We start from the raw sequence: 72,089 nt of genomic DNA on the forward strand, positions 1-72,089 counted from the left end.
TACCCACTCTGCCAACTAGGGCCAGACCCCAATCTTCTGTCATTCTGGATATCAGTTATTCTAAGGGTTACCTGTAACAAATGGGCTCTTGCTATGTTCTGGCAACCCCGATTTTTATGATGGAAATCATGAAGGAGATGAAGTGGGCTCAGTAGTTTTTGTCTATATGTGCATTTTGGTGCTATTGGCAGAAACTAAGGGCAGAAAAGAGCATCACCATATGGTGGTAGAACAGTGAGATGTAACTGTTAAAGTCTAAGATTACCAGTACATATGTGAGCAGAAGATGGGAGGGAAGTACTGCTGCTGATGACCACTAATTATGCCTTTGGATTATTTAAGTACCATTGGGACATATTCTAAATGTGGGAATTTATGAGAGCATGATGGTAGAAACTACTCACTGGATGTATAGGAGTTTGGGGAAGTAATATTCATCAGAGAAAAGAGTGACAATATAAGTTAATCTGTTTTCAGAAAGGCTGGGATATATAATTAGTAACCTGTGTGAGGCACTATCTGGGGTCATGTTTAATTAAGTTATTGGGAATGAGAGTAAGTATGGGGGAGAGAGGGGAAGTATTATGTGTTCTCTATCCTAGTGCCCTCTCAAAATCCCCATTAGATCAAAGTCCAGTGTTGAGAAGTTGTGATGAGAAAACCCAATCAGATTCCACAAATAAATAGAAAGTTTCTGAGTTCTCTATCATTTCTACATGCAAAGAGAATGTGCCCAAAAGTTACAAAGGGATCTAGAGTATGGCCTGCCTATTCAGAGATTTGAATTTCAAGGCAAGGATTGTCTATAAAGAGATTTGTATTGTAAGCAGAGCCTAACTACACAATGGGCACACTAGTGACATGCCTAGAAACTCCCACGGTTATATGAAGTAAGCAATTGTTTGCTGCAACTTTTTAAATTTCATGGCACCTCTCACAACTGTCAACTTCTCTTCACTCACACAACAGCCCTGTTTCAGTTCTTTTTCATCTCTCTCCTGGACCACGATACCAGTCTCCCAAGCCATAGTCCTTGCTTCTAGTCTCTCTTCTTGCAAATACATCCCTTACGCACTATTCCAAGTAAATTTCCCATTGAAAAAGTCTGGCCATATTCAACCTTCTACTCAAAAACCTTCTGTGGCTCTCTCCTGGCTTCACTGGCCACTTCTAGGATAAAATATAAAATCTTTTGATTGATATTAACCTAAAACAAGCTCCAATCTACATTTCTAGTGTTATTTTATATTAATCCCTTTAATTTCAGACAAAGCAGATGATTTAGATGATTAGTGGATGATTACCCAAACTCAGTATTCCATTTTCTGCCTTCATGTATTTGAGCAGGCTATCCCCAGTGACTGTAATGTATTCCCTCTGTATTGTCTTTCAAAATCTTTCTTTTCCTTCAAGACACAGCTGGTTATGCTTCTTCTGTGAGACCTTTCTTCATTTCTCCCAACCCATTCAGAAAGTGTTCTTGGTTTCCTTTAATTTTCACTTAGATCTTTGTATATTTCTCTGTCTCTGTCTCTGCCTGTGTCTCTGTATCTCTGTCTGTCTTTTTGGCTGGCTATCTTCTCTCTCTGTCTCTCTCTCTCTCTCTCTCTCTCTCTCTCTGTCTCTCTCTCTGTCTCTCTCTCTCTCTCTCTCTCTCTCTCTCTCTCTCTCTCTCTCCCTCCCTCCCTCCCTCCCTCCCTCCCTCCCTCTCTCCCTCTTCACACAGACTCCATAGTAATTTTTTTTTTCTGATTACCCATCATAAAGGACAGAGAACATGATATTTGTCATCTATATGCACAGTGCTTACATGCATTTAGTAGGTACTTAATTAAATGTCTTGGCATAACACTGTTGGAAAATATCTCATTTACCCTGGGTCCAGTTCTTACCTAGGAATCAGAAAATTCACTTCATCACTTTTTTTTTTTTAATGGCAGCTCTCACAAATGACTGGTACTGAGCAGGGAGTTGTAGGCGCTAAGCCAGAATCACCGTCAAAGTCTCCTGAAGTGCATAAGTATTGACAATTAAAGAGATTCATTTATTATTCATTCATTCATTCATTCAACAAACATTTATTAAGCAAGTGTGCAGAGCACTGTGTTGAGTGTTGGAAAAGAGACAAAGCTTACATTAGAAAAGGCCTAGTAGAAAGAGAGCTGGAACTGGGTTCACAAGACTTTTCAGGTCAAATCTTGGCTCTGCTGCTTGCTACTTGTGAAATCTTGGCCCTGCTGCTTGCTACTTGTGAAATTTTGGACGAGTCACTTCTAGGCTCCATAGACCTCAGTTTCCTCATAAAAAATGAGGGGGTTGAATTGAATGAGCCCGGTAGTTCCTTCTATCTTTAAATCCATGATTTTTGTGGAGTCAGAAGGTCCAAAAGACAAGAAGGAAACATTTATATAATTTCACAGAGCTCCTAAGTCATAATTTTACCAAATTTTTGAAATAACATTTGTTTTGTCATCACCAAACATACCCGATCAATGTACTTATAAAATCACAATATACTTATTTCCCCCCTGGCTACACTCATTTTAGATTTCTTTGGCTTCTCCATCATTTTCCCACATTGGGTGGCCTTCCACCTCCCTTTCAGGTTTCTTCTGCATATTGTCTTTCCCCATTAGATTATAACCTCCTCGGGGCAGCTAGGTGGTGCAGTGGATAGAGCATCAGCCCTGGATTCAGGAGGACCTGAGTTCAAATCCAGCTTCAGACACTTGACACTTACTAGCTGTGTGACCCTGGCCAAGTCACTTAACCTCAATTGCCTCACCAAAAAACAAAAACAAACAAACAAAAAAAGATTATAACCTCCTTGAGGACAGGGACTAACTTTTTTTCATATTTCTATCCCCAGCACTTGGCACAATGCCTGACACAGATTAGGCAATTAATAAATGTTTATTGACTATTATACTGACCCAATTTACTGGTCTATTTTAGCCTAATGAAGGAATAATTTTACATACTCCCTATTCTTTTCTTTGTCATTTCTTCCTTTCACTCTTTCATCAGATTATTTTACTTAATATGTAAATCTGTGATTCTTCTGGTCCTTGGAAAAGAAATATTGCTCTGTTAGATTTTTAAATTTCACTTAATTATGGTCACATTGTCTCAAATTCCTTTGGTTTTGTATGTGTTGTTTCATTGAATTTAGAGCAATTAAAATATCCTATTTTCTAAATCCAGTTTCTCTTTGACAGCTTGACAAACCCTTGTTAGGTCTCACATATCTACATGGTATAGAAATAATATGGCACTTTTTTCTAATAATAAGTGAAAATATCACGTGAAAAAAATTGTAAAATACTAGGGAGTTCATCCAAGAAGTTTCTTCATCTACTTGAATGAGTCTTTCATCTTAGGGACTCTTCATGGTATGCTTTGATGAAGACCATGGATATGTCTTTTGGTTTCTTATGGAAGATGGTTCTCAAGTCACTGGGATGAATTGGTGGCTTAAAACAGTTGAGGGAGGAGCACCTCTTTCTGAAGACAGGGAAGGGTAATGAAAAGAGTGTGGAATTTGGCACCAGAGGCATCTGCATTTGAATCACAGAACTGTCAATCACTAGCTGTGTGAAGTTAACAAATCACAGCTTTCTGCTCCTCTGTTTCTTTAATTATAAAATGAAGGGGTTAAAAACTCCAAACTCTAAATCTATAATCATATAAAAAAAGAAATCTCTAATCACAGGCTCAGTCTTTTCCCATTTTTGAATAACAGACCAGAATATAGCAGAACTTAGAGCAGACAGGGATCCTGGAATACAGTAAGCAAGCCCTTCTTCCCAAATTCCCCAAATATTAATGGCAGAAGTAAATGAGAGGAGACTGTGTCCTCAACCACACTACTCAAGAGGAGAGTTTCTTGAGACCCAGCTCCTGGTCCTAGCAGAGGCCTCTTTTTCTGGAAATGCATTTGACCTATAAGGAAGGAAAAGTTTATATACTATTGAGAGAGGGGAGCTCTTGGGGTCCTCAAGTGTTTTCTTTGTACAAAAGATTGGTGTTAACTAAACCACCTGCAATGATCTGTGTACAACTGTGAAAGGCTAGATGGTTGCTGGAGATAAATATAGAAGAGATTCATAATATGGTTCCTGTGCCTATGCCATGTACTGGGAGATGTAGGGTAGCTCTGATGTGCTCAGTCACCATCTACTGAGAACCCTACTTAATATGTGACTATAGATAACTTTATAGGTTTCTGCAGAAGGCTTGGTCATGGACAGGCAATACATATATATATATATATATATATATATATATATATATATATATATATACACACATGTTTATATGCATATGTATGTGTAAAAATGCATATATGTATACATACCCATACACACACATATATCCATGGGATAATACCACTTTCACTTGTTTTCTTCAACCTACAAATAAAACTGTTCTTTGAGTTTGTTGATTATGTGTTTGCAAAGGGGTGTGTGTGTGTGTGTGTGTGTGTGTGTGTGTGTGTGTGTAGATGACAACAAATTGGGACCTGTCAAGAATGAATGAATGAATAAAAGAATGAGTGAATGGGGAAAACCCCATATGTTATATGCTTACTATGTGCCAAGTACTGTGCTAAGCAGCTAGGATACACATATAAATGTGAACACAGTCCCTGCCTCAAAGCACTTTGATCCTAATAGGAGAAGACAATATTTTTAAAGAGCTAGTGGACAAGGAAGAGTTATTCTGATTTGGTTGGTGAATGGAGTTATAGAGGAATAGACTGATAATGGAAAAGAGGAGATGGAGGGCACTGTGGAGAGTATTTTGTGGTAGTAAGGGGGCTTTGAAGAAGTAGCTGGGAAATAAATTAAAGGATAGAGAGAGCTATTATAGCACGGTATATTGACCTATGTTGGATACACACAAGTTATGACAGAGGGACTGCAAGAAGAAAGTTCTGAAGATGAAAGATTATACAGTGACACCAGTTTTTCCTGGGTAAAAGCAATTAGCCTGAAAGGTGAGGAATCTCACAAAGAATACCTGACCCATTTTACATCATGTAAAAGCCTGTGATACAAGGTTTACATGTAATCATGTAAATTATTTCCATCTTGGACTTCATTTTCTTTATCTTTAAAATAGAGGTAGCAATGTTTGTGTTTATCTCCCCCTTCACAGGGTAGGAGTTAGCAAAATTCTTTGTAAATGTTAAAGTACTATAGAAAATTAAATTGTTTTGTGATAAGCCAGTCTCACATTAAAAATACTCTCAGAATGGGTAAAAAAAAATACCCCCATTTTAAAAAAGGAAAACACCAGAGGAAACAGTGGTTTGAGTTTTCAAAATTTACTTGAGATTTCTATATGTGAGGATATGCCTCCTCTTTGGTCTGTTCCCTAAAATCAATCTCAGCCACACAAAAGATAGAATTATGGGAACAATAACACCCGATTCATAGGAAAGAAAAAAGTTCCAGAAATAGGAATTTTTTCCTTTAATTTGATGGGAATTAAAGAATCTAGAATCATCTTGGAAGGAAAGGACAGGGTATTTAGTAAAGGAAAAAGGTGAAAGGAGATTGATAACCTTAGCCAAGGTCCCTGTCCTCCCCAGTGTCCTTCCTCTGCACAGACTAATGTGGAGGAAGGAAGTGGGCAATTAAGAAGTGTGTGTCCTTCCCTGACAATTGAAGACAATTCCGCTCAGCTCTCATTCCAGGGCATTTGGCTCAATTTTTGGAAGTTCAGTGTCGCCTGTGATTTGGAAAGTACTAGACTGGATATGGCCATAGGCCAGTGTTCTCTGGCTGTGGATTGAGCTTCAGTTGAGAAATGAGATAGACAGGAAGCAGCATTCAATGTCTGGAGTGACCCCAGGAATGTCACACTGCCCATGCTTGGAGCTTTCTCTTTTCCTGAGTGATTTTCATTTTACAATATGTACTTAGGACCAAACTTCTTGATGCATGTATCATCCATATCATCCACATATTTGATAGGTTTCTACCCGCTGAGTCCCTCACTTCCCTCCCACTCACTCTGCTCTAAGGGGATCTGTCTTAATTCTAATTTTCATTAAAATATATAAATATAAGAAGCATCAATTAAAAATAACTATATGAAAAAGTCCATTATAGTACAAAAATATATGACTACAAGAATAAGGTATGATTCATCAACATAGAGAAATGGTGCTATGGGAATATCCTCTAACTCCCTCTACCACTACAGATTGCAGCTTGTCCGCAGCTTAATAGATGAATCCTGTGGAGTTGATGGAGTCACTTGGAGGTCAGGCAAAGGTAGAATTTAAAGCCAAGTCTTCCATTCTCCACTTGGTATTCTATTCACTCCCTCATGCTACTGCTAGGATACACAAATATACGTATAAAGTAATTATGTAAAAAATTTTATACAAATTGTTGCATTCCTGGGTAAATATGGACCTGGATTCCTGGGATACCATCTGAATCATTGACTCCCTCCCTTCCTTCTTTCCTTCCTTCCTCCCTCCCTCTCTCCTTTCCTCCTTCCCTCACTCTTTTTCTTCCTTCCTTCCTTCCTTCCTTTCTTCCTTCCTTTCTTCCTTCTTTCCTTCCTTCCTTCCTTCTTTCCCTACCTTCCTTCCTTCCTTCCTAACAGCTTGACTCTATAATTTTCCCCTCTAACAATTATTGATCAGCCCTATGTTATCAAGCCTAGATATACATATCTGTGTAGGTTACACCCAATGTACTGTGCCTAGCACTACTTATATGTGATCAATAAATATTGGATCATAGGTTTATATCTGGAAGGGACCTGAGTCCAGCCCCCTGATTTTACTGAGGAGAAAACTGGGGACTAGAGAAGTTACATCATTCCTTGAGGTCACACAGGTAGAAGTGGAAGCTTTTGACTACCATGCTAGGACTCTTCCACTGCAGAGACATGCTGCCTCTCCCTGGTTAAAGGCTTGATTACAAAATGCAGGGCTGGTCCTAGAATAGTATTTCTCTGCTTCTCTTTTGCTTTAGCATCCTATGTGGATGTGATAGCAACAATGTGGATCTTTCCTGCCCAGGTGCAGATCATGGTCCTTTTCATCATCTGTGTGTGTGTGTGTGTGTGTGTGTGTGTGTGTGTGTGTATCCCTTCCCGAAATGCTCAAGAGTATTTGCCCATTGCAATAGAGGCCTTCCACTAATCCTCCTCCTATGTAGCATTCAGACTATATTTATCACCATTTCCCTCTAGCTACAATCTTTCTTTCTGATCTTACATGTCCTAGACATCTTTTATAGACTTCTTTTGTCGTAACTGCTGCCTTGAATTGAATAACAGAGGTGGCTGCCCAGGGGAATTTCTCTGACCATATCCTGTCTTGAAAGCTACTGTATGGTAAGTAGTAAGTGCTGTTGCTTCTGAGTATTAGCACAAGCTGTTGGTTTCCTGTATATGAATTTCTCAGTCCTCATCCTAGCCTCATTGAGTCCCTAGCTCCCTTCAAAGTATTAGCAGCAAGCACCACTTCTGTGAAACTTTTTATAATCTCCCCATCCTATCCTTTTCTATACCTCTATAGCCATTTCTCTACCTCAAAATTGCCTTGCATTCACTTACCTGTGTACCTGTTGCAGTCACCTAGGAGAAGGAAAGCTCTTTGGGAATAGAATCTTTCCTGTTTGTCTTTTAATTCCAACCTAGTATTATTTTGCATTTAAACCATCTCCCATACAGCTGCCAGTGATTTTCTCATGCATAGATCTCACCATGTCCCTGTCCTCAATAAACGTGAGTAGCTCCCTTACTACCTCTAGGATCAAATGTAAGTTCTTGTTTGGCATTTAAAGCCCTTCATGAATTGACTCCTACTTATTTTTCCATCTACATTACACATTTCTCTTCTTCACATTCCTTATATCAACCAAACTTCTCTTATCATTCCTTATACATAGTACTTCATTTCCCATCTCTACACTTCTGTGCTGACTATTTTCAGTGCTTATGACCTACACCTTCCATACCTCTATCTCATAAAATCTATTTCCTTTACTACTCAGCTCAATTGTCACCTTCAGCATGAAGCTTTTTTCTTTTTAAATTGTATTGTGTTTTGAATTTAACAAACATAAGACAGAGACAGAGAATATTTCCATGTACAAATTAGGTAAGAGGATTATATTTGAAACCACGAATCTCAATTATGAACAGCTTGCCTTCTAAAAATGTAATAAATTCAATATATTACATTTTTCTTTCCACTTATCATACTTTATTTTATTTTTTAATAATAAAACATTTTTATTTAAAGTTTTGAGTTCCAAATTCTATCCTTCCTTCCCTCCCTCTACCCCCTACCAGGCAATAAGCAATCCAATATAGGTTATACATGTGCAATGACGTAAAACATTACCATATTAGTAATTTTGTATAGGAAAACTTTAATAAAAGAAAAAAATGAAAGAAAGAAAGAAAGTGAAAAATAGCATGCTTCCATTTGTGTTCAATCAATATCAGTTCTTTCTTTGGAGATGGACTGTATAGCACTAAGCTTTTTTGATCCCCTTAGCTGCTAGGGCCCTCCCCCACAAAAATCATCTTATTATCTCTTTTATATACACATATACATATGCATGTATTTTGTTTTTGTTCTTCAGTTGTTTCAGTTGTATCTGCCTGTGACCCCATTTGGGGTTTTCTTGGCAAAGATATTGGAGTGGTTTGCCATTTCCTTCTCCAGCTCATTTTATAGGTGAGGAACTGAGGCAAACAGAGTTTAAGTGACTTGCCCAGGGTCACACAGCTGGTAGGTGTCTGAAGCCAGATTTGAATTCAGGAAGATGAATCTTCCTGACTTTAGGTCCACTGTGCCACCTAGCTGCCTGGAGTATGTATACATATAGATAGACATAGACACAGACATTTACATTTATATTTGTATACACATACACACAGATGTTTTCCTCTGATATAACGTAAGTTTCTTTAAGGTAGGGACTATTCCTCTTTTGACTTTGTATTCCCAGCTCCCATCACAGTGACTAGCACATAGTGAGTGTTTAATAAATGAATGTTGATTAATTAATAAATGTTTGTAGAATTAAATTTATTGTATTCAATTGCTATCACCCAAGGCAATTGTGATCCTTCTCCCATGATATTTTTAATATTTTGTGCACATCATCATTGGCTATATCATAAACTGTACTTGTATCCACCATACCTCTTTTAAAAAAAATTACTGTTTGGAGGCCTCTAGATGGCACAGTGGATAGAGCACCAGCCCTGGAGCCAAGAGGACCTGAGTTCAAATCCGACCTCAGCCACTTAACACTTACTGGCTGTTTGACTTAACCCCAATTGCCTCACAAAATAAAAAGAAGAAGAAGAAGAAGAAAAGAAAAAAAATTACTGTTTGATAATGAAAATTACTACCTGCAACTGTGATTCTTCTGAGACCATGGTATTCGAGAAGTCACTAAACTGTAGTATCCCAGTAAAAATATTGGTGTTATAAAGATATGCTTCTATTGTTGGTGAAGCTGTGAACTGATCCAACCATTCTGCACAGCAGTTTGGAACTATGCCCAAAGGGCTATAAAGCTGTGCATACACTTTGACCCAGAAATACCACTATTAGGTCTTTTTTTCAAAGATATCATAAAAAAGGGAAATGGACCCACATGCACAAAAATATTTATAGCTATTCTTTTTGTGGTGGCAAGGAATTGGAAATTGAGGAGATGCCCATCAATTGGAGAATGGCTGAACATGTTGTGGTATATGAATGTAATGAAATACTATTTTGCTGTAAGAAATGATGAGCAGGCAGATTTCAGAGTGCTGAGTGAGATGAGCAGAACCAGGAGAATATTGTACACAGTATCAACAACATTGTGTGTTGAGCAACTGTGATAGACTTGACTCTTCTCAGCAATACAATGGTCCAAGATAGTTCCAAAGGACTCATGATAGAAAATGCTCTCCAAATCCAGAAAAAAACAAAAAACAAAAAAACACAACTATGGAATCTAGATGCAGATTAAACCATACTACTTCTAATTTTTTTAAATTTTTTTTTTGTTTTTTGAGGTTTTTTCCTTTTTGCTCTATTTCTTCTTACACAGCATGACTAATGCCGAAATACATTTAATGTGATTGTACATATATAACCTATATCAGATTGCTTGTTGTCTTGCGGAGGGGGAAGGGAGGGGAGGGAGGAAGAAAAATCTGAAACTAGAAATCTTATAAAAAACAAATGTTGGAAACTATCTCTACATGTAACTGGAAAATAATAAAATACTTTTATGGGGAAAAAAGATATGCTTCTGCACCTTATGAGCAACCTGGCATCACTGAAAATGTGTAGCAAATTCCAAAGGTGATTTGATCCTCTCTCTTTTCCCCTGGCAGTTAGTCTAATGCTACTGGAAAGAATACTGAACTTGGAGTCACATGACCTGAATTGAAATCCCAACTCTACCCTTTATAATCCATCTGACTTAGAAAAGTCATTTTAAATTTCTTGGACTCAGTTTGATCATCTGTAAAATAGAGGGAGAGGGTTGTGATTGGAGTAGGTGATCTCTGAGTTCCCTTCCAGCTCTATATCTATGATTTATATTATTCCATTCATATTGGTCATAACTAGCAAAAAATAGAAACTTTTGACTTACCCTATATAGCTCTTTTTGGGGGGAGTGTATTTTATTTTTTATTTTCAATATTTAGAATTGTATTTTCCCAAATTACATGTAAAAAACAAATTTTGACATCAATTTTTTAATACTTTGAGTTCCAAATTCTCATTCTCCCTCCCTCCCCCCCCACCAAGAACTGAAGCAAATCGATATAAGCTATACATGAGCAGTCATGCAAAACATTTATACATTAGCCAGGTTGTGAAAGAAAACAGACAAAAACAAAACTTCAGATAAAGGAACTAACAAAAAAATTATGCAATTATGCTTCAATCTGTATTCAGATATTGTATATCTATTCAAGACCTAAACACTAAGTTCTAAAATTGAAGGGATTGTATCTATAATACCTGGAGATGCTGATAATGCTGATAAATATGATGCTGACTTAAACTGATGACTAATATGTAAGTAACAAGAATCTCTTTACCATATATACACTATTTCAACTCATCAGACCCAACTATCAAGCAGTCCTTAGATAGGAAGGATTCTCCTACCCTCCCCTCCCCCCCACCCCAGGCCCAAAATAGTGAACTCCTACAGCTGCTGCCATGGAAATGGTTCTAGATAAACTTGGAGTTTAACTCTATTCCTAGACAACTCTTTGTACTTACTTCTTGAAATCCTGAGTGTCACTTCCTACAAGAGACCTTTCCTAGTTCTTTAGGTTGTTGGTCTCTTCCCCCATTAAATCACTGTGTATATACCTTGAATGTATTTATCTATGAATATTTCATAAAGTATAGGCTCCATGGGGGCGGCTAGGTGGCGCAGTGGATAAAGCACCGGCCCTGGACTCAGGAGTTCCTGAGTTCAAATCCGGCCTCAGACACTTGACACTTACTAGCCGTGTGACCTTGGGCAAGTCACTTAACCCCAATTGCCCTGCACAAAAAAAATAAAAATAAAAAAAATAAAGTATAGGCTCCTTGAGGGTAGGGACTATCTTACTTTTGAATGTATTTATATCCCCTGAACCTAAAACAGTTCTTGTGCTTAATAAATACTTATTGACTAACAGAAAGACTCTGCATATAGTCGATATCTAATCAAACACCTTTAGAGAGAGGAAGGTGGGGGCGGGGCGGGGGGAGACTGAGAGAGTCGTCACTAGAGCGATATGAACACAGCAAAATTTCTATAGAATCTTACAAAAACTATCCACGTGATAGAGGAAAGAGGGCCTGTGAATTGCATTGGTGGAGGGGAAATCTAGATCAATGACATCACACACCTTTAAGGGATCTAAATATTAATGGGTTCACAAGCTTAGGAATTGATGAAGCCAAGAAACGTAGAGACAGATGAAAGGAGAGGATTCCTGTGCATATTCCCTCCCCTCTGTGATGAGCCCTTGCTCTTAAATATCCTCCCCTTGTCACATAAGTTTCATGGATATTTGTCACATTATTTCATTCCACTATTTGTGGAGCTATTAAACTTAGCAAATTTCTTCTTTTAAAGGGACAAATGCCTCTGGGAGAGCTGATGTAATAAGAACTTGGTATTTCATGTTTTGTAGCTGAGGACAGAAGCCTTGACAGAATGTAAGTTTTAACTGGGAGAGAACAGGATACTTTAGGAGACAGCATGGGCCAGAGGAGGGCTATGTTAAAGGTTGTAGGGAAACAAAGGGGAACTTGAATCTAAGGAGAGAGACATTAGGAAATCAAAAGTTCAGAAACAGATAGGAAGGAGCCAAAGACCAATTTGGTCTTTTATTTTTAAAATCTAAAAGTCTGTTCTGTTAATAGAAAAGGGAGAGAAAAAAATTCTTTTCTTCCTTTTCCACCTCCTTGTCTGCTAACTCTCTTCTTTTCTGTACCAGGTGGCCCTTATCCTGTTCTCACAACTCTAGTTCTTATTTATGATGTGATAAAATAATGGAATTTGGCAGCCACCTAGGGGTTCCACCTGATTGATTTAGTATTGTTTGAATTGGGTGAGAATGAGAATCTGACTAAGTACCTACTTAAGGATGATTAGATTGTAACTGGCTAGCCCTTAAGAAGGTATTGTTCTCAGAAGCTAAGGACTTTGAAATCAACTCAAGACCACCATCAAGTCCAGTGAACCAATGAATTTGGATGAGGCCTACCAATCAGCTTGAAGCAGTGTATAAGGATGGCCTCTGCTCCAGACCTATAAAAAGCTTCCACACTCAGTTTGAGAGAGATTTCATGTTTGAAACAGGCTTATAGTAGGGGGTTTGAGGAAAAACCAGACCAGGCTGGAACTCTAGGCTAGATAGGCTTTTTCTTAACTCCATGTGTTCTTTTTTTTTCTAATACCTAGTATGCTTTAATAAATGCTTAATGCCGAAAGACTGGTGCTATAGCTTCTAATTTAAGGCAACCACACATTAGATGTTTTAGACATCACATTTAGATTTTAAACATCACAGTGATAATATAATTATTATAATGTCTTAAATAGACCTTTAAGAGTACAGCACATTAGGGATGGGGAGGACCATTCCAAACAATAGAAGTCCAACATATTTTACCATAAAAATGAACACATCTCCTTCAGAAATGCATTGTTAAGTTAGGTCAAGCCAACAAGTATTTGTTTAGGGCTTATTATGTGCAGGATGCTCTGCTAAGATCTATGGATACAAATAGAAGCAAAAAGACAGTCCCTGCTCTCAAGGAGCTTACATTCTCATAGGGAAAGATAGTACATTAAAGGGAGTTGCAGAACTGGTGGAGGTAAGAAAAGGAAGGTAATCTCTTCTTTATCACCTCCCCAAACCTCCCCCCCACCACACACACACCCACACCCACACACATATCACCCCCTCAGTGGAAAAATCCATAGAATGAAGGATGATTGTTTACCTGAACTCTTCTTCTAAATGGTTCTAGAAGGAACTCACCAATGAGAAGAAGGGCCACAAGAGCAGAGGGAAAAGCCAGTTCAAGTATGGTGAAAAAGTCCAGGCAGTGATTAAGATCTGGACATATCCTATAGACACTATTGCCATCCTCTGTGCATGGTATCCTGGAGTACTATGAAGAGCTCTATACCTGAAGTCAGCCAAGCTGTACTTGAATCCTAAGTATGTGGTTCTGCTACTCACTAGCTGTGTGATCTTAGGCAAGTCTCTTTCTGTTATGATACATTATCCTCTGAGTCTGAGTCTGGTTTCATAGTAGTAACCCAGAGATTCCCCAAAGGTCCATCCTCCTGGACTTTGCCTCAGAAGCCCTCAACCAAAGCTGTGCTGTTGCCTCCTGCTGCCTGATGTTACTGTCTGTGAGGGCACCAGTCACCATGTTTACATTCCTTTTCAGTCAGAGGCTATTGCTATGCCCTATGTTTATGTTGAGTGAGGTGATTTTCATATCCTAGCTTCCCCTTCTACATGTCACTTACAAATAAATACATTGAACAGTTATACATTTTGTGTGAATCATGCTTATATGTATAACGTAAACCTCATTTTTCATATCACGTCAGAAATTTCCTTTCCTGGAATGCCTTTCAATCTTTGTAGGAATTGTTGGGGGGGATGTTTGATTTCATCTTTATTCTCCCTTAAAACTTTCCTCAGATACCTCATCATAATAATGACCTTGAGTCTGAGGGCTGTGCCATGCATTAAAGGACCTATCTACCAAGCTAGAGGGACCTCACAATAGACTATGCATCTCTCATCCAAGCACCAACTGAACCAGAAACTTAGAAGCTCCCTATTGGGCTGGCTATAGTTATAAGGTTTTTAGCCTTAACAACTCAGGCAGACTAAGGCATAGACTATAAGGCATAGAACATTGTGTTCTATCAATGTATATAGGTAAATATATTGGCTTTACCACCAAGAAAATAAAATAGCCCTGAAATCTAAAGCATATAGGAACCTGACAAATAAAAATGTACAAAACACTGAACTTGAAATTGAATGCTAGGAATAAATTTGGGGGAACCCATGAGATAGTTTGTACTAAGAAGTTATAAAAAGTAATCACATATTTGAACCCAATCATTCCATTGTTGGGAATGGTCCTTGAAAGTGTTACTTTTAAGGGAGGAGGGGTTATATTTGTTTAAATATTTGTATAGCAACTTTATTTGATGCTGAAAAGCAGTGTCATGGAATTTAAAAAGCCAGCCCTGGAGACAGGAAGACCTGGGATCTACATCCTGTCACTAAAGCATGTTATCTGCTAAGTCACCACCTCTTTGTGGACATGGGAGGCAGAATGTGCAAGGAAAGGATGCTGACTCTGGGGCAGAGGAACTATGTTCAGATCCTGCCTCGGCCACTATTGAAATGACACTGAGCAAGCCACTTAATCTCTCTGACTAAATTTCCTTATCTGTAAAATGAGGCAGAAGGCCCCTTCCTGCCATAGTTCTAGGATATTGTCCACTCTAAGTTATAGGAGAATGGTGGATCTACATTGGTGAAAGGAATTTCTATGCTTGGAATTTCCTACATGATGAATTGTGGTACTTACCAAAACCCTCGCCCTGCCAAATACACACACACACACACACACACACACACACACACACACACACACACACATACACACACACACCCCTACCTATGCACACGTGTCATTCATAATTGCAAAAAAACCTAAAAGCAACCTTCATTATCAACAGTAAAAGGATAGGTAGATAAATCATGGTACATTAATGTAATGGAATACTATAATGCAATTAAGGTTGACAAGTATAAGGAATATAAAGATATCTAGAAAGACCTTTATAAAATAATGCCAATGGGTGAAACAGGTAGAAACAAAAGAATAGATGGCACAATAAATAGAACCATTTAAAATAATACACAAACGGAAAGGAAAGGACTAGGAAAGAAACTAAGTGGAGACAAATAAAAGTTTATTATATTTTATGTGTTTATGTTTATTTGGATATAAATATTTACAAAGGAAGTTCAATCACTTGCATTGGTGCTTAATACTAAATTTATAATAAATTATTTAGAAAACATTATTTTCACTGATAACTCCATAGTATTTTTAATTTCTTGTAACAATGAACTACTTCTTGAATGGTGGCAATGCCTTCAAAATCATTTATTTTCTTTCCCCTCAGTTTTTTTTCCCCAACTTCATTTTTTTTTTTTTGGTGAGGCAATTGGGGTTAATTGACTTGCCCAGGGTCACACAGCTAGTGTTAAATGTCTGGGGCCAGATTTGAATTCAGGTCCTCCTGACTCCAGAGCCAGTGCTTTATCCACTGTGCCACCTAGCTGCCCCTCCCCAACTTCATTTTCAAAAGTTTAGTCATTTCCAATGCATAAGTCTTCTTTTCTTTCATTGACAGCCTCGACCCTTTTATGCATTATTTAAGGGATGGTTCTCCTGAGTTACAGAGGCCCCCAAACCAAACAAAAGAAAAAACACATTTCCTGGTGATCAGCCTTTTGGTGATGAACCTGGCCTAGATTAGACTGTACTTGAAACTTTTCCAGCTTAGTAGGAATTACTAAGGTTCTTAACCAGGGGTCCCTGAAATTTTTTACACATTTTGACAACTATTTCAACATTTCCTTTGTAACCCTAAGTATTTTGTTTTATGAATTAAAAAAAATATATATGTATATATATATATATATATATATATATATATATAATTCTGAGAAGGAAGATATAGATATCACTGGACTGCCAAAGGAATCTATCACACACACACACACACACACACACACACACAGGTTAAGGTTAAGATCCTCTGGGCTAGATCCCCTGGGACTCAGCTGCATTTACCTCTGAGAACCTAAGGTGTTACTTCATCAGTAATGAGTTGTTAGGGAAAGACTTTGAAAAGGAGGGTAAACCCTCCTCTAAAGATAAAAGTCCCAGCCAATTAAGGACTGTGTAATATCAGGTGAGTACAGTGTTTAGATGGAGGCACTTTATAGGAGATATAGGTGCAGAGTGATTTTCTGAACAAGCAGTTTTAGGATTTTACCCCTCCCTGACCAGCCAAGTAATAGCATGGATTCCTTTCTCTCTTTATTTGGGGACCTTGTGAGTATCAAGTTATTGTTTTATCCCTGGGAGAAATGGAACATTTGGCACTAGGACAAGGGAAACAGTGGGTAGAAGCACAAGTGGCTTAAGCTCCAATTCCATTTTTATCCCACTTCCAAGGATGTGCAGGGACTCAAGTGAACATGGTTCCCTTGACCATTCGGTTTATTTGTTGCTTTTTATTTTAAAAAACTTTTTCATAATGTTATTTCTTTTCAGTCACATTCATTTCTTTAAATAAACTTCCCCTTCCCTTTCTCTACCTCCTTACTTCCTAACCCTACATTGTATTAGTATAGTGGCAGTGATTAACACAGTGCCTAGCACAGAGTAGGTACCTGATAAATATTTATTGATTAATTATTGGAAACCAAAAAGGTCCTTCATAATCTGAAGCACTGATCATGCCAGACATTTCCCTCCCTAGTAATTCAAGTCCAATCCTATCCTTGAAATAGGACAATATTTGATATAATGGAATGACCACAAGATTTGGAGTGAAAAGACTTTAACTTACCTTTAGGCTCCAAGTTTGTGATCCTATGATACTGTAACCCTATGATGTGCAATAGGTCTTTGAAAATGTGAACTGGGGGCAGCTAGGTGGCTCAGTGGATAGAGCACCGGCCCTGGAGTCAGGAGTACCTGAGTTCAAATCTGGCCTCAGACACTTAACACACACTTACTAGCTGTGTGACCCTGGGCAAGTCACTTAACCCTAATTGCCTCACTAAAAAAAAAAAAATGTGAACTGGCTGGTCTTTACTGGGGCCCCTTTCCAACTTCCTCTGAGAAATGCCAGCACTAGCCTCTGCCTCTGATTTATGAAACAAGATTTTGCCTGTACCTACAGGAATCATTTTGTGTAGCCATTGCTGGACCCATTCCTCCTAGAGTTCTAATGTCAAAACATGACTCTCCTGGGCCATCATGTCTCTGGGGAGGAACATATTGCTTTCTCTCTAAGGCATTCTATATATTTGACTCCTGAAGTGACTGTACCCACAATCTCTGGCTCTTACTCCACCCCTTAGACACTCTCCCCTCCACATACATATTCAGACTAGATTTGTCCCAGATTAAAAAAAAAATTAAATAAAACTTTCTAGGTATCACGCATCCTATAATGGCAACTTTGACTTAACGTTCACATTATAATCCAATTGTGCCTCTTGAGAACAGACTGTTTTTTCTCTTTCATTATATTCCTTAGTGCTTAGGACAGTGCTTGGCACAAAGTAAACACTTAATACATACTGACTAATGAATTGACTATTTCATCACTGGCAATTATTGTAACATGGTGTAGTGGAAAGGGCACTGGATTTAGAATCTGGGAAAATAAGTTTGAATTCTGAATCAGCCATCTGGTTACCTGTGTTGCTTTGGGAAATTCATTCAACTATTTGGGGTCTCAGTTTCTTCTTCTGTGACAAGATATCATTTATTTAAACTACAAAACGTGTTTCCCATAATCCCTTGCCCATCAATTTCCCTTTCCATTATAAAAACTCTTCTTTGTGTATCTCTTTTACATGGAATAATTTTCCACCTTCTTATTCTTTTTCTCTTTCTCCCAGTGAATCACTCTCACTCTTCCATTCTTCTACTGTGATCATCCCAACACAATAGACAAACTCATGCCTCGCTCAAAGAAAACTTCTTCTGACTGCCCTTTTCTAAGGGATAACATGTATCATTTTCCCTATATGGGAATATAAACAATTTAAACTCATTAAGTCCTTCATGATTTCTCACACATTTACATTTTTATGCTTCTCTTGAATTTTGTGTTTGGGTGTCAAATCTTCTATTCACCTCTGTTCTTTTCATTGGGAATGCTCAAAAGTCCTCTATTCAATTAAATTGCCACTTTTCCCTGGAGGTTTATACTCACTTTTTTTCTTGGTGGGCTATTCTTTGTCGTGAACCTAGCTTTGCTTGTAAACCTTAGCTTTCCAGAATATTATTTTCTAAGCTTCCAATTCTTAATACTAGTAGTTGCTACATCTTGTGTGATCCTTACTATGCCTCCACAGTAATTGAATTGTTTCTTTGTGGGTATTTCCAGTATTTTCTCTCTGATCTGGGAGCTCTGGATTTGGGTTACAATATTCCTGGGAGTTTTCATTTTGGGATTTCTTTCAAGAGGTGAGTAGGGAATTTCTTTCAATTTCTACTTTGCCCTCTGGTTCTAAGATATCTTGGCAGTTTTCCTTTATATTTTCTTGAAATATAAAATGAGAATCTTTTTTTTTGCATCTTAGCTTTCGGGTTGTCCAATAATTCTTAAATTGTTACTAAATTAATTTGATCTATTTTCTAGGTAAATTGTTTTTGTGAAATATTTAATATGTGATATTTTTCATTCTTTTGATATTTTATTTTTTCTTGATATGTCATGGAGTCATTAGCTTTTACTTGATTAATTCTACATTTTAGGGAGTTATTGTCATCACTAAGTTTTTGTACCTCTTTATTATTCTAATTCTGATTTTTAAGGAGTTATTTTCTTCAATATTTTTGTGCCTCTTTAACCCAACTATTACTTCTTTTTTCATAATATTCTTGCAAAATTAATTTCTTTCCCCAACTTTTCCTCTCTTGCTCTTTTTAAAATATCATTTTCTTGCTCTTTTATTTCAAATATTTCTAGATCTTCAGGGAATTTTTGTTGGGCTTATATCCAATTTTCATTTTTCTTTGAGACTTTGCTTGTAGATGTTTTCAAATCATTGTCTTCTTCTGAGTTTGCATCTTAAGCTTCTCTCTCACCACAGTAGATTTTTGTGGTCAGGTTCTTTTTTGTTGTGTACTCATTTTATTAGTCTATTTCTTTTCTTTTCCTTGTTTTTTGTTTGTTTGTTTGGTTTTTTTTACTGTGGACTTTATTTTAGAGTGAGGCTCTGTTCACCTCTTGAGGTAGAGAGTGGGAATGACAGACCTAGGCTTCAGTCTTTTATGTCATTCTACTGCTTTCATAGATAGGTCTGGGGCTCTGTCAGTTTTCAACTTCCAAATTGTTGTGATCCAGAGAGAGAGGTCTGGACACTGCCCTTCTAGCCTATTTTCTGGCCCTTATCCAGATAGGACCCCTGCTCCCTCTTAACCACATCTGCTTCTCTACACCCTGAAATTTCAACTCAAAACTTGGTGAATTGATGACAGACAAGACAAATGGAACCTGATCCTATATCCAGTGCTAACAAGGGGTCCCATGGAATCTCTTTCTGACAAGGTCTTCAATCCTTTTACTGACCCCCAATTCTGAAGCATTCAGTGTTTCCTTCACAGGCATTCCCATGATTCCTCACCTGTGTTTTCAAACCTATATTTTTCTCTTTCTAAACCTCCCTGGGCTGGAAAAATAACCCATTGTTTGTGCTTCTCCACTCAGAAACTTAGGTGCATTTTTTTTTTATTTTAGTGAGGCAATTGGGGTTAAGTGACTTGCCCAGGGTCACACAGCTAGTAAGTGTTAAGTGTCTGAGGTCGGATTTGAACTCAGGTACTCCTGACTCCAGGGCCGGTGCTCTATCCACTGCGCCATCTAGCTGCCCCCTCTTAGGTGCATTTTTAAAAGTTGTAATGGAAGGGTATATTGGGAGAGCTCAGTAGATTCTGGTCTCACTTACTCTGATATCTTGGCTCTGTACCACCCCCACTCCTACCCCATTCTTAGTGTAAATTGAATGACCATATACACCCCTCCAGCTCTGAATTCCACAAAGCTATTTTTGACTCCTTTGTTCATAGATTTATTTCCCACTGGCTCTCTCCAGGTATTTTGAATGATCCTTGCATTCATTCTTTTTTTAAGGCTATTGAAAATGGTTAAAGTACAAAGGTTGTTTGGAAATGAATCAGGATATTATTGCAGACTAACACTTTAGATTAAATTGCCCCCTTGGAAGGGGCAAGACCCTGAGAGGAAGAAATCTAGGCTTGAGTCTGAACTCCTGTGGGATTAGGCATGAAGTCTTACACTGAAATTTAGATGAATCCTTATAATAATATGATTGACATATTCATCTACCAGAAACCAACCTTTAGATGATGAGCTTCTCTAAAATTAATCAGGAGTGGGGAAGAGTTCAGGTAACAAATATACATAGGAGCTGGAAGGAACCTTAGGGGCTATCTAGTGCAGTCCCCTTATTTTAGAGACAGACAAACTGAGGCCCAAAAAAGGTAAATGACTTGCTTAGGGTCACCTAGCTAGTAAGTGGCAAAGACTGAATTTAAACCCTGTCCTCTGATTCAAACCCAGAAGACTTTCCACTCCACTATATTGCCACCCTCACATGCTTCATTACCAATCCATGCGCAGAGCCTTTCCAGCAAAACTTGAGTTCCATTTTGATGGCTTTTTAGGCACAAGTGCCACCTCCACAACTTGATGAGGCACCAGAGAAATTTAATGGAATAAAAGATCTTTGTTTTCTGATTTCACAAGTCACTTGCTCAGGTTTTCACAACTAATAAGTTCACATTTGAGAATTGGAATTAGATGCAAGTTTAGAGATCACCTAATCCAACCTCCTCATTTGATATTCTTGAGAGACAAAGTGACTGCCCAAACTCACAGAGATAAGAAATAAGAGATATGGATTCAAGATTTGAATCTAAGTCCTCTAGCTCTAATCTGGTGCTCTTTCCAACTCACTCTAAAGAACAAAACTTTGTCTCAGAGTCATGAAACCTGGGTTTAATTCCAGCTATTTTTTTCTCTTATGATGGAATGGGACCTGAGATAAAGTGGACAGATATTTTAACTGACTACATTTGAATGTTCTTCTCCATTTTATTAGAAGATTGTGAGATTTTTGTTCTTGTTATTCATTAAATGTTGTGTCCAGGACACTGTTTATGTTTTGTTACTAAGACTGTTATTGATCTGGAATCTCCAAGAGAAGCAGAACCCTTTTAGAAATTGACAAGCCAATCCCACACAGAACTTGTAAGGGGAATAAAATTCTAGCTATACTATCTAAAATCTTATGAGTGGTCACCAATAAATTATAAGCTTTAGCAAGAGTATTTAAGTGTTTAAGTATTTATTAAAGAGAATTAGGACAAGAGAGAAAGGTAAAAATCTAACTATTTCTAAGAGACCCCATCATATGACCCGCCATGGAGAAGGTCAGGAACCAAAAGAGGAAGAACCCCTCCACCAGCATCTGCTTCCTACTTCGTGTCCTCCTCCCAGAAATGGGAGGCTCCTCAAGTTGATCAGCTGGTAGCTTTGATAGACAGTACCCATGAGCAAACATAATTTCCTGACGCCAAGGAACTGACCACATGGCTTGCCCTCAGACGCCTTCTCCTCATGACGGAGCTTTCCTACAGTAGCTCTGCAGCAGGTGGCGTCATTCCAATCATTACAAACTATTGTAAGGTACAAGATGATGGACACATAGTTTAGATCCAGTTCCCTTGTAAGTTACTTGTAAAATTGGTAATTTATGAAAACAGCTTACCCTTGGAACAAGAGATATGGAAATTACTCAACAAAGGAAATCTTTTTATAAAGTGTAGAAATCCTGGGATTGATGGTCAACTCTGGAATGTCTACAACCCAGTCTCACTTGGGCAAAGAAATGGTCAATTCAGGACCTCAGGCATGGTGTGTAGATGAAGAAATGGAGTCATTTGGAAATTATACAGTGTTTGATGACAAAATCAGAATTTGAAACCCAAAGCATGTCTATTTGTTCATATTCTTATATAAGTACATATATAAGTCTATATTCTTACATATGTAAGTCCCATGAGGACAAGAACTGTCATTTTGTTGGTTTTTGTATTTCCCCAATCATCAAGCATAGTAAAACATATTGCTATAAAATTTCAGACAATCTATGATTTCACCATGGTCCCTCTTCCAATTCAGTTCAATTAAGCAAGTGTTTTACCAAGTTCCTATTCCTTCTCCAGCTCATTTTACAGATAAGAAAACTGAGGCAAGCATGGTTAAGTGACTTGCCCATGGTCACACAGCTGGTAAGTGTCTGAGGCCAGATTTGAACTCAGGAAGATGAGTCTTCCTGACTCCAGACCCAGCACTCTATCCACCACTCCACCCAGCTGCCCTAAATAAATGCTAAGTTAATGCAAAGTAATTTTAACCAAATGTAGGAACACTAACTGTTCAGGGAATGAGTAGAGATTACAATATATTCATGTTTTAGGCATAAGTTTCTTCCCCCCACCCCATTATTTTAGGCATGTTTCTTTAGCTAAAACAAAACAAAACAAAACCTGTCACCTGCTGGATAATTTTTCTGTGGATAAGGCCTTATCCACAGATTGTTTCTTTTTTTCCCCACAGATTGTTTCTTAAATTGAATTATATCAACATAGCATTAAAATTACCTAGAAATAGGGAAAAGAGGGTCCATTTGGCAAATTGACTACAGTAAAACAGTAGAGCAAATTCCATTTTCTTTCTTCATTCCCTTTCTCAATGACAAAGGTTAAAAGAAGCTGAGTTGATTGGTCTTTCCTCCACTGATAATCAAGTTCATCCCTGGATCACAGGTTTTCCTTTTGTAAGAGTTTTTCAAAGGAAAGAGGATTAAAACATCCATTTTTCTCCTCTGGATTTTCTAGGTTGAGAGATGCGGAAAAGAGAGAGGAAGAACTGCAGGGCCCATGTGGATTCTATGGGGTCTTCCACAGCCAAGATTATTTAGAAAGGGATTAGAAAGACTCCCCTGCCCCCTGCAGTTGCTCCATCTTCGTGGTTTCAAAGATGTCTAAAATTGCCACCATAAATTTTACTCCTGATTACTCTATAATCAATTGTTTTATCAACAGGGCACTGAAAGGCTACACAGGACTGACTAGTATTGATGGAGAATTAGTACAGAATGGGGGTAAGTAGCATGGGCCACTGCCCAAACTGGTGTGGAAATTTTGTGAAGAAAGGGAAGAGGCAGTCAGAAGGTAGCATTTCAGCTGCAAGAAGGAAGAGGGAAAAGAAGTATCTATTAAGCACCTACTGTATGCTATAGGCACTTTGCTACATATTTTACAAATATTTTATTTAATCCTCACTACAATCATGGGAAGTAGATGCTATTATTATCTCAATTTTTATATGTGAGGAAGCTGAGGCAGGAGGTTAAGTGACTGATTCAGAGTCACATAACTACCAAGTGACTGAGTCTAGATTTGAACTCAGGTCTCCCTTACTCTAGGCCAAGCACATTATGAATTGTACCACTTAGCTGTCCACTAGGCAACAGGAGGGAAAAAAATAGGACTGAAGATCAAAGGTGCAAGGTGTCTAAGACCAATGTGTCCAATTTCACAAATTTTCCCAGGGTCACTCTTTCATATTTAGTTACTAAATTACCTACTCAAAGATGTGCTTTATCCTTCTCTTGGAATCAAAGTATTTGATTTCCATAAAAAAACATTCTTGCCCCCAGCTAGGTACCTGTGAAAATAGTCTCTATCATATTATTCATGTGAAAAATCTGTTCTAACTTATGGGAGTCATGTTGACTTTTGGTATTTTGGGAAAAAAGACATCCCCATAGGAGAACCTATGGAATATGGTCCCTTTTTAATGGAGACCTTACCTTCTCCCCCTAGATCCCATTGCTCTCCTGAAGATGCTATCATTTCAAATACCAGTCCTGATGCTTATTAGCAGTGGGACCCTAAGTAAATCATTTAACCACTATGAACTCTAGTTTCCCCATTCATAAAATGAGAATTGTAATACCTGCAATATAGTGTCTACCTCACAAGCTTGTTGTAAGGATCAAGTAACATAATATTTTTAAGGCAGTTTACAAACTTTTAAGTTCCACATAAATAATTCTAATAATAAGTATTTTTTTTAATTGGCCAGCAGATAATTACTAGAAACAATTCCAATCTTGCTATTTTTCTCTCCCCAGACTGCCAACCACTACCCCCACCACCTCACACCTGGAAGAGACCTAAGACTATATTGGACTATATGGGGTGGCATTGTAACAGGGTCAGGGGTATGTGGGAGACTTCCATTAGAAGGCTGAAGTTAGCAGGAAGGAGTGATAATGATGTATGAAGTTTAATTGCTCATTTAATGATCAAATTAGGCACTTTACATTTTATGTTAAGGTTTTATAATTCATTGCTGCAGCTCAGACTGGAGGTGGCTTGTTGAGACCATGCATAATGCCAGCTTGGTTTTCATGGGCAGGCAGAGTGATGTGATTTTAGGTCTTAAAACCATAAAGGTCTCAAGTCCAAGAGAAATGCTGGTCTCTGTTCTGCATTAATACTCTGAAGTATGCAAACCATATTAAAACACTTAGAAATACTTAATGACTGGCACGCAACAGGTTTCATGAAGTGCTGGGGTTTCTTACTATGAGAAATGCGAAGGTAGCATAGAGAGAGTACATAGGAAGAGTCCTGGATCACTGTGGTGTGCAAAGGATGGCCTGAGTCGGGGGGGGGGGGGGCAAAGAGGTGGGGAGGCTGGAGCAGTCTCCTGTCCTCTGGGAAACTGCCAGTTTAGGGCAGGAGTCCATTTCTTCTTAAACCAACAGGCTTTGGACACAGGGTAGGATTTTCAGGAATTTTAAGGTTCAGCTGGACAGAGTGTCTTCACATATCCCATGTTATTGGGGACTAAATGTTGGGTACAAAGCATGAATTGAAAATAGCAGGGAGCTGGTATATTGGCCATATTGCTCAGGAAATGGCCATGCCAAGAGGCAGGACCCAGATGTGGTATCCACAGTCAGAACCACAGAAGACTTTATGTAGAAATGACTGCCCTCTTGAGCATGGGGAAGATCCTCTTTTCAATCACTCAATCAGTAAGCATTTATTAAATACTTACTATGTGCCAGGTATGAGAATTGGAATGGCACCCCCTGCTGGAGAGATATTGCGGGGAAGCTCCTCCATGAGGAGAGGGCATGTGAGGAGAAGCCATGTGACTTTAGCATCCAGGAGTGACCTTTTCTGGGGTTTCAAAGATCAGTCCGGAACTTACATCTATAGAAACCACCTGTGAGACTTGTCAACCAGAGCTACCAGCCAATTAGCTTGTAGCTCTGTGTGTGTGTGTGTGTGTGTGTGTGTGTGTGTGTGTGTGTGTGTGTGTGTGTGTGTGTGTGTGTGTACAGTCCTGTTTCCTGTTGGAGAGGAGGCCTCTGGGAGGAGGGAGGAAGCTTTGGGGTCTTTTGGGCTCCTGACCTTGGTATGGCAAGTCGGATGCTGGGGTCTCTTAGAGATAGTTTTTTTTGCCTCTCTCCTCACCAACTTCTGATTGCTCTTTAATAAATTCTTAAAAGTCTAAACTCTTGCTAAAGCTTCTAATTTGGGGCCACCACTCATTAGATTTTAGACATCATAGCTAGAATTTTAGCGCCTTACACAGGCATGGTGCTAAGCCCTAGGGATACAAAAAGAGGCAAAAGACAGTGACTGCCCTCAAAGAGTTTACAGTCTAATGATTTAACATCCCAGCTCTTATTAGATGTGTGACTTTGGGCAAGTCACTTAATTTTTCTAGGCCTCAGTTCCCTTTTCTGAAAAATGAGATTTTGACAGGTTGTTTACTAAGGTCTCTTCTGCTAGGATTCTATGATTCCTTGAAGAAACTAAGCTAGTTTAGATTCACAATACTGTGTAGCAGAAAAATCCCTGAGTTGAAATTTTTTATCTTGTTGTGTGACGTTGCACAAGTCACTTTTCTTCTCTGAATCTCAGCATTTTCCTCTGTAAAATAAGGATTTTTCACCTTTAATAGCCTATGTTTAAAATCCCTTCCCTTTTCTGGACCTCAGTTTCCTCAGTTATAAAAACAAGGGGTTTGAGACGGTCACTTCCTGCTTTCATTTTAGTACATAACTTAGTGGATAAAGCATTGGACTTACAGTCACCAAGGCCTGAGTTCAAATCCTTACTCAGATACTCATAAGCTGTCTGACCCTAGCAGTTCACTTGGCCTCAGTTTCCTAAGATATAAATAAGGATAGTAATGGCCTCTAGATCACAGAGTTATTTTGAGTTTCAAGTTGAGATAATATATGTAAAGTGCTGTACATATAAAATAGTGCAGTAGATAGAATGCCAGCTCTGAAGTCAGGACAACATCTTCCTGAATTCAAATCTGGCCTCAGACACTTAGCAACATGTAACCTTGTCTCAGTTTCCTCATCTATAAACTGAATTGGAGAAGGAAACAGCAAACCACTCCACATATTTGTCAAGAAAATCCCAGGAGCAGCTAGATGGCACAGTGGATAAAGCACTGGCCTTGGATTCAGGAGGACCTGAGTTCAATTCTGGCCTCAGACACTTGACACTTACTAGCTGTGTGACCCTGGGCAAGTCACTTAACCCTCATTACCCTGCAAAGAAAAAAGGACAAAAAAAAAAAAGAAAATCCCAAATGGGGTCACAAAGAGTTGGACATGACCAGGATAGCTGAATAACAACAAAGCTTTACAAATACTAAAGTCTACATAAATTCTATCTATCCATCTATCTACTTACCTATCTATCTTTATATACCCCAAAATATGTCCTAACCCAAGCCTCATTGGCCATGGTTTTGGCCTCTTATTGGCTCAGAGTGAGGGTAAATAGCAATTAGCAATTACTTTTGTTTTGGTCAGAAACCTTAAAGGCTTTCCTCTCCCAGATTGTTCTTTTCTTTCTTGCTTGCTTTCTTGCTTTCTTCCTTCCTTCCTTCCTTCCTTTGTTTTGACTAGGTAAAGAAGGGAATTCTTTGCCTCATTTCTTACCTAGCCTTAATCACTGAATGGACATTGTCTCAGGCAAACTGAGACCTGGGAAAAACCTCTTAAAAGAGCCAAGGTCTCCCACTGCATCCTGGTCCAGATATGTATCCTGGGTCCTGATTTATATATTGCCACTGGACCCAGATGGCTCTGGAGGAGAAAGTGAGCCAGGTAACTTTGCACGGCCCTCCCTCACTTAAATCCATTTCACTGCAAGTCATGACATCATCTCTGGATGACATGGTCCTCTTTGAGAACACAGGACAAACAACAATTATCTATCTCTCTGTCTCTCTATGTCTTGTTTTATAGTGTGAAGGGATCCTTGTCCTGGAGCTAGGAAATAGCCAAAAAGGTGAATGGGGAGGAAACAAAGGGTCAAACAGGTGGGATTAATTTTCCCTTCCCCAGTGCCTTCATTCTAGAGTCAAATGACCATTGAACCAAAGGCCTTTAGGCCTATCATGATAATGGCATGGGACATACACCTAACATCAGACATAGTCCCTGCCTTCAAGGAGTTTATGATATAACAAGGTTAAAAAAAGACAGCACAGCTCATGGGATGGACAGAAATATTGAGTAAGAAAGTGGCAGATGTATGTTGAAGGGAGAAATATTGCAGAATGGGCTTTCTTGAGGAGGAAGGGCCTCTAACAGAATGATTTAAAGGAAGAGAGGTTGTGGTATGGAGAGCAGGAAATTCTTGTGGTGTTCTCTCTGTATCTCTGCTCCCTCCTGTCTCCCCAGTCTCCTTAATATCCTTTCTCCCACCCCCAGAAAGCCCATGTGGGTGATTTTTACAGCTGTTGCCAGGGCATTCCTGCTCTGGGACCTCAGAAAACCAGACAGCTCAGGAGTTTGCTCACTTAGGCTTTTTTTTAGCAGTCTCTGGGGCCATCTGTTTGGGTTTGGGGAAAGGTCTGAGAGATAAAGTCTTTGGTCACAGGGACCCATTTCTGAGCAAGGGGCTACTAATGCCTCTGGAGAAGCCTCGGGCCACCCAGCCAAGGGTCAGTGTGTGCCTGGAAAGGCTGGTTGGGAGAATGCTAAGAAAAGGTATGTCCCACCTCTCTCTTCCTTCCATCTCCCTCCAAATGAATGTCAGCTCCCAGGGTAAACTTTCCCATCTGTGTTATTCTATTAACTGAAAAGGAAGGAATTAGCACGTGGTCTTGTCACATCTTGTGACCTGCTGCACACTGAGACTGGAGGTAACAGCAAAATAAACAGCATTCTTTCTCTGGGGCTTCTCTCCAGCTAGCTCTGGGGTGCCAGGTCCCCTCCCCACCCGCCTCCTAATGCCTCTCTGTCACTTGCTCTCAGGGGGGTGGGGGGGGGTGTCTCCAGTATTTGGAGAAATAAAGAAATTCTGACTATATGATGCACACAAGTACCTTTCCTAAAATCAACCCTGAGAGCTCAGGGCCTCTCCACATTGCACCTTAAAGAGAGCTGAGAGAGGCATAAGAGGGGGGAGGGGGGAAAGTGGGGGGAGAAAAAAACCCTCAAAGGAAAGTTCCCCTCTCTGCCAAGCTCCAGATGGAAGACCTTCCCACGGAAATACTTACAGGAGACAGATCTCTGACAGAGAGCCCTGCCAAGAAAAAGGGCTGCTTGTCCTACTACTTAGACCCCAGCTTAGAGGATGAGACTATAATTCTGACATGAGGCCATGTTCAACAGGTCTGTAAGGAGAGGCCTTGGATACCCCTATCACTGCAGAGACAGACAGACAGACATAAAGAGAAAATGATAGGGAGACAGAAGCAGAAACAAACAGACTCAGACAGACATAAAGAGAAAGGGAGAGACAGATAAAGGCAGAGAGACAGAGACAGAAGAGAGAAAAACAAAGAGGATTCACATAGAGAGAAGAAGAAACAGAGAGACAGCAACAGAGACACAGGAGGAGAGAAAGAGAGAGAAGGAGACACAGAGAGAGACAAGAGACAGACAGATAGAGAGACAGAGAGTGAGAGAGACAGAGACAGATAGAGGCAGAGAGACAGAGACAGGAGAAACAGGAGGGAGACACAGAAGAGAGAAAAACAAAGAGGATTCACATAGAGAGAAGAGGAAACAGAGACAGCAACAGAGACACAGGAGGAGAGAAAGAGAGAGACGGAGACAGAGACACAGAGACACAGAGAGAGACAAGAGACAGAGACAGATAGAGAGACAGAGACAGACAGAGGCAGAGAGACAGAGACAGAGATAGAGAGACAGAGAAAGAGACGGAGAGACAGACAGATGACAAACATACAGAGACACAGAGAGAGAATAAGGATGATATATAGAGGGAGAAGAGACATAACAGAGACACAGCAAAGAGAGGAACAGTTGGCAGCTTTCTGTTCTTTTCCCGTGGTCTTTGAATGTAACATGACAACATACTGGAAGCTCCTTTGATCCCCCTTTTCCTTTTTACAGGGCTTTTACAAGGATTCAGGCTGGACAGAGTGTTGGATACAGACACTGGTGGAGAATTCATGTGGATATAAATGTTGGAGTGGATTAGGCATCAACAAAATCTTTCCCTGATGGCTCTACTCTATGCCAGTTTGCCTTGGCACCAGCTGTGTTTGAAAGAGAGAAAGAATTGAAGAGAAATGGGATTTTTTTCCATTAGGTTGCTGGTCTCCAGTTCCCTTTTAAATCTAGCAGTTCTGCCCAGCCTGGGCTAGCTCCCAGGATGGAAGAAGCACACAGTGTTCCATAGGGCGGCTCTGGCCTGGGCCTCAGCATTGCAGTATGAGGAAGTCGAAAAGAGTAGATTGGAGACTCAGAAGAAATTGAGTTCAAATCTCAACTCTGCAGCTTACTCCCTAACAGGTCACCTTGGACGATTTATTAAACCTCTCTGGGTCTCCATTTCCTCATCTGAAACATGGGGAAAGGAGGAGAGGGCTATATAAGATGATTTCCAAGGTGCCTTTCAACTCTAAATCTATAATCCTATGAGGAGAGAAGCTGAGGCTTATAGGCGGGTATTGGAGGGGATCCCTGGGCTTCAGGAGGGCTTTCATGGGAATGAGAGAATATCTGTCACCAAAAAAGGACATCATCCAGTTCCTCCTTCTCCCATTTCTCCAAAAGGGAAAGGTATAAAAAATACACTAACAAATTCATGTATAGTCTTGTAGTAAAAAAACAACTGCTATGAGACAAAAGACATTAAGAAAACATTTCAGTTAGACAGAAAGATAAAGGTGGGTAGCCAAGGAAAGACAGAAAGAAAGATGGGAAAAGGAAGGCGGAAAGGAAGGAAGGAAGGAAGGAAGGAAGGAAGGAAGGAAGGAAGGAAGGAAGGAAGGAAGGAAGGAAGGAAGGAAGGAAGGAAGGAAGGAAGGAAGGAAGGAAGGAAAGAAAGAAAGAAAGAAAGAAAGAAAGAAAGAAAGAAAGAAAGAAAGAAAGAAAGAAAGAGAGAGAGAGAGAAAAAAAAGGAAGGAAAGAAGGAAGGAAAGAAAACGTTTCATATATCAAAAACAACTTTGATTTCTTCTTCCTCTTCCCTCCCCAAAGCTATATGATGTAAGGAGCTGGGGGTGGGGGGCAGTAATTACCTCTATAACTCCTATCATCCTTAGAAGTTTAGTAATGCAGTACTAAAAGTCACCAGGATATCTAAGATGATATTGGAACTTAAATTCAATTTATGAATTCAGATAGAATTCAAATAGAAGGAGTTAACTGAGAATCTGTGTTTTTTGTTTTGTTTGTATTGTTTATTTGTCCTTCATTCTTCCATGTCTCTTTGAAGTAATATTTTTTCTTATTTCTCATAATAATATTCCAATTCATTCATGTACTACAGTTTCTTCATTTATTTCCAAATTCTCCTTACAGTTTAGTTTGTTACCATGACAAAGAGTTACTATAAATGTTTTTGTACATATAGGACATTTCTTGTTTTGGTGTTGGTTTTTAATGTGCTGGTTCTCTAGTTTTTGTTGCTATTGTTTCATGTCTGCTTTGTTGATTTGTTCTCTTTTTTCTTAGTGAAAGTGTTTAGAGAGATGCCTTTTTTCCCTAAGGACTACTTTGGCTGTATCCTCAAAATTTTGGTATATCTATATGTATGCATGTATGCATGTATGTATATATGTATGTATGTGTGTGTGTGTGTGTGTGTATATATACACACACACACTCCTTTGTAATTACCTTTCATGAAATTATCTTTTTTTTTTTGTGGGGCAATGAGGGTTAAGTGTCTTGCCCAGGGTCACACAGTTAGTAAGTGTCAAGTGTCTGAGGCTGGATTTGAACTCGGGTCCTTCTGAATCCAGGGCCAGTGCTTTATCCACTGTGCCACCTAGCTGCCCCCTGAAATTATCACTTTTATAATTTGTTCTTTGACCCATCAATTCTTTACAATTAAATTATTTATTCTCCAGTTGATTTTTAATAATTTTTCAGTGGTACTTTATTTAAAATAATTTTATTTAAATGTGATCCACAAAGAATGTGATTAACATTTTAACTTTTCTTCATTTGATTATGAGACTTTTATGCCCTGATATATAGTCAACTTTTTGTAAAGGTACCATGTAGAGATGGGGGGGGGTATACACCCATACAAATATACCCCCATTTATATATGTATATGTGTGTGTGTGTGTGTGTATTCCTTTCTGTTTCTATTCAATAATCACCCAAGGTCTAATACATCTAATTTTTAAGCAATTCTGTTTAGGCCCTTAACTTCTTTCCTGTATATTTTTTGTTTAGATTTATTTAAGGCTGCAAGTGGGAACATTGAGGTGCCCCACTATTATAGTTTTACTGTGTTTTTTTTTCCTTTTAATCCATTAAGTTGCCATTTAAGTATTTAGATGCTTTATCATGCAATACACACACACACACACACACACACACACACATATATAGTATTGGAGGTAATTCATTGTCTATGGCAAAGCTTCTTAAAGTTTGGGTCATGACCTCATATGGGGTCAAGTAACTGAGTGTGGGAGTCTTAAAAAAATCTGGCAACAGTAAAAGGTTATGTATACCTATTTTATATGTCTATATACCTGGGGTTGCATAAAAATTTCTCAGGCATAATGAGTGGAAAGATTTTAAGAAGCCCTGGTCTACGGTACCTTTTAACAAACTGTAACTTCCGTTTTTAAAACTCTTTTAATTAAATTTATTTTTTGCCGTTGTTTTGTCTGAAATCATAATTGCTAGCCTTGCTTTTTAGAGTTCATCTAAGACAATAGATTTTGCTTCCAACCCTTAGTTTAACTCTGTATGAGTTTATGTTTCAAGTTTGTTTTTGTAAACAATAAATTGTTTTGTTAAAAAAACAACAACAAATGGATAAAACATTAGCTTATTTGATTCAAAAAAAGAAGGAAACCAAATTTCCAGTATCAAAAACAAAAAAGGAGCATCAACAACAAATAAAAAAGAAAAGAAGTATATTATTAGAAACTATTTTGCCCGACTACATTCCAATAAAGCAGATAACTTATGTGAAATAAATTATTATTTTTTTTGAAATCATTGACCAAGCTACAAATGAACTCCCAAAGGGGAAGCAAAAAGGGGGAAGGGCTAGAAGGATTCAAAAGTGAATTCTATCAAATATTGAAAGAACAATTGATTCCAATATTATATAGTTTACAAGAATCTTATTAAATTACTTTTATAACGCAAATATAGTCTTGATACTTAAACAAGTTAAAGTCAAAACGGAAAAATAAAGCTATAAACTAATGTTCTTGATGAATATTGATTTTTCAAAATTTCAAAATATTAGCAGAGGCCATTGCAACATATATGTGTATGCATACATGCATATATAATATGAGGAGTTAGATTTATTCTAAGAATGCAGAGTTGGTTTAATATAAGAAAAACCTATTTTGACACATTAATAATAACAAAAATAAGATTATATCAATGCAAAAAAGGCTTTTGACAAAATATAAGACTATTTTCTGCTTTAAACACTAGAAAATATAGGAATAAATGAACCTTTCCTTGATATAATAAATAGTACGTATCAAAAACCAAGAGCCAGAATTATATATAACAGGTATAAACTGAAATCATTTCCAATAAGATTGGGATGAAACAAAGATGTCCATTGTTACCACTTCTATCTGACATACTCCTAGTAATGCTGGCAATGGGAATAAGACCAAAAAAAAAAAAAGAAAAGAAAAGAAATTGAAAGAATAAGCATAGACAAAGAAGAAATCATCGCTTTTTGCAGATGAAATGATGATGTATTTAAAATATACTATCAACTAAAACTAATTGAAACTTCAGCAAAGTTGCAGGATATAAAATAAACCTACATAAGTTATCAACATTTCTATGAAATATTAATAAAATCCAAATGGAAGAGCTAAAAAGAGAAATTTAATATGAAATAACTATAGAAAGTGTAAAATACTTGGGTATCTATTTACTAAGATATACATAAAACTATATAAAAACAAGAAAACAAAGTTGACCAAAATAAGACCTCAATAATTATAAAAACATTAATTGTTTGTGGTTAGAAAGCAAATACAATTAAAATGACAATACTATTGAGTGCCATATCAATCAACTAACAAACAATTTCTTTACAGAATTAGACAAAAAATAATTAAATTCAAATGGAGTCACAAAACATCAAGAATCTCAAGGGAAATAATGAAAAAACTAGGAACCAAGTAAGTCTAGCTGTACCAGGTCTCAAAAAATACCAAAAAGCAGTAATTCTCAAAATAATTTGCTACTGGTAAAAGAAAATATATTGACAAATGGAACAGATTTAGTATACAACATGAAGAAGCATACAAATCAATTAGTGTGGGGTAATGACTCACTATGTGATAAAAACTGTTGGGAAAACTGGACAGCAGTCTGGCAGAAATTAGATTTAGACTAACATTCACAGTTTATACTAAGATAAATTGTGAATTGACATGTGACCTAGATATAAAGTCATTATAAAATAATAATAACAATATTAATAATAAGAAGAAATTACCTCTCAGATCTGTAAATAAGGGAAGAGTTCATGAGAAAAAAAAGATATAATAGAAGATCACAAGATGGATAATTTTGATTATATAAAATTTTCAAAGTTTTGCACAAATCTAATGCAGCTAAGATGAGAAGGGAAATAGTTAACTGTTATATATGCACATGTATTTATACATATATAGTAAATTTTGTTGGTAAAAGTCTTATTTTCAAGATACAAAAAGAACCAATTCAAACTTATAAGAAATACAGCCAATCCTCAATTGATAGCTGTTCTAAAGATGTGAAGGATCAGTTCTCAAGGGAAAAAACACAAAGCTATCTATATTCATATGAAAAAAGGTCCAAATCACTAATAAATAGAGAAATGCAAATTAAAGCAATTCTGAGATTCTTCCTCATGCCCATCAGATTGACAAGATGACAAAAAAGGAAATGACAAATGCTGAAGGGGCTGCAAGAAAACTGGCACATTGAATACACTATTAGTGGAGCTGTGAATGGGGCCAACCATACTAAAAAGTGATTTGGAATTATGCAAAAAAAGTTACTAACTGATACATGACCTTTGACCCATTTATACAACTTCTAGGCCTATACCTGAAAGAGATCAAAGAAAGGGTATATAGGTTTAAAAAAAAACCTCTTTATACATTACCTACATTTCTCACTGTAATTCTCACCTTGTTTTCTCCTGTAGAAACATACCTTAGATTAAGGAATTAAAAAAAAAAAGAGGAAGAAAAAATTTTCTATAAAATTTACCAAACCATTGAAAAAATATCTTAACATTATATACAGTTTTCCACACCCAGGATCTATTATCTCTGCAAAGAAGTGTGGGAGGTGTCTTCTCATATTTCTTCTTAGGAATCAAATTGTAATCATTATAATTTCAAAGCATTTATTGTGATTGCTTTGCTCTTATTCTTTCCATGTACATTACTATTGTCATTGTGAACATTATTCTCCTTGTTCCCTTTACTTCAGTTTACATCAGGTCATATAAGATTCATCATATTTCTTTCTGTTCATCTTATTTATCATTTCTGGAAGCACAGAAATAACATATTATATAGCAATTTGTTACATAAATATATAACATACATATATATTACACACACATACATATACACACAAACATATACACATACAAATACACAATATACCGATATACATGTGGATATATGTACATGTATACACATGTATGTAGATAAATATGTCCATATACATACACATATATACATGCACACATACATTTGTTTAAAGATTCCCTAGACAATTGGTGTGAGCTTTGGTCTCAGTTCTTTGATTCCACAAAAGTCCTACTATGAATATTTTTGTTGTATATAGGTCCTTTCTTTTTGTCATTGACCTAATTGGGATATATGTCTATGTCTATGTCCATGTTATATTCAAGTCCGTGTCAATGTCTGTCTGTCTGTCTGTCTATCTATCTATCTATCTAACAATGGAACTTCTGAGTGAAAATATATTGATTAATTTTTATATTTCCAAATTAGTTTGATGAATGGTTGAACCAATCCATTACTCCACCTACAATGCTATAGTGTATGTGTCTTTCACAATTCCTACAACATTGATATTAAATCTTTTGTCATCTCTGCCATTTTGTTAAATGTGAGTTGAAATCCCAGGGGTACTTTGATTTGCATTTCTTTTATAATTAATGATTTAGAGCAGGTTTTTATATTGTTATTAATTGGTTTTAATTCTTCTTTTGAGAAGTTTATGTGTTTTGATCATTTATTTATTGGGGAAATGGCTTTTGTGTTTATATATTTCTCTTAATTGTCTACATGTCTGGGATATCAAACCCCCTTCACAGATATTTGATACAATGATTTTCATCAGTAGATCTTCCCTTCTCTTAGTTGTGTGTATTTTGTTCACACAAAAGCTTTTCAATTCCATGTAACCGAATGATCTGTTTTACCATTTATAATAACCTCTATTCTTTGATTAAAAATTTATGCCTCTACCTATAGCTGTAAAAGGCATATAATATTTTCTAATTTTTATATTTTTAATATTCAAAGAACATATTTGTTTTGAATTCTTAAAAAAACAAGTACTATTAAAACTGCATTCATGGAAAAAAGAAAAAAGAGAAGAATTAATATGAAACCACAAATCTCTATTATGAATATCATGTTGTATGGTATAAAATATTATTTTACATTTAATTTCTGCCATAAATTTCCAGTTTTCCCAGTAATTTTCAATAATTGAGGAGAATAAATTACCTATTTCCTAGATAATTTGTTTGTGGATATATTGAACTCTGGGTTATTAAGTCCAATTATTTCTAATTTCATTTTTTGTATGTTCCATTGATCTGCTTTTAAAAAATTCAAGCAATATTAAATGGTGTTGATGATTACTGCCGTGTAATAAAATTTCGTTCTAGAAGTGCAACTGTTCCCTTTTCATTCCTCCACTTTTCTCTTACTATTTCCCTTGATAATCGTTGATCCTTGATAATCTGGATCTCAATGAATTATGCTATTATTTTGTCTAGGTCTGAAAAATATCCCTTTGGTAGCTTGGTATAGCTCTAACTCTATAAATTAATTTTAGCAGTATTGGCATGGTTCAGCTATGAGCACTGAATATTCCTCCTGTTATTTAACTTGTTCTTTATGTCTTTAAGGAGCATTTCATAATTTTATCTATTCAGAAATTGAGTATGCTTTGGTCCATTGACTCCCAGATATTTTATGCATTTTTAGTTATTTTGAATAAGACTTCTCTTTCTATTATGAAGTAAGTGGTTTTTTAGCAGACATATGAATTTAATTGGTAGTTACGGTAAAAATACATGGTTGTCAATGTGGCCCCTTATCTGTAATGGAGCTGATGGTAAAGGTTGTTTATAAAGGTTTGTTGTTGGTTTGTTTTTCCCAGGCTCCCAAAAGAGAAGCTATGTGGGATGGGTGAAAACCAGGGAACTCTGGTACTCTGAAAAAAGGAGATGAACCAGGAGGTGTAGATTCTGATCAGCACCAGTACCCAGCTAATTGCTAGTGAAGGGCCCTACTAACCTGAATTAAATAGATTCGTGATTGTTAGAGCCTTGTCTTGTTCTCTTGATTGTATGGGGGGGGGGAGGGAAGGAAGCTAAGTGGTGCAGTGGATAAAGCTGTGGCCCAGGATTCAGGAGGACCTGAGTTCAAATCCAGCCTCGGACATTTGACACTTACTAGCTGTGTGACCCTGAGCAAATCACTTAACCTTAATTTGCCCCTCAAAAAATAAATAAAATAAAAATAAATTTAATTTTAAAAAAAAAGAGTATTCAGGGGCAGCTAGGGGGTGCAGTGGATAGAGCTCCGGCCCTGGATTCAGGAGGACCTGAGTTCAAATCTGGCCTCAGACACTTAACACTTTCTAGCTGTGTGACCCTGGGCAAGTCAATTAACCTCAATTGCCTCACCAAACAAACAAACAAACAAAAAGAGTATTCTGCTGGGATAGAATTTACTGTTTCCATGACAGTCATCACTATTGGAACCTGAAGATAGGTGGCACAGTGGATAGAGTGTGGGGCCTGGCGTCAGGAAGACTCATCTTCCCGAGTTCAAATCTGGCCTGACAATAGACATATGACCCTGGGTCACTTAACGCACTTAACCCTGTTTGCCTCAGTTTCCTCTTCTGTAAAATGAACTGGAGAGGGAAATACCAAACCACTCCTGTATCTTTGCCAAGAAAACCCCAAATTTGGTCACAAGGATCAAACCCAACAGAACAACAGCAACATGAATGTATTCTCTCTCCACTTTTTCCCCCTTTCCAACCTTACCGAAATAGCTAGTCTTGCCCTTAAATCTTAAGTCTTGATTATATGCTTTCTATACTTTTTAGTAAGTTTTGTCTCCAGATGACAGTAAGCTGATTTGCATTGAATTCCGAATGTTTACTAAAACAGATTTGGACCTTGCAATTGAGGAAGGACAAAAGGGAATCCATGGAGACTCAACCTTCAATTATAAGCATATATTGAAGATAATGAAATTCCCATGCTGCGCACTCTCTCTCTCTCTCTCTCTCTCTCTCTCTCTCTCTCTCTCTCTCTGTCTCTCTCAATCTCTCTCTCTCTCCTCCCTTTGTACTGTCTTGCTTGTAAATTTCATCATTTCATGGCAGAACTGCTATGGTAGCTTGCTGTTCAGTATCTTTGTCTCCCTGCTCCAATCCATCTTCCATTCAGTTGCCAAACTGATCTTCCAAAAGCCCAGGTGTGACCATATTACTCCACTACTCAATAAAGTCCAAATGGCTTTGAGGATCAAATATAAAAGGCTGTCTGGCTGTGAAAGCACTTCATAACCTAGTCCCTTTCAACTTTTCCAGCCTTGTTACACTTTTTTTTTCTCTCCATGACTCAATAACACTTGGCCTTCTTGCTATTCCTTGCATAAGACACTCCATTTACTATCTTTTCACTGGATGCCCTCAGTATCTGGAATGTTCTCCCTGTTCATCACCTCTTTCCCTGGCTTCATTCAATTCAACTCATATCCCATGTTCTATAAGAGGTTTTTTTCCAGAATCTTCCCATACCACCCCATTCCCCCAGCCCCTTTCATCTGAGATTAGCCTCCATTAACATTGCCTATATTTTTTTATGTACATAGTTGTCTGCTTGTTGTATCCTTCCACTAAAATGTGAGTTCTTCAAGGGCAGAGACCTTGTTTTGCTTCTCCTTGTATCCTTAGTGATTAGAACAGTGCCTAGCACAGAATAAGAACTTGATGAATTTCTACTGATGATTTTCTGAAGGAGGAATCGGTCCTAATAAAGTCTAGATATTGTTTAGGATGAAGTGTGGGGGCAGCTAGATGGCGCAGTGGTTAAGCACCGGCCCTGGATTCAGGAGTACCTGAGTTCAAATCCGGCCTCAGACACTTGACACTTACTAGCTGTGTGACCGTGGGCAAGTCACTTTACCTCCGTTGCCTGCAAAAAAAAAAAAAAAAAAAAAAGGATGAAGTGTGGGCAAAAGAATGTGGTCTGATCATGTGGTCTCCAATCATATGGTCTCTCAGATTGTATGTATGGTCACTTATTTATAGCTAGAAAAAAACTTAGAAATCATAACTCACCCTTGTACTTTACAGATGAGGACACTAAAAGCCAAAGAGTTTGAGTTACAGCCACCCTGGTAATAGAAATGGAGGCAAGATTTTGCATCCAGGTATTCTGACTAAAAAAAAAAAAAAATCGAACAGTCTTTTCACTATGCCAAATTACCTGGATCCTTTCAGCTGTTAGGCAAGAAGGAGGTCAGCATTTGCTTTGCTTTTTCTGTAATAAATATATTTTTTAAACACCTTTGAAGTTGGTGTGTCCTTTGGATTTTGGGGTTTTTTTGTTTTTGTTTGTTTGTTTGTTTGTTTTTTAGTGAGGCAATTGGGGTTAAGTGACTTGCCCAGGGTCACACAGCTAGTAAGTGGTAAGTGGCTGAGGCAGGATTTGAACTCAGGTCCTCCTGACTCCAGGGCCGGCACTCTATCCACTGTGCCATCTAGCTGCCCCATGTCCTTTGGATTTTTAAACACCCTTGAGGTTGGTGTGTCCTTTGGGAGCAAAGGGAATGGGAGGGAGAAGAAATTAGTAGAAAATGGGGAAACAGTAAATAAAGAGGTGTTAAAAGCTATAATCCAATAGATGGAGCTATAGAGACTAGGGTTGGACTGCCTGATACTCCAGGGGAGCTGCAAGGAGATGCAGGGAACAGGGAAAGAAGTCCTACTTTCTAGACCCATTCTTAATGGTGAAACAAAAATGGATATTTATTAGTGGAATCATTTTTTGGAGTCTTTTTCCTAAGTAGGCACTATTAGAGAGTAGAGAGTGCTCTGGACTTGGAATCAGAGGATGTGAATTTGAACCCCAGCCCTTCCTCTGTGTGACCTTGGATAAGTTACTTCAATTCTATCTTGGTTTCCTCATCTCTAAAATGATGGAGTTGGACCAGAGGACATCTAAAGTTCTTCTCACCACTAAGCACTGAATATTCGTCCCATTATTTAACTTGTTCTTTATGTCTTTATCTAATGTGTGTGAACCACAGTTCATCCTTTCACCATCAGAAAGGTGGGAACTCTTTGTTTTACCTCAGGCTGATAAACTCTGACCCTAACCATGAGATGAAGTGTGGTGTGGTATGGTGTATATGTCTGTGTGTGTCTGTGTGTGTGTTTGTGAATAGGGGGTTTGGGGTAGTGAAGATGTCCTTAGAACAAACTGGGAGTGACTCTGCATTCTAAACTCTGGGATGCTGTTCTTTCACTTATGAGGTAATTAATGTTCTCAGTTGAATAAATGTTATTAGAGTCATATAAAATTCAAGGTATACACACTTAGTATTCTATCAATCCAATGACTCCAATACAAGAGTTATGGAACATGTGTTGGGATTAGATATTTCCTATTCTCATGGTGCTTACACGCTATTAAGAAAAAATACAGTATATATGCAAATAACCACACTCAAACTAATATGCAATCAATGCGTTAAAGGGGGCTAAAGTAAAGTGCTGGGCGAGGTCTGAAGGAGGATAGATCATTATAGACTGGGAGATGGTGGTCAGGGAAAGCTTTGGGAGGTGGCATTAGAGCAGAGCTTTAACGAATGGGCAGCAACTCATCAAACCAGAGGAATGGGAAAATGGGAGGAGGGTCATCCAAAGATAGAGAACAGTGTGAATAAAGATTTAGAAGCAAGGAAATATGGTGCTTAAGATTATAGGATTAAGATTTGAAGGGGACTCTAGCAATTATTAAGTCCAACTGCCTTAATTTGCATGGGAGGAAACTGAGATGTGTGTAAAGTATGCTGAGCAGTTCTGTATAGTAGGAACACCAAAAAAAGAAGGAAGGAAGGAAGGAAGGAAGGAAGGAAGGAAGGAAGGAAGGAAGGAAGGAAGGAAGGAAGGAAGGAAGGAAGGAAGGAAAGGAAGGAAAGGAAGGAAAGGAAGGAAAGGAAGGAAAGGAAGGAAAGGAAGGAAAGGAAGGAAAGGAAGGAAAGGAAGGAAAGGAAGGAAAGGAAGGAAAGGAAGGAAAGGAAGGAAAGGAAGGAAAGGAAGGAAAGGAAGGAAAGGAAGGAAAGGAAGGAAAGGAAGGAAAGGAAGGAAAGGAAGGAAAGGAAGGAAGGAAGGAAGGAAGGAAGGAAGGAAGGAAGGAAGGAAGGAAGGACTTATTAAATGCTTACTATGAAATAGCCATTGTACTAAGTACCTTAAGACTATTGCCTCATTTGAGACTCATAATAACCCTAGGAAACAGGTGCTATTATTATCCCCATTTTTCAGATTAGGAAACTGGGTAGATATGTTAAGTGATTTGCCCAGGATGACATAGCTAGTAAGTGTCTGAGGTCACATTTGAACTTAGCTCTTCTTGGCTCTAAGCCCTGCCCTCTGTCCACTATGATACCTAGATATGTGTTGTTCTTCCTGCTGCTGTTGTTGCTGCTGCTGTTGAAAGAAGAGGTAACAGAATTATTTCCCTTGTTAAAAGATGAGGATACCAAGTTCCAGAGAAATTAAATGGCTCACCCAAAGTCACACAGGTGGTGTGAAGTGAGAATGGAACCCAAAACATATGATTCCAAATCATTTTCTCTGTACTGCATTGTTTCCCAAAATCTTTCATCCTATCCTCAAGACAAAATGTAAGCTGGGTGGGACTGTGGAGTAGATATAAAACTGGTTAACAATTGGACAAAAAAGATCAGTTAATGATTAATTGATGTCAACGTGGAGTTAGTCTCAAGTGGAGTTCCACAAGGTCTTGGACCCTAATCTGATATACATTTTTATCAAAGACTAAGATAAAGGCATACATGGAATTCACATCAACTAAAGAACATTGGAAAGTCATATAACAGGAATGGGGAGATTGAAGCATTTATACAAATAGTAATTTACACACAAGAAATGGCAGAAAAATTATCTGTGGATGTTATAATCACAAAAGGAGGTTGAACAATCATGTAACAAGCCAAGAAAAACAAATTAACAGCTTGGTACATTGGCATCAATAACATATAAAAGACCAGTTTATATAGAGGAAGATCCCAGTTCAGTGGGTAGATAGATATCTACCCATTCACAGGTCTACCAAGAATACATTAATGTGCCTAGTGTTCCATACCCCTCCAAGATTTATCCCCTTCCTTTTCCTTTATATATTTTTTTGCATTCTGATGAATTTGAGTTGGGAATCTTAGATATATTTTAATTTTAATTTCTCTAATTAGTAATGATTTGAAGCATGTTTTCATATGGCTATAAGTAGACTGGGCTTCTTCCCTTAGAACTGCATGCTAATATCTTTAGGCCATTTATTAATAGGGAAATGACTCTCTTCCTTTTAAATTTGAATCCATTCCTTATATGCTTTGGAAATTAAACCTTGTTTTTTAGAGAAAGATGCTACACATGTTTCCACAGTTAATTGTTTCTCTTTTAATCTTAGCTTGATTAGATTTGTTACAGCAATAAAAAATTTTTAAATATTATCCATTTTATCTTTTGTGATCCACACTCCACGTCTGTGCACTATGAAATATAACCTTTGGACTTTAAAAAAAACAGAGAAAGATATCAGAATTCATGTGTAATATCACCAGCTGCCTTTCTTTATATCCCCAGTGCTTAGAACAATGACTGTAACATAATGATTGTTTAATAAATGCTTTTTGATTCATTGGAAAAAACAACAACAACAATTTTCAAGAAAAGATTTATAGGAGGATGAACATGAATAGAATTACACAGAATGAGAAGGCATAGATGCAATTTATCCTTCGGGGGGGATTGTGCAAAATAATATTAGTGGCATCCATTGAAATGTAAAGAGAAATTTCCTGATAATTAGTAACTTCAAAAATCTTGATTGGCATGCCTCTCTTAACGGTGACTTTACTACCAGTGGATGTTTCACATGGAAACTGGATGACCATTCTTTTTTTCTTTTTTTTGGGGGGGGGAGAGGGTTAATGAGAGTTAAGTGACTTGCCCAGGGTCACATGGCTAGTAAGTGTTAAATGTTTGAAGCCAGATTTGAACTCAGGTACCCCTGAATCCAGAATCAGAGTTTTATCCACTGTGTCACCTAGCTGCCCTGGATAACCATTCTTAAGAAGTAAATTGCTATTGATCCTTTTTGTTTTTTTACATCACCTACAATTCTCAATGAACATCTCCCTGCTACCCTGCCCAGAGAACAATACTTCATTGAGATATGTACTTGACTTTTGATTTCAATTATATAGAGAGCCCCTTGGGGAGTAACTACCTCCAGCAAAGCAGTTCCCCACCTTCTTTCAATTTATAGTCTTGAATAGTTAACTAGAGCACTAAGAGGTATATGACTTGCTCAGTGTCATACAGCCCATAAGGGTCAGAAGCTGAATTGGATCCACATCTCCCTGGCTCTGAGGAGAGTTCTGCTTCATATTGACTCTCTCATAATACCTTTTAAAGAATTCCTTATAACAAAAAAAAAATTTTAAAGCAGGAGGGATAGTTGAGGAAAATTAGCCATCCTAAAACAAGTCTGACAATAATTATATGCAGTATTTCAAACCCATAGTTCCTGACTCTAGAAAAGCAATGGGAAGAGGTGCATTTTCATATTTCTCTCTTTCTTTTTTTGTTGTCAGGCTTGGATATTATAATTTCAAAGTATGGAAATTTATTTTGATTTGAGGACCCTACCTTTGGGCTGAGATTAGAAAGCCTTAGGCCCTCAGGTTTTTCTTCTCTGTGTGGGAGGGGCTGGTACCCCTCTCCCTCCGCTTCAGCTGAGCCAAAAAAGCCCCATGGACTGTACAAGACTCCAGGTCAAACAACTGGGGGGAAAAGCACTAGCACCCTCTACCCTGAGAGGATCTATCCCAGAGATCCCACGCTCATCCAGGCCGGCCTCTGGCATAGCCTGTACAGAGGTCCCTGGGCGCACAGCAGGGGGCACAGCCCCCTGGAGCCCTGGGTGTGGTACCATGTGACGTTCAAGCGTCCTCCCCCCCCCCCAGCCGCAGCCCTAGTGTGGTTGGTGGATTAGCTTGGTGTGTGGGGGGCTCAGGGAGCCCCAAGGTTTGAGTGGAGAGAAAGAAGATATATTTACGGGAGAATTAGACGCTGAGGGGGGTGGACTGACAGAACAGACAGAGAGAACAAGAGGGGGGGAGAGCATAGAAGTGGTCAGCACAGGGTACAGGTTGGAGAAAGCGAAGATTAAAAGCTAAGAGCAAGAAGGGACGAAGGCTGATACAGAGCAGGGGGGCTTTTCAGTGAGGGGAATACTAGAAGAAGGTCCGTTGGTATGCAGGAGGAGGCTAAAAATGTTCCAGGTGCAGCAGGTGGAAAGAGACATGCTGGAACTCAGTCAGGTTGTACATTTTATTTCCCTGTATTCTTAATTTTAAATTGTATCTCATAAATAAACCCTCTGCTGTTAAAATGGAAGAGGCTTCTTAATCTTTTGCTTATCAGTTTTGGGAGTGGCGAAGTGTGGTGGAACTTTATAAATGGCCCATATTAAATTAATAGCAGTCAGATAACCAAACAGTCAACAGTCCTAGATTAAGTACCCCAGTCAGATTAGGCCCCCCAAATTAGGCCAGTAAGTCAAAATATTTCTACATTTGAATGGCACCCCAGATGGGACTTATGGCCTAATTATAATTTTTCTAAACTTATCATTTTTCATATAGTTATAATTTTTCATAAGTCTAATTATATAATTTTTCAGACCAGATTAGCTAGCTAATAATTAATTTTTTTTTACAAAAGCAGTTAGCAAATAATTTCTTGTTATTTTGTTGTTTTATTCACTGTGTGTGCTGTTTTCATGGCTTTGCGTAACTTACATTACATTAAGTCATATAAATCTCTAAATGTTTCTCTCTATTCACCATATGCATAGTTCCTTATAGCACAGTAACTATTCCATCACATATGGCTACTTCTTGAACTATTCCCCAATCCAGTGGGTATCTCCTCTGTTTCTAATTCTTTGCTACTACCATTTTTAAAAAATACTGTTGAAAGTATTGTGATAGAGGGTTCTTTTTTTGGTCATTGTCATTCATTGACCTCTTTGGGATATATTCCTAGCAGTGGAATTACTAGGTCAAAGGGTATGGATTTTTTTGTCACTCTCTGAATAATCCTCATTTCTTTCCAGAATGGCTGGAGCAATTCACAACTCCACCAGAAACATAACACTGTGTCTCTCTTTCCACTCCAATAACAACTATTTCCATCTTTTTAAAATTATTTTTTACCAAATTACTGGCTGTGAGGTGATTACTCAAGGCTGGTAGTAGTTCACAATTCTTTTTGGGAACTATTCATTCATTTCATTTGACTACTATTCTTTTGGGGAATAGCTTTTGGACAACTATTTGTAAGGGGAATCATAGAAGGGATTTCTGTCTAAGTACAGTTTGGATAGGATCACTTCTAGGGTCCCTTCCAACTCTGACATCCTATGATTCTCTGATAACGGTGACTGAACATGATTTCTGGAATCCACAATAAAAATTCCAGAAAACCCAGAGGTTTCTAGCAACCATATTTGAATTTAAGGGGGATAGAATTGTCTATCTTCTGGAAAAAATCCCAGTCCTCATGGCTCTTTAATGAAACAGCAAGAGGACTAGTGAGCCGGCCTTGACTTTGTTCTCATCTCCCCCATGTTCCTCATGTTCTGTCTCACTCTTTGGAGAATGCCCTCTTCCTTGCCCTTCCCCCTCAGTCCTTCTATGGTACTTCAGTCCTGAATCTCTTTTTGGCTTGGCCAGATCCCTCCTGTGTAGACATGCGGCTGTCTTTTCTTTGCCTCACTAGTCACAGCGGGGCATCAGGAGGCCTATCACATCAGAAGCTGAAATGGAAGAGATGAAGGAGGATAATCTTGGTTTTAACTGAGAAATGAGATAGAAGATTCCCTGCATTAGAATCTCAGAATCTTATGAAAGAGCTTCGAGAAAGAGACTCTCTCTGGTCCACTACCCCTTATTGACATATGGGGATACCAATGACCAGAGAAGGGGATTTCTTTACCCAAAGTTACACAATTAATGTCAGGGAAGGGACTAGAAACCAGTCCTATAGAGTCTGCTTGATACAGTGTCAAGTACATTGGATTTGGTATCATACAAACTGGGTTTCAATTGCAGCTCTGTCACTTACTAAATGTGTGTCCTGCGCCAATTCAATTACCCTTTCTGGGCCTCAGAGTTTCTCTAATCTCATTTTACAGAAGAAGAAAATAAAGCATCCTCAGCTTCAAGTACTAAGCTATGACTTGATCACCTTTAAGCTCCCTTCTGTCCCTTCCAGATCTAAATCTAACCCAGGATCCTGTGATTGCTGGGTCAGGATTCTTTCCTACACACTGGAATGCTAGGCACAGTCATTTTCATTTGTTTTTTTTTAATTATAAATCATCCTAATAATGACATTTAGATTGTGTTAAAGTTTGCAAAGCGCTTTATTCATCTTGTTTGAACTTCATAACAACCTTATGGAGTAAGTGCTATTATCATTCTCAGTGGACAGCTGAGGAAACTGAGGCACAGTAAGGTTAAGTAACTTGCCCAAGGCCTCACAGCAGGTAAGGGTCTGAGGCAGGATTTGAGCTCAGCTTTTCCTGCATCTAAGTCCTGTTCTCTTTCCTCCATACCTCCGGCTGCTCCTGTACTTTTTGTATATTATCTTTTAAGACTAACTTGTATATTTATAGTCAGAACCATAAGCATAAGGATTTTTCTCTAGGGACCTGAAATTTAGAAGGCACTGACAGCATTTACAATGCTTTAGCTGTTAGAAATAATTATGCCTCGCAACTATATTTTTGTTTGTTTTATTAGACTTGTAATTTTATTAGTGTAAGGAATCTCCCATATGAAAAGTTCCTCTACCAATTTAGTTTAGTACTTGCTATACCTCTTATAGTCTTAGAATTTCCTAAAGGGGAGAGGAGGCACTGAGAGAGTACCCCATAGTATCCCAGGGTCATACAGTTAATATCTACCAGAGATGGGATTTGAACCTATTTCTCCCTGATTTAGGACAGCTTGGTGGTCCAGTGAGCAGATGCATTGCTGAGCCTGGAGTCAGGAAGACGTCTCCCTGAGTTCAAATCTGACCTCAGATACTTACTAGCTGTGTCACCCTGAGCAAGTCACTTAACCCTGTTTGTCTTGGTTTCCTCATCTGTAAAATGAGCTGGAGAAGGAAATGGCAAACTACTCCAGTATCTTTGCCAAGAAAACCCCAAATCAGGTCATGAAGAGTTGGACACAACTGAAAAAATTACTGAACAAGAACTTCCTGAGTCACAAACTGGCTCTCTTGCGACGATGGAGCACTTTCTCACTCTCTAGAAGGCACAGATAACCATCAAAAACAAGAAGCAACCACAAGCATGTTGCTCCCTGTGTGACTCTATCCCAGATGAGTTTCTCCCAGGCCTGGCCTGGTCCTGCTCCTCATCTCACCTATTTCCATGATGACCTCCCCAGAGCAGCCCAAAGGCCTTTGGGTCTCTGCTGAACCTTGTGGCCCTCACCCCAGGCACAACATTTCCAATTGTGTCATCAGGGAAACAACCTGGCATAGCAGAGCACTGGCCCTAGAGTGAGAGGATCAGGGTGAAAGTCCTACTCCTCATAGCTACAACCTTCTATTAAGAGACTCATTTGGGGAACAGATGAGAGAGAGGCAGAACTCAAAATCTTACGAAAATGAATTTTGAAAACTATATTTACATGTAATTAGAAAAAATAAAATAATATTAAGATTGAAAAAAATAAATAAAATGGGTTTGGAGTAGGTGGCTTGTGAGTTCTCTTCTAGCTCAAAATCAATGACCCTCAATCATGAAAGACAGTTGTTTTTTTGGGAGGGAGGGAGTTCTGAAATGTAGTGATAAGTTATTTCACAAGTTTATTACCCTCCTCAAATTCATCTGGCAAACCAGAGGGTCAATTGGTAAGCATACAGTTACTGAGCTATGTGGCTCTTATGGTTCTATTCTGATAATACCATGGCACAAGGAACCATAGATCTCTAAGGATCTTCTGGGCAAGGATCGTTAGATGTGAGTCCCAGATTTTGACCACTGGCTCTAAGCTTCATACCCAACAGAATTATGGAAAGGTCTCTTGTATTTCTGTCTTCCCTTCCCTACCTCTCCTACCCCCATCACTCCAGGGATTCCACTGGCTTTTGGCACAGAGTAGTTGAATCCAAATCTTTCTGGGCATATGGTTGCCTAGAGAACTCAAAATTCCATGAGATGAGAGTGTTCATTGTTTCTTTAGAATACAGTAATAGATGCTGTCAGCATAAGCCACAAAATTCAATGTCTTCAGATATAATATTCAATGCTATCCCCATTTAAAGATAAAGAATCTGAGATTGAGAGAGGTTCAGTGACTTTCCCACAGTGACACTGTTAATAAGTGTCTATGGTAGAATTTGAATTCAGGTTTTCCTGAGTGTAAACTGAGGCCATTGTGCCACCTGGGGGTGGGGGAAATCTGCACCTTCAGATGGGGGAAATCAGGAAAAACTGTTAACATTGTACTTAGAGAAGGTCCAAGGATATTCAAGGACCAAGTGAAATTTATTGGGAATAATTGCAAGGCCATACCAGCATTTTATGGAGGTGGTTATAACTGGGATATTTTTGGAGGAAGAGGAATGTTCACTAATTGCCCAAGGATATCTAGGTTGACCACCTCTGGTATATTTAGGTCTTTCTAGCCCATAATCTTTCCTTGATCACCATTTCTGTATGTTTCCCCCCCTACCTTATTACATTGTAAGCTTCCTGAAGGTCGGTACTATCTTGATTTTGTATTTGATGTCCTGATGCTTAGAACAGTGCTTAGCACATAGTAAGCATCTGATAAATTCCTTTTTATTCATTTATCCAAGTAAGCATCTGAGGCTTGGAAAGGATTGATCTGCATTACCTGAATTTTCTTGGGAAAATTTCATTGACATGGGCGTGTCTCTGGGTCTCTTGACCAAGATGCTGATGAGCATGGAGGTATTATCTGCCTCTGCATTTCACTTCCATGGGAAATCTTGGGTCCCTGAATTATGACTCTGACTTTTAACTGGTACAAGAAGGAAAGCAGGGATAGAATTCCCTTGTCATATTCTCTGATTTTTAAAAAAATGAAATTTCTTTCTTACTCCATTGCTTTTCTTAGGGTCAAAAAGGTTTTCATAGAATCATGGGCTTGGAATTTAAAAGGACCTTTCTAGTCCAACACTCTCATCTAAGTATCAAGAGTGTCAACTGACTCAAAAATCGGTTTGGTCATTTAAGGCATTTTTCAATTCTAGTCTTTTCTAGTGTTTTAACAAATAAGGAAACTTGGGTCCAGAGAGATACAATTTTATGCAAAGTTATACAGTTATTAAGGGGTATAAGACAGTAGTTCCCAACCTGTGAACCATAGAGTTTTATAGAAGGGGTTCCCAGATCTATAAAGAAGACAAGATACCTTGTGTAGAGTGAATATATAAAATTTCTCATACATATATGCCCTACCATTTTTCAAATGTATGTAAATGCTGTAATAATTCATAAAACACACATTCATCTAAAAGCATTACTGAGTTTATCTTACTGCTCTAAAATAATCTTCCATTTATACCGTAGGTATTTTGTATGTGCAGTTATTTGCTTGTCTCTCCTTTAGAAGATGAGCTCCTTGAGGGCAGGGATCAAATTTTTGCCTTTCTTTGTATCCTTAGTCTAACATGGAGTAAGTACTTGAATGCTTATTGACTAACTATAATATATTCTTACATCCACTATATCTCAGTATGTTTACATTTTACTTATGATATCACCTTTTGTGTCCAAATCATTTATTCATTTTGACTTTGTTATATACAATGTGAGATGTTGGTCTTTGTCTAATTTCTGCCAAACTGTTTTCTAGTTTTCCCAACAATGTTTGTCAAATGGTGAGTACTTAACCCCAAAGCTTGGATCTTTGGGTTTATCAAATATTGGATTACTATAGTCATTTACTACTGTCTATTGTGTACCTGATCTATGGTTATTCCACAGATCTACCACTGTATTTCTTAGCCAGAACCAGATGTTTTGATGACCACTTTTTTTTTTTTTTGGTGGGGCAATGGGGGTTAAGTGACTTGCCCAGGGTCACACAGCTAGTAAGTGTCAAGTGTCTGAGGCTGGATTTGAACTCAGGTACTCCTGAATTCAGGGCCAGTGCTCTATCCACTGCGCCACCTAGCTGCCCCGACCACTTCTTTTTAATGTAGTTTGAAATTTAGTACTGTTAGGCTGTTTTTCTTTACATTTTTTTTATTAATTGCCTTGATATGGTTTTTTTAACTTTTTTTTTCTTTCAGAAGAATTTTATTATTAATTTTTCTAGTGCTATAAAATAATTCTTTGGTAGTTTGATTGGTATGGCACTTATTAAGTAAATTAACTTATGTGGAATTGTCATTTTTATTATATTGGTTTGGTTTACCTTTGAGCAATTACTACTTCTCCAATTGTTTAGAGCTGTCTTTATTTGCATGACAATTGTTTTGTAATTGTGTTCATATAGTCCCTGACAATTTGACTCCCAAATATTGTATATCATCTGTAGTGGTTTTAAATGGGATTTTTCTGATTCTTCCTTTCTAGCTCTTCCTTTGTTAGTAATATATAGGAATGCAGATGATTTGTGTGTATTTATTTTATATCCTGCAGCATTGCTCAAGTTGTTAATTGTTTCACCTAGTTTTTGTTTTTAATTGATTCTCTTGGGTCCTCTATTTTGTGACATCATATCAACTGCAAAGAGTGATAGTCTTATTTCCTCACTGCCTATTTTTATCCCTTCAAATTCTTTTTCTTGTCTTATTGCCACAGGTAGCATTTCTAGTGCAATATGGAATAATAGTGTTGATAATGGACATTCTTGCTTCACCCCTAATCTTATTGGGAAGACTTCTAGCTTATCTACATTACAGATAATGCTTGCTCTTAGTTTTAGGTAGATACTATTTTTCATTTAAAGAAAGGCTCCATTGATTCCTCTCCTTTCTAATGTTTTTATAGAAATGGGTGTTGCATTTTTGGAAAGACTTTCTACATCTATTGATATAATCATATGATTTTTTTTGTTTTTGTTATTGATCTGGTCAATTATGCTGATAGTTTTCCTAATACTCAATTACCATTTATTAAACACTCACCATGTGATAGTCACTATTTTAAATAATGAGAACATAAAGAAAAATTTTAAACAGTTCCTGCCCTCCAGAAACTTATGTTCTAATGGTAGACCTAAGTGTCCATAACTAGCTATATAGAAAATGCTTGCAGAGTAGATTTTACATAGAAGGAGAATAAAGTAGTTAAAAAACATGTTCAAGGTTATATAGGTAACTGAATAGCTGAATCAGGATTCAAATTTAGGTCCAACTCCAATATTCTTTCCACTGTACCATGACACATTCAAGACCTTTGTCTTATTTTATTCTTGTATCACTGGTGCTAAATGCCAAGTCCTGTACATTGTGGCTACTTAACAAATGATGAATTCAATCAAATACCACTGCTGATCTTTCTACAAGCCCTACATAACCTCCCTTGCTTGGCCGTCTTCTCTCTCATCTCTCAGATTGCCCTCAAATGTAGAACATACCCTGGAATAACAAGGAACCAGACATCTGGATGGACAGATTCCTTGTCATATCTATTCCCCAAGATAGTAGGCCCTCTTTGGATGAGAAAATGGAAGGGACAGTCTTTAGTTCCCGGGTTTATCAGACCATGATAGAATAATGCATGAATGGCTACCTGCAATTGGACCAACTGAATTCAGGAGATATGGGGAGATCATTCTTCCAGCACCCTCCTATTTCCCATTTGCTGCTGGTTTGGAATGAGAAAAGTACAGAGGTTTATGAACACCTCCCCCCACCCCATTTTTTTAAAGTTAGGAACTTTGAAGTGCCATGGAGGAGGACTTTTTTCCCCTTAGTTCAATGTGAGTTCTGGGTGTGTCCACATATGGGTTTAGCTTTTCTCCAGCCAGGTCAGCCTTCTCTAACACTTCGAGGTTAACTAACATAAAGATGGCAAAGCTTTTAAAATCAGCAAGTTAAACAAGCTCTCAGATTCCCGTGTAAACTGCATTTAAGACTGGAAAATTTCTGTTACCTCTTCTTTGGGTGGTACAAACCCCCCACATTCCTGCAGCCCTGCCTTTCGAGCCCAAGTCAAACAAGGAGATTCTCCTTTTAATGTCTTAAAGGCTCCATTTTCGTGTAATGCCAAATGCAATATTTTTTTGAAAACACTATACCAGAAGTTTCCCAGCTGAGAAAACAAGCTGGTGAAAAATGGTTTCAAGAAACGAAATAAACCATGCAAAAGCTGTTCAGGGTGTGTGTATGAAATGAACATCTGGATCTGGGTTGTTAAATTACCTCCTCCTCCCCTCACCCCTTTTTCTCACAGCTGTTTGAAAGAGTCCTGAGGGCAAGGAGACAGGTCAATGGACTTAGTTGCACCTTTCCCCACCCCACTCCCCACCCCCATCCCTTTTGCACTTACTCAAGGAATCCATCCCACATATGTGTTTAATATGTGGATACAAATACGAGAAGAAGAAGAAAAAAATTATCTCCATTCCTGATGATTCTCTGCAGCACACCAAAGGAAAATAAACTCCGGATTTCCAAATTTCTCAAACAAAACTTATGGTTCTAATAAAATATTGCTTTAAACTTGATTTTTTATCAAGAACTGAACAGATTGTGCATTTCTCTTCTTTATTTTAAAGGGAGTTATTGTCTTACACTTTCTCCAAAGGGCAAAGAGGCTTTGACTTGGTGCCCTATGTATGGCCTTTAGCGGCAGTCAAGAAGGAGCCACAACGGCAAAGTGAAGTTCTGTCGGGTTATTGGCCACATTCCAACTAAACAGGGCATCCAGTTGAGTTGTTGGTAAAGTGGCCCCTGGGATTCATTTCTCCTGAGATAAGCAGTGGCCACAACAAATACTATAAAATGCCCTCCACTGAAAACATTGCCATACAAGGAACCCTGAAGCAACTTATAATGAACAGGACTTCAAATGAATTTGGAGGAAAAGAACTTAGATTCAAATTCTGGCTCTGGCATCCTTACTCAGGTGATTTTGGACAAGTTGGGCCTCAGTTTCCTTCCCTGTAGAATAAGGTCATGGGACTAGATGACAGCAATAATAGCTAATATTTATATATCACTTAGAAGCTGGCAAATGGCTTTAAAGATCTCATCACTCTGTGAGCTCAGTGAGGAAATTAAAGTTGAGAAAGGGGTTAAGTGATTTGTCCAGGGTCATATATCTAGTTGTTGCCTGCCACAAGATTTTAATTCAGATTTACTTGAGGCCACACATCTGAGGTCCTTTTGAGCTCCAAGTCTGTGATCCTATGAGTCTATGAAAGCAGTTGCTTAATCAGGAGAAGAAATGCACAGGACAACATGATTGTTATGTTCAGATATCTGCATTGTCAAAAATGTGGATGAAGGAGATGATAGACTTTCCTTAAATGGCTCAACCCAGCCTTGTCTGGATCAGGGGATTCTCTAGGGCTTGGGGCACAGGGTATGGAAGCTTATTTGGCCTAGCTAGGGAGGTGTGGGGGAGGACAACATGGTAATACAGACATCAGGAGGTGCTGGGGAGGTGACCAATGAATGGAAGTTGGAAGGAAGAATATTTTGATTCCATATATGAGAAGGGCAGTGGATAGAGTGTTGACCCTCAAGTCAGGAGGACCTGAGCTCAAATTTGGCTTCAGACACTAGTTGTATAACCTTGGGCAAATCACTCAACCCCATTTGCTTCATTTCCTCATCTGCAAAATGAATTGGAGAAGGAAAAACCAAACCACTCCAGTATCTTTGCCAAGAAAACTCCAATGGAGTCACAAAAAATTAGACATGACTAAAATGACCAAAGAACAACGAGAAAGAAAAGAAGACTCAGAGACAGCATAGAGAACCATCCTTGAAGTCTGTAAGACCCAGTTTCAAGTTCTGTTTCTGATGGACACTTGCTGTGAATTTGTAGGCAAATCACTGAAATTTTCAGTATCTCAAGCAAGTCTCTCAGACTGAGTTGCCAGCCTGCATCAATGGAGATAGTATCTACTAGGAGAGTCCCCACAACTAGAATAATCCAACAATGGAATAAGTTCCCTTGTATATAACAAGCTTCCAATTGAAGAAAGAGTTCAAACAAGGGCTAAATGCCCATTTGTCGGGAATTTCTAGTTCTATTAAATTAGAATTTATTAGCAGATATTGTAGTAGATATTGTATTTTATACCTGGGTCTGGTAGGACCTCAGATATAAAATCATAGCCCAGAAGCTGGAAGGTACCTTAAAGGTTATTTAGTCTAACCCCCTCATTTTATTTATTTATTTATTTATTTTGAGGGGCAATGAGGGTTAAGTGACTTGCCCAGGGTCACACAGCTAGTAAGTGTCAAGTGTCTGAGGCCAGACTTGAACTCAGGTCCTCCTGAATCCAGGGCTGGTGCTTTATCCACGGCACCACCAAGCTTCCCCCCCCCCAACCCCTTTATTTTGGAGAGGCGGAATCTGAAGGTAAGTGACTTGTCCACGGTCACTCCTAAGCAGTGAGTGGAAGAGCTGGACATGGCCTCTGAATTCAGATCCAGGGCCCATTCCCCTGGTCTTTTTTTTTTTTTTGGTGAGGCAATTGGGGTTAAGTGACTTGCCCAGGGTCACACAGCTAGTAAGTGTTAAGTGTCTGAGGCTGGATTTGAACTCAGGTCCTCCTGAATCCAGGGCCAGTGCTCTATCCACTGTGCCACCTAGCTGCCCCTCCCCTGGTCTTTGTTACCCCTTAATCTGAAGTTCTTTCTAGTTCAGGTTCTATGATTCTCTGGAAGCAGGTATACCTGCCCACTGGGTTCAAGGAAGGCACTGACTATATTCCCATAGGTCAGATTTTTCTCAGTGAAGCCCTTTCATTGCACAACCAAGTGGACATTGCAGGCTGGTGCTCCTGACAGGAAGCTGAAGTCCTTTGCATGCATAAATTTGACAAAGCCTGGCCACCACTTTCACTCCCTGGAGATTTGGAAAGGCACTGAGATAGAATTAAGAAGTCACTGGATTTAGAATCAGAATATCTCAGTTTGAATCCCAGCTCTGCTATTTACCATCCATTTTAGTTTAGTCAAAATCACTCGTTATCCTCATCTCTAAAGTGCATGGTAACAGAAATAAAAGTACTGGTCTGGGTGTCTAAAGACTTAGGTTCTAAGCCCAGTTCTAAGAATGACTTTTTGTGTAATAGGGAGGAGACCCAGAGAGCAGAAATGATTGGCCTAAGGTCATGTATCTAGTAAGTAGTTGAATCTGGATTTGAACTCAGGCCATATGATGTAAGATTCCATCAAGGCTCTTTGTACCAGACCACAGTGCTTCACTACACCAAAAGGGTCATTTGCTATATCCTACAAGCTATAGAACCCAGAAAGGGGTAGCTAGATGATACACAAAACAGAGTGCTGGCCCTGAAGTTAGGAAGACCTGAGTTCAAATCTCACTTTGGACACTTACAAGCTGTGGGACCCTGGGCAGACCACTTAATCCCAATTGCCTGAAACATGCAGGGTCATTTCCAGTCACCTTGATATATATGTTGAGACTGGACCCAGATGGCTCTGGAAGAGAGAGTGAGGTTGCTGACCTTGCACAGCCCTTCCTCACTGAAATCCAGTTCACTTTAAGTCAAGCTATCACCCTGATGTCATGATCTTCTTTGGGAACAAAGGACAAACAACAACAAGAGAACCCAAATTTAGCCACCCCTACCCTGCGTGTTGTTTAAAATCTAAATTGTGGGTTCTAATATACCCCCCGCAGTCTTGGGGGGAAGCTGGCTAAAATCACTGATAAATTCAGCAAAAGTTTAGGCTTTTAAAGATTTATTAAAATATATATTATAAGTGAGTGAAGAGAGAGAAATTGAGAACAGATTCCTTATAGCATGGAAATCCTAGCTCAGATCTAATTCGATATAGGCAGAGAGAAAGAAAGCAATTTCCTTTCCTAGCAGCCCACGTGAAATCTTTCACAACCAAACCAATGTCCTGAACACCAAGGGGTACTCCTGTTCTCCCTCTCTCACCACTGGCCTCTTACTCACCAAAAAAGAGAGTTCTTCCCTGAGCGAGTGTTCACTTCCTCATTCCTCTCTCCCTCCCCCACAGGGAAGGTCCTTCAAGCTGATTGGTTGAAAGTGGTCTTTTGCTGCTATCAGTAGTACACCAACAGTCACTCAGGGCCAGACAGGTGTAGTCCCCATGCAATGATCCTTAAGTAGGTACTTAGTCAGTTTCTCATTCTCATCCAATTAAAACAATGCTAAATCAATCAGGTGGGGCCCCTGGGCATCTGCCAAATTCCACTATTTTATCACACCTGGGTAGAGATAGAAAGTGATTGCAGAGGAACCTCCTTTGTTTCCTTTCTCCCCTCCCCAGCTTCTTCTCCCAAGATCTGGCCCTTCCCAGGAAGGGAATTCCTGGTTCTGGAAGCACCGTATGCTTTAACTCTAAAATCGAAGGAATGCTAGCTTCACAATTGTGAACCAGATTCACATCATAAAATAGAAAATCAAGACCTGGGTAATTTAATAACAGATGTGCCACTTATCTGTTAGAATAACTATGAGTCTCAGGTGAGATAATGATAATAACTAACATTTATATGACACTTTAAAGTTTACACAGTACTTTACATATGTTATGTCATTTGAAGCTCACAAAAAAACTACAAGATGGATACTTGGGGTACTATTACACCCATTTTAAAGATGTGGAAACTGAGGCTATGTAATTTGTCATTAGCCACCTAACAAGTTAGCTTCAGAATCAAGGTGTTGAACGTAGATCTTCCTCACTCCTACCTCAACACTCTATCCACTACGAAACACTGTCTCTTTGGAGACTACTGTGGTGATGAAGGATACAAAATCACCATTACAATATAAACCCCTTGTGAGCAGAGCTGGTATTCCCAGTACCTAGCTGAGTTAAGCAGATACTAGGTTTTGATAAATGCTTGTTGATTGTTTGACGAGGGAGTTGTAGATCTGAAACTAAAAAGGCACCTTAGAAGTCATCCAACCTATCTATACCCACTATAAAATGCCATCTAGTCTAACGTCTCATTTTACCTGTGAGGAAACAGGCTCAGACAGGCTGTCATTTGGCCTTGTTCATTTAGGTAGTAAGAGCAGAACCGGAAAGTGGTCTCAGATGCCCTATGATCCCAAGCTCAGGGTGTTTTTCAACCTGGTCCCAGTGACTTCCCATTTTGTAAATTATAAAGTACCCTTTCAATATAAGGTTACTATTATTGTTATTTCAAGGAGCCAAGGTTGCATTGATGTAGGTACTCCCAATACTAACACAAATATGAAAGTATCTATAGTCAGAGGACACTGCCTGCATGAGTTGCTGTGGCCAAATTCAAATCATATTAAATAAAACAAAACAAATAAAGAAACAAAACCAATCACTCTCTGATGGTCAGTTATTCCATGATGGCATTCAGTTCATCTCTGCATTTGACTAGGGTGGTCCTTGGATATAAGACAAAAGATCCATTACTGGACCTTTACTTGAAGCCTTCTCAAATTGGTAGGATATGACCAGATTTTCATTATGGGCCTTTGGGAGCCCAGAGTCAGCAGCCTCTATGCCATAAGTGATCATTGTACTCCCCCTCTCCCTCCAAAATGAAGGAACCAACATTCTCAAGGAACTGATATTTTCATTAGGGGAGATAACACATGTAGGAGGACAAAGCAACAGAGTGCATGGAAGGGTACAGCAGCATAGTGAATGGCAAAACTCAAGGATGCTTAGATACCTTGGTAAGTCTAATGGCAATGCCTAGGTATGGGTCTGGAAAGCATAGTGGTAGGCTAATATAAGTTCTGGTGATCCATCATAATAAAAGGACTGTAGTTGGTGATTTCCTGCTCATCCAAGATACCTCATTCATATATTAAATGGGGAGGAGGAATGGGAGGTAGATGGACTGGTCATTGGGGTAAGGGCAAAGGGTTTGGGTTCACACTCATAGAAGTGGGGATGGGAGGATGCCATTGAGGAGGGGTAATGGGGAAGAGAACTTTGGCTTAAGTGTTCAGAATTGTGGGATGGATGAGCCAGGGAGAACAGAGACCCAGAGCTGGCAGCGGCTGCCACAAACATTAGTTTTAGCTGCTCCTTGGAAAGGAAATGATGTGCAATTCTCCAGTCATGGGCTGTTGGAAACCAATTCTTCCAGGTGAAGCGTGAAGTCTTTAAACTGATCCTCATTCTTGGGTTTGACTTGGCTGCTCTGACATGCAGAGGAGAGCCTCTGGCAGGCCTAGGGGACGGTGCTGCTAGTTGGAATTTGCCCCCAAGTCATGAAGGACCTGAAGGTGAGAGAAGTAGGATTTTATTATTGTTGCTGTTCTTTGAGTTGGGAAGTTAGCTTCAGCTGGGAAATACTGCTAACTTGGAGGAAGAATCCTTGCCTCGTGGAAGGGCCTGACCTTCTAAAAAAGAGAGAGGAAACGCTTCCCCAGATCATTCCAGACCCCCATGCTTGATGAGCCCCACAAAAGGGCTGTGGATCCTAAAATCCCTCAGTCTCCTGGGAACACTCACTTATGCAGCATAGGAAGTTTTATGATTCAGATTTATAAGAGACCTTCAAGATTATCTAATACAATCTTTTTTTGTCTTTCTTTTTTCTTTTCATTTTTCTTTTTTTAAGTCAATGAGAGCCCAAAGAGGGTGACTGGCCCAAGGTTTCACAGGTCAGAAGCAGACCCAGGACTCAAATCTAAGCTCTTTAACTTCAAATCCAGGGCAACACCAGTTGGCCTCTGCAAACAGGTTTGCACACACAAACATGGCTCCCAAAGATAAAGATCTTTATTTCTATCCAATCAGAGATATGACACCCAACAACCCAGAAGGTTGTATTATTTTTTTTCTTTTTTTGGGGGGCGGTAATGTTTTCTTATTTTTCTTCGTATTAAAAAGTTGGCTTCTTCTGATGAGTCTAGAACAATTGCTCCTGGGAATTTAATTTCTGGCACTTTGATGAGTTCAGCAAGTTCAGCTTTCAGTGAGATTAGTCCAGATCACAGAATCAAGATAATTTTTGTGCACCATTAGACAAATTATGTATAGAAAATAAAAGGAGATCAAAATACTAACACAAATCACCCCTCCCACCTCCCTGGGGCAGTAAGCAATCAAATATAGGTTATACATGTACAATTATGTAAACATTTCCATATTAGTCATTTTGTATAAGAAAACTTAAATAAGGGACAGCTAGGTGGTGCAGTGAATAGAGCACTGGTCCTAGAATCAGGAGTACCTGAGTTCAAATCTGGCCTCAGACACTGAAAAGAAAAAAGAAAGAAAAAAGAAAACAAATAAAAGAAAAAAATTAAAGTGAAAAATAGCATGCTTGAGTCTGTGTTCCATCAATATCAGTTCTTTCTTTGGAGGTACATAGTATGCTTCATCATTAGTTTTTGGGGATTGTCTTAAAGCATTGCATTGCTGAGAATAGTTGTCATTCACAGTTCTTCATCAAACAATATTTGTCTTCCTCCCTCCCCCCACCCCCAAGAACTCAAGCAATTCAATCTAAGCTATACAGGAACAGTCATGCAAAATACTTCCACATTAGTCAGGTTGGGAAAGAAAACAGACAAAAACAAAACTTCAGATAAAGGAACTAACAAAAAAATTATGCTTCAATCTGTATTCAGATAATATCACTTCTTTCTCTGTAGGTGGATTGCATTTTCCATAAGACCTTCAGTTGTCTTAGATCATTGCATTGCTACAAATAACCAAGTCATTCACAGCAGATCATATTACAATATTAGGTTATTTTGTATACAGTAAATTTCACTTTGCATCAGATCATGTAGGTCTTTCTGGGTTTTTCTGATAGCATCCTGTTCATCATTTATTTTATAGTAAACTACATTTATATAATACTCTAAAGAGAGATTTCCTTACAATAAACCCATGAGGTTGATTATTGCAACAATAGTAATAGATAACATTTATATAGTCCCTTATACCTAACAAAGAATTTTCTTCACAATAACCCAGCAACATAAGTACCATACTTTTTGTCATCATCTTCAGCCAATCATTATCCATCAATCATCATCCACCAATCCTCCTCCTCATCATCATCATTAATAGAACCCTCATCATCATTAATCAGTCCTTATCCTCATTCAATTTTCATCAATCAATTCTCATCTTCCTCCAATCATCAGTCCATCAATCACCACCACCACCACCACCACCATCATCTTACATTACTCTTGCCTCTACTTCAAATATTTTTTCAGTTACTATTCTTAACTGTTTTCCTCCATCCTATTTCCTCCCCATGGTATTTACTCTATTTTCTATCTTTTCTCATCCTATCCCTCCTTAAAAGTGCTTTGTTTCTGACTGCCCCCTTCCCCATCCTGTCCTCCCTTATTTCACCCCTTCCTCCTTATCCCCTTTTCCTGTAGGGTTAGATAGATTGCCCCACCCAAATGAATGTGTGTGTTGTTCCCTCCTTGAGCCAACTTTGAGGAGAGTAAGGTCTTTGAGCCAATTCTGATGAGCGTAAGGCTCATTCACTGCCCTACTTCTCCCCTATGTCTCTCCCCACTCCATAAGCCCTTTCCTGCTTCTTTCATGTGAGATTTCATGCCATTCTACCTCTCCCCTTTCCCTTCCCCCAGTGCAATCCTCTCCCCCCTTAATTTTACCATAAACATGTCATCATGGGGAAGCTAGGTAGCACAGTGGATAAAGAACCTGCCTTCAACCCATGAGGACCCAAGCCCAAATCTGGCCTCAAACACAAGACACTCATGAACTCCTTGACCCTAGGCATGCCAATCAACCCTGACCACCCCAAAAAAACCCATAAACAAAAAATAAATGCTTTACAGATATTATCTCTTCATAATCAATTCCTACCTTTGCCCTCTGTCTAAATTTAATCCTATCACCTGCCCTAATACTGAGAAAATTCTTATGAGTTAGACATAACATCTTCCCACACAGGAGTCTAAATAGTTTAACATTTTAACATCCCTTATCATTTCTTTTTCCTGTTTACCTTTTTGTGCTTCTCTAGGGTCTAGTATTTGAAAATCAAATTTTCTATTCAGTTCAATTCTTTTAATCACCAATACTTGAAAGTCCTCTCTTTCATTGAAGTCCCATTTTTTCCTATGAAAGATTATACTCAGTTGTGCTGGGTAGATGATTTTTGGTTGTAATCCCAATTCCTTTGTCCTCTGGAATATCATATTCCATGCCTTCCAATCCTTTAATATAGAAGCTGCTAGATCTTGTGCTATCCTGACTGTGGCCCCACAGTACTTGAATTGTTTCTTTCTGGCTGCTTGAAATATTTTCTCCTTGACCTGGGAGCTCTCCAATTTGGCTATAATATTCCTGGAAGTTTTTGTTTTGGGATCTCTTTCAGGAAGTGATTGGTGGATTCCTTCAATTTCTATTTTACCTTCTGTTTCTAGAATACCAGGGCAATTTTCCCTGACAATCTCTTGGAACATGATGTCTAAGCTCTTTTTTTAATCATGGTTTTCAGGTAGCTCAATAATTTTCAAATTATCTCTTCTGGATCTATTTTCTAGGTCAGCTGTTCTTCCAAGATGATATTTTGCATTGCCTTATGTTTTTTATTCATTTGGATTTGTTTTATTTTGTCTTGGTTTCTCACAAAGTCACTAGCTTCCATTTGTTCAATCCTAACTCTTAGACAATTAGTTTCTTAAGAGAGCTTTTCCATTTGGATTTTCAAGCTGTTGACTTTTTTTCATGACTTTCCTGCATCACTGTCATTTTTTCCTCTTCTTCTCTTACTTTATCTTCAAAGTCCTTTTTGAGCACCTCTATGTCCTGAGACCAATTCATATTTTTTTGGGAAGCTTTGGATATAGGAGCCCTGAGGTTGCTATCCTCTTCTGAGTGTGCAACTTTGATCTTCCTTGTCACTAAAGAAACTTTCTATGGTCGACATCTTTCTCTTTCTGCTTCTTTTGCCGACCTCTTTCTTGACTTTTAACTCCTTCTTAAAGTGTGGCACTGCTTCTAGGATGCACTGTCCCAAGCTTTAGGGGGTCCAAGGTGGTACAATTTAAGGAGGGGCAGGTTTTTCACTTTCCTGCTCTGTAATAAACCCAAGCCTATTTGCTATTCAAGCAGGCAACAAAATTTTGTTTGCCATGGTTGATAGCTCCAGGGAGTCTGCACCCCTCCCCAACCTGGTCCATAGCTCAAGAATTCTTCCTGCTTCTCAGCTTGGGTAGAACAACCAAATTCCACCTCTGCTCCAGCAAAATCCCCTATATCTACCCCTGGCCAATTGCTAGACCCTCTCACCAGACTATGAGCTTAGTTCTAGAAGACACTTGTGCTAAAGCTGATTCAGAGGCTCTGGGGATGAATTTCTCTGGCACAGCCTGTCTAGGGCTGGATCTGTGTTGGCTCAACCCAGGTCTGGCCGACTAGCCTGGGGCTGGATCTGTGTTGGCATGACTGTGAGGTTGGGCTCCACTTCCACCCTGGCACAGGAGTGCCCTCCTGCCAAACTTCTAGTCCATCTTTGACTAGAAAATTATCTCAGCCTGTCCTTTTGTGGGTTCTGCTTCTCCAGGAATTTTCTTATGGCATTATTTGGAGTTTTTTTGGAGTGATTGTGTCAGGAGCTCTGAGAGGTTACTCCCTTTTCTCTGCCATCTTGACTCCACCCCCCCCCATCTTGGCTCTGCCCCCCCTGATTATGGTTCTCTTGATTACTTTCATTTCTTTTCCCATTTTTTCTTCTACTTCCCTAATTTGATTTTTAAGTCTTTATTAATCTCTTCCAGAAGTTCTTTTGGGGCCTGAGACCATTTTACATTTTGCTTTGATGCTTCACCTGTAGCATACAAATTCTTAAAGGACAAGTTAGGTAAATTAAAGGAGGAAATATACAGTAAAACTATGCCTATTTTCCCCTCTAAGAAATAGAGGAATCTAACCATAAAATAAAGAGAAAGATGCCAAAGGCATGAAAACTCTTTGAAAAGTTTGATATGATAGAACCCTGGAGAAAATTGAAGAATAGAAATAAGTATACCTTTTTCTTGGTGGTACATGGGACTTACACAACAATTGATCATATATTAGGACAAACAAACTTCAAAATCAAATGCAGAAAAGTAGAAATATTAAATGCTTCCTTTTCAGACCATAATACAATAAAATTACATTTACTTAAGGGTCCTGGGAGCATAGATTAAAAACTAATAGGAAACTAAATAATCTAATCCTAGAAGATGAGTGGTTCAAAGAACTATACATAGAAACAGTAAATAATTTCATCAAAAAGAATGACAATAATGAAAAAACATTCTTAAATTTGTGGTGTGGGAGGCAGAGCCAAGATGGCATAGAGAAGCCAGGAAGTTGCCTGAGCTCTTCTGAGTTTCTCTCAGATACAACATCAAATCAAACCTCTAAACAGATTCTGGCGCTACAAAAAGACAGAGACACAATCTTCCAACTTGAGATAATTTAGAAAACTTCAGGAAAGGTCTGTCTCACTTGCATAAAAAGGGGAGCACAGCACAGCTCAACACACCATGGAGGGTATCTGGGCAAGTCAGCAGAAGACTCTTGGCCACAGTACAGATCAGAAACTATGACCCCTTGGTCCTATATCAGCAGACTGGTGGCACAGCAGGCCAGTTGTGAGACCCACCAGCCCTGCCTGAGAGGGTAAACAACCAGCTAGAAAACAACGAAAAGGAAAGGCACAAATAGGCCATCCCAGCCAGGGAGTAAACCTAGGGCAGTGAGGAATCTGCAAGCCACAGAGGTCTCAGAGCAGAAATCCAGTGACCAGGCCCCTATCGCCCAACACAAGAAGCTTAAAACCCTGTACCCCAGAAGCAGACCTCAACTTTAAAAATTAAAAAAAAAAAACAGGCTACAATATGAATAAGAAACAGAAAAGGGTCCTTACCATTGAGAGCGTCTATGTTGAACAGAGAAGACCAAAACACAAACTCAGATGAGGACAATACTGTCAAAATACCTACATGTGAAGCCTCAAGGAGGAAAATGAATTGCTTTCAAGACCAAAAAGCCTTCTTTGGAAGAGCTCAAAAAGTGTTTTAAAAATCAAGTAAGAGAGTTAGAAGAAAAAATAGGAAAAGAAATAAGAGCAATGAGAGTTGCTCAAGAAAATTATGAAAAAAGAGTCAACAGCTTGGAAAAGGAAGCACTAAAAGTTTACTGAAGAAAACAATTCCTTAAAAAATACAATTGGCCAAATGGGGAAAAAATCCACTGATGAAATCAACTCCTTCAAAAATAAAATTGGCCAAATAGAAAAGAAGGCTCAAAAGATTATTGAAGAAAATAACACCTTAAAAATTAGAATTGGCCAGATGGAAGCTAATGCCTCCATGTGACACCAAGAATCAGTCAAACAGAATCAAAAGAATGAAAAAAATAGAACAAAATGTGAAATCCCTCATCAGAAAAACAACTGAACCAGAAAATAGATCCAGTAGAAATAATTTAGGAATTATTGTGCTACCTAAAGCCATGATCAAAAAAAGTCTAGATACCACATTCCAGGATATTATCAAGGAGAACTGCCCTGATATTGTAGAATCAGATGATAAAATAGTCATTGAAAGAATCCACCAATCACCTCCTGAAAGAGACCCCAAAAGGAAAACTCCAAGGAATATTGTAATCAAATTCCAGAATTATCAAGTGAAAGAGAAAATACTTCAAGAAGCCAAAAAGAATTAATTTAAATATTATGGAGCCACAGTCAGGATTGCACAGAAACTAGCAGCTTGAACATTAAAGAATCAGAAACCTTGGATTATAATATTCCGGAAGGGAAAGAAGTTTGAATTGCAACCAAGAATCAGCTACCCAGAAAAACTGATTATTATCTTTCAGGGAAAAAGATCAACATTCAATGAAATAGGGGACTTTAAATAAAAGATTAGAGAAGTATAAAAAGGTAAACAGGAAAAAAAAGTTATTCAATATGGTTAAACTGTTTACATCCTTACATGGGAAGTTAATACTTATAACTTTTGAGAATTGTATACTTGGGCAGGGAGAAGGAGTATACATAGAGGGTATAGGTATAAAATTTGTGGGATATAACCAAAGCAGTAATTAGGAGAGTTGTGTGTGTGTGTCTTTAGCTAGCTATCTAGCTATATCAATAAAAGAGAGTAATATCAAAGCAATAAATTGGGCATGCAAATAAAAGAAAAAGTAGAAAAAGAACAGATTAAAACCCCCAATTAAACACCAAAATGGAGATCCTGAACATTAAAGGAAAGATTAGTAAAATTGAAAGTTAAAAAATAATTAAACAAACAAAGAAAACTAGGCACTGGTTTTATGGGGAAAACCATTGGTTAGTTTGATTTAAAAAAAATAATAAAACTAAATTGCTAGTATCAAAAATGAAAAGGGTGAATGCACCACCAATGAAGATGAAATTAAAGTAATTATTAGGAGTTATTTTACCTAATTATATGCCAGTAAAGCTGACCAGCTAGGTGGAATGGATGGATATTTTGAAAAATATAAACTTCCCAGATTAACAGAAGAGGAAATAAAATACTTAAATAACTGTATATTAGAAGAAGAAATTGAACAAGACATCAGTGAGCTCCCTAAGAAAAAAATCACCAGGACCAGATGGATTCACAAGTAAATTCTACTAAATACCTAAGAAACACTTAATCCCAATAGTATATAAACCATTTGAAAAATTATTTTTTGACACAAATATGATTTTGATACCTAAACCAAGAAGAGAAACAAAAAGACAGAGAAAGAAAACTAGCAGTTTTTTTTAATGAATATCAATGCAAACAAATAAATAAATAAAATAACAACAAGGAGATTACAGCAATATATCACAAAGATATCAAACTGTGACCAGATGGGGTTTATACCAGGAATTCAGAGCTGGTTCAATATTAGAAAAACTATCAGCATAACTAACTATATTAATAACAAAACAACAAACCACTATAGGATTGTATTGATAGATGCAGAAAAAAATTTTGATTAAATATCATACCCATTCTTATTAAAAATTCTAGAAATCATAGGAAAAAAATGGAAGTTTTCTTAAAATGATAAGTAGTATTTCTCTAAAGCCAACAGCAAGTATTATCTGTTACAAGGATAAGCCAGAAGTCTTCCCAATAAGATCAGGCGTGAATTAAGACTGTCCATTATTCAATATTATACTGGAAATGTTACCTGTAGCAATAAGATAAGAAAAATAAATTGAATGAATAAAAATAGGCAATGAGGAAACAAAACAATCATTCTTTTTGGATATGATAATATACGTAGAGAATCTAGTGAAAAACTAGATGAGGGGGCAGCTAGGTGGTGCAGTGGATAAAGCACCAGTCCTGAATTCAGGAGGACCCGAGTTCAAATCTGGCCTCAGACACTTGAGCCTTACTAGCTGTTTGACCCTGGGCAAGTCATTTAACCCTCATTGCCTCGCCCCCTCCTCCCCAAAAAGAGTACAATACTCATGAAAAAAATGGTGACAATAAATTAGTTTAAAAAAAACTAGGTGAAATGGAAATTTTAATTAAGTGGCAGGATATAAAATAAACCTACATAAATCTTTAGCATTTCTATATAATACCAACAAATTCAGCAGAAAGAAATAGAAACAGAAATAACATTTAAAATAAGTGCAGACAGGGTAAAATACTTGGGAGTCTACCTGCCAAACAAATCTAGGAACTATATCAATACAATTAAGAAACATTTTTTACACAAATAAAACAGATGTAAACAACCAGAAAGATATTAGTTGCTCATGGGTAGACCAAGTCAACATAATAAAAATAACCATTCTACCTAAGTTAATTTACTCAGTGCCATACTAATCAAACTACAGAAGAATTATTTTATAGAGCTAGAACCAATAATAAAAAAAATATCTGGAAGAACAAAAGATCAAGGATATCAAGGGAATCAATGGAAAAATATTGTTAAGGCAGAGAGCATCATGAGAAATAAGATGGATAATTTTGATCATATGAAATTAAAATACTTTTGAAGAAACAAACATAATGTAGTGAAAATTAAAAGGAAAATAGGAATCTGGGAAATTTTGCAGCATGTTTCTTTGATAGCGACTTCATTTCTTAAATATATAGGGAATTAATAGAAAATTTATAAAATATTTACATATACAAATAAATATATGAACATATATCAAATATACATCAAATATATTAACATAGATAGGGAATTTATAAAAAAAAATAGGAGCCATTCCTCAATTGACAAATGGTCAAAAGAAATGAATAGGCAATTTTCAGAAGAAGAAATCAAAGCTATCAATAGTCACATGAAAAAAAATCTCTACATCAATAATGGTTAGAGAAATGTAAATTGAAACAATTTTGAGATACTACCTCACACCTATGAGATTGGCTAACATGACAGAAAAGAAAGATGAAAAAAGCTGGAGGAGATGTAAAAAATTTGGGACACTAATGCACTATTGGTGGAACTGTGAACTAGTCCAATAATTCTGAAGAACAATTTGGATGCCCAAACCCTTTAAGCCAGCAATACCAGTACTAGATTTATGTCCCAAATACAGATCAAAGACAAGGGAGAAGAATTATTTGTACAAAAATATTTATGACATCTTTTTGTCATGTAAAGAATTGGAAATTGAGGAGATGCCCATCAAGTGAGAAATGATTGAACAAGTTATGGTATATGATAGTGATGAAATAGTATTGTGCTATAAAAAATGATAAGCAGGATAATTTCAGAAAAACCTTGGAAGACATAAATTCATGCAAAATGAAATGAACAGTATAGAGTAACACAATATTGAAAAATTTAGGTACTCTGATCAAAACAATGAAACAAAATAATTTCAAAGAACTCATGATGGAAAAATGTTATCCACATTCAGAGAGAGAATTAATGAACTCTGTAGATTTAAGCATACTTAAAAAAAACTTTATCTTTGTTGTTCTGTTTTCTTTTTTAATATGACTAATATGGAAATAGGTTTTGCATGACCTCATGTGTATAATATTTTTGCCAATTCCTATATTTTATTTTAATTTTTAGTCTTTCAACAAAAGTATTTTATTATTTTCTAGTTACATGTAGAGATAGTTTTCAACATTTTAGTAATATTTGTAGTTCCAAATTTTTCTCTCTCCATTCCTTCCCTCCCTCCTCCCCAAGACAGCAAGCAATATGATATAGCTTATATATGTACAATCACATTAAACATATTTCTGCATTAGTCATGTTGTGAAAGAAGAATCAGAACAAAAAGAAAAACCTCAAAAAAGAAAAAGAAAAGAAAAAAGTAGAAACAGTATGGTTCAATGTGCATCCAGATTCCACAGTTCATTTTTTTTCTGGATGTAGAGAGCATTTTCCATCATGAGTCTTTTGGAATTATCTTGGATCATTGTATTGCTTAGAAGAGCTAAGTCTATCACAGTTAGTTATCACACAATGTTGTTGATACCTCACATGTATAATTGATATCAAATTGCTTGCCTTCTCAAAGAAGGAGGAAGGGTGGGAAGCTGGAAAAGAATTTGGAACTCAAAATTTAAAAAAAAATATTGTTGAATTTTTTTCACATGTAATTGAGAATACTTAATGAAATAAATAATTTTTGAAAATCTGTTAGATGGGAAGAGAATACTGTCCCATATATAAAAGGTTTAACTAGAGTTTAACTGTTATAGAAATAAAGGCAGCATAGCAAAATGGGCAAAGGACCAACCTTTGAATACAGCCGACCCAGGTTAAGTCGTGTCTCCATCACACACCAGGTTTCCAGATTTGACCACAGCCTAGTCATCTAGAGTCTCCTTGCTCTTTGGCAATATTCAAAGTCTTTTTGTAAGGTGCAGATGAATTGTATATATTAATGAGGGTGGGGTATCTGAGGGAGAGATTTACATACAAATGAGTGTATAAGTTAAATCGCAAATCTAGTTATCTCCCCAAAAAGGTTGGATGAGAACTATATTTTTTAAAGAAAGAAAATTTGATATGTACCCAAAGGGGGAAAAAAAGATTAAAGAGATATGTAAGCAAATATGATGTTATTATTATAACTTCATTAATGTTTATAAACATATATATATATATTTATAAATTACAAACTAGTTAGAAGTTCATAGTTTACTGTATGGTTTTATTTTTACTGTATTCCAAAATATATCATTCATTTAGTAGAAGGATTTTGTTGACGATGGTTTTGAAAAAAGCATTGAATAAAAAAAAAACACCTTAATTTGGAGTTAGAACACTTAGTTTCAAATCTCAGTTCTCTGACTTTGCTAGTTATGATTTCTTCTCTCTAGGCCTCAATTTCCTCATCTGAAGAATAATGATTATAATCTTTTCTCCATCTACCATAAAGAATCATCATGGGGCAGCTAGGTGGCGCAGTGGATAGAGCGCCGGCCCTGGATTCAGGAGTACCTGAGTTCAAATCCAGCCTCAGACACTTAACACTTACTAGCTGTGTGACCCTGGGCAAGTCACTTAACCCCAATTGCCTCACTAAAAAAAAAATTAAAAAAGAATCATCATAAGGCTCAAAAGAGATGATGCAGGTAAAGCACGTGATAAATACAAAAGCTCTCTATAAACGTTTACTATGTTATTGCTATTCATCTCATTCATTGCTATTCATCTCCTTCAATGGAGTTTGGTTAGATAGAAGAATTCTGTGATAAGTTGTCATCCTGTTCTTATATTTTAAAATATTCTGCATATTCAACAATCTGTAGACTATCATTTAGGCAGTTGAAATAACTGCTTTTTGTAATTATCACTGCTTGAACAGGTAATTATCAAGCTCGTACTATGTGCCAGGCATTGTGCTAGGTCCTGCAGTTACAAAGACACAAATGAAATAATCCCTGACCTGAAGAAGGTTATATTCTGTAAGTTTCTGATAACAAACTATTATTTGTCTTTATTTCTCAAACTATACTCAAAGAATTTTGATTAGTGGATCAATGTCTATTTGTTGAAGGTCTCTAGTGGTACTTATAGGGTTCTGATCTAGGCTCTGTACCTTCATAACATTATATCTTCATTGCCTGTGTTACTGTCTTATATCCTTATTTGATTATAAGCTCCTTAAGGATAAAAAATGGGTTACACCATCCATCCTAACATGGTTTAATTGATGTTCTTAGAAATGATGGTGTAGTAGAGAGAACACTGGACCAAGAGTCCTAAGATCAGTGCTCTTGCCCTGACCCAACCTTCCACTATTTATTAACTCTCTGAACTTACTAAGTCACTCACTGAGCCTCAGTTTTCTCATCCATAGCATAGGGACAAAAGGGGGTTAGGAAGAAGAGGTTGGACAATAAGGGACCTGCCCTACCTACCTCATAGGACAGTTGTTGAGATAGGAGCATTCTCTCGGTCAGTATATTCACAGACATTATGATTACACACTGTCTTATTCTATCAGACAAGGCTCCTTATGCCTTGGCAGTCTGAGGAAACATCCCACTCAATTCTTCCCTGAGGAATATTCTAGAGAAGGTTTGTACTCTGTGAGTTTCTTTTCCCAAGACTCTTCAATTGGACTTAAGAGACTTTCCTCCCATGCATGAATATAAGCCTGATAAACTTCAGGGGCACCTCTCTATACAAACAGCTAATGCAATAATTTGTCATCCTGACCATTAACATACTCAGCCACATTCATTTTAATCATTCCCTTCAGGGCTTTCATTGAATATTTCCACTGCTCATCATATTGAAGGGATATATTTAACACTTTGCTCTGTGGGTGATATGCTTAGAGCCTGGCATGTCTGAGATATTCACCTTTGAAAGCAAATTTATAGGATTTTAGATAGAGAGCTAAAAGGGAATATAGGAGCAAAGGTTTAAAGCTGAAAGGGACTTTAGAGGCCATCTGGCTCAACCCTTTTGTTTCACAGATGAGAAAACTAAGTACCATATAGATAAGTGACTTGTCCAAGATCATGAGCATCAGTCAGGATTCAAACCACCAATTTGAAAGTCAATGGTCTGCTCCTTGTGCTCTATGTGCTATACTGTCTCTTATTCATGTTAATATGAGCAGGATAATTCCAGATTGTCTATTTCTATCTCTATACATGCATATGCATATGCATTTGTATATTTATATGTGTTTATATGTAAGTATGGACATGTTTTATCAATAGAGGGTTCTGGGTACCTCAAACGATAATGTATTAAGGCAATTTTTTTTTCCTGTCATATGAACTGAGGAAAGGCATCTACAGAGACCTGTAACTTCAAAGGAGTAGATGGGGTAGGGACTTGGGGGGGGTGTCTAGACTACAGTTAATCTGTAAAATATCTGAGGGGATAGGTATGAATGGACTCAG

The sequence above is a fragment of the Dromiciops gliroides genome, chromosome 2 (genome assembly GCF_019393635.1).
Source record: "Dromiciops gliroides isolate mDroGli1 chromosome 2, mDroGli1.pri, whole genome shotgun sequence".
Taxonomy (NCBI): Eukaryota; Metazoa; Chordata; class Mammalia; order Microbiotheria; family Microbiotheriidae; genus Dromiciops; species Dromiciops gliroides.